At 32.6% G+C, this 71343-nt stretch overlaps 2 protein-coding genes and 1 long non-coding RNA gene across 5 annotated transcripts; 2 read left to right on the forward strand and 1 right to left on the reverse strand.

Moving 5' to 3' along the window:
• The first annotated feature begins 1875 nt into the window (after nucleotides 1-1875).
• LOC113722767 (transcription factor JUNGBRUNNEN 1-like) lies at nucleotides 1876-10618 on the forward strand. The gene is made up of 3 exons (XM_027246004.2): nucleotides 1876-2137; nucleotides 3599-3909; nucleotides 9321-10618. The coding sequence occupies exons 1-3, from the start codon at nucleotides 1939-1941 to the stop codon at nucleotides 9720-9722; spliced, it is 912 nt and encodes a 303-aa protein (XP_027101805.2). The 5' UTR covers nucleotides 1876-1938; the 3' UTR covers nucleotides 9723-10618.
• A 10766-nt stretch (nucleotides 10619-21384) lies between these two features.
• Nucleotides 21385-23658, reverse strand: LOC140006852 (uncharacterized). The gene has a single exon (XM_072049519.1). The coding sequence runs from the start codon at nucleotides 23656-23658 to the stop codon at nucleotides 21385-21387; it is 2274 nt and encodes a 757-aa protein (XP_071905620.1).
• Nucleotides 23659-42479: 18821 nt separating this feature from the next.
• On the forward strand, nucleotides 42480-46330 carry LOC140006452 (uncharacterized). Of its 3 annotated transcripts, none has more exons than XR_011814078.1 (5): nucleotides 42480-43086; nucleotides 44700-44816; nucleotides 45024-45237; nucleotides 45499-45611; nucleotides 45703-46027. It is a non-coding gene; the product is annotated as an uncharacterized lncRNA (long non-coding RNA). The 3 variants fall into 3 exon arrangements; XR_011814077.1 differs by lacking the exon at nucleotides 42480-43086 and adding an exon at nucleotides 46087-46330 and having other exon boundaries at nucleotides 43093-44816; nucleotides 45703-45982; XR_011814076.1 differs by lacking the exon at nucleotides 42480-43086 and having other exon boundaries at nucleotides 43098-44816.
• The last annotated feature ends 25013 nt before the right edge of the window (nucleotides 46331-71343 follow it).

Consider the following 71343-nt stretch of genomic DNA (forward strand, 5'->3'; position numbering starts at 1 on the left):
ATTAGCACCTACAAGCTACAACCTCTCTCCATCAGTGTCTATTGGGTTTCAAAAGTTAGATAAACACTTTATATATATATATATATATATATATATATATATATATATATATATATATATGGATTTTTCTAATGAGTGCCCTTAGGTCAGTCATTAACACAACTAGTATTCATTTGACCTATCATATATATATACACATACTAATAATTATTATCCTGTCTTGTATTTATATATACTCTTTTTATTTAATCTTATCTACTTTTTCTTGTTTATATTTACTTTTCCTAATTATATATATATATATATATATATATATGTATATATATAGTCATTTGAAAAGTCAACAACTATAAGAGGAGTGATAACTTTCTCAAATTGGTCATCATGAGTGTAAAGTCTTTTTATCTTTATCACATTTTAATTGACTACTGAGGTATTCCACTATTGCAGCCGAGTCCACGTTGGGGGGCAGGTAGTTTTCTTGCACTGTAAACCATTAGTCCAGCTAGGGACAAGTTGCCAGATATTATTCTTGTTTCTTGGCATTTAAGGTGACAACTTTTTCCACAGGTCTGTGGTCTTTGATATTATTTCGAATTTTAGATGTTCCTCTTTGTAAAAGTCAATATTCTAAGCACACTGTTAAGACTTTTACCAAATTAAAAACGACAAATCAACATGCCTTTCTTCCTTTCCATATTTCATCAGCGCTTCTAGACTTTTGCATCATCATTGCAATCAAATAGGAATACATTACAACAGTAAATGACACACAAATTGCAACTAGTGCAATAATTGTATATATTTTTTTTTCAAAATTCCATACACTCTTACATATGCTCTTTTTTTCCATATGGGGTAAATACAATTTTAGTTCTTAATATTTAGCACCTACACGGTTTCAGTCCTTAAAATTTTAGCAAGAAGAAATCTAGTCCCAATGTTTAGCACATCTGATGTTTTAGTCTCTAATGCTCTGACAACAATAAATCTGATCCCAAATGTATCTAATTTAAAACAAATTTAAGGCATTTGAAGAATTTTTTCAACTACTGATAAAATTTAGTCACGTATAGTCATGTGTCTGTTAGATTGAATTTAGAAATAAATAAACAAAATAGTGAAACCAGTCGAAGCACTCAGTTTATCGAACCAGAATTCTATTTTCACTCTCTATCCCCACTGTTCCGCCAACATGAAACCCTAACACTAATTTTTGCGTATAGTTTAACAAATTTCTTTCATGTTTCTTGGTTAATTAGTTACTAACATGCCATCACATGAGTTTTTTTTTTAATTGTACAAATTCAGCCATTGTTTTGCTTCTTTTAAAAAAATAATTAAACAAATGCGTGACTGCACATGAGTAATTAAGTCAGTAATGGGAAAAATCCATCAATTGTTCTAAATTTGTTTGAAATTGAAAACATTAGGAACCAAATTTATTTTTACCAAGACTGTAGGGACTAAAATCGTATTAGGTGCCAAACACTAGGATCAAACTTTGTTTTGTTCAAACTTTAAGAACTAAATCCATACAAATACCAAATATTAGGGATTGAAACTACATTTCTCCCTTTCCATATACTAAGCCGCCATTTACAAACGAACTCCATGTATACAACAATGTTATACAAATTCAAATCAAATCATGTAACAAATATAAAAACAGCACAGTCACGTAATAACTCTAACCTTATCACTTTGAAGCACCTTTTCCTCATATTATAGTCCCAACATTGACGAACTTCATGACCAATAATGCAGTCTCGAATGGGGAAAGAAAGTCAAGCCGAAACCCTTTTTCTACAGAGAATTTTATTCAACAATAACTAGCGTATTGACATTATAAATAGCGATCTAGATTTGAGTAATAGCTATCCACCTGACAACTTATTATGAGAACCACTAAAGTACACACATTCACACATTAGAGATATGGAGGAGTTCAAGTCTTCAAACAAGAATCACAAGGATGATGATGGTGTTGTTCTTCCAGGTTTTAGGTTTCACCCAACTGATGAAGAGCTTGTTGGATTTTATCTTCGACGAAAAGTAGAAAGAAAACCCCTCCGGATAGAACTCATAAGTCAGGTTGATATCTACAAATGCGATCCATGGGACTTACCTCTGCCCAGTGAGTATAATTCTCCTCTTTTCCATAATTTCACTAATTATATAATCTTTCATGATGCATGGATTCATAACACTTTTATTGTGTCTATGATAAGTATTGAGCACCGAATAACCATAACAAGTATTAGTACGAAATGGATAACTTTTCTTTTTTTCAAAGAAATGGTTCCTGCAAACTGATACCAACAAGAAAGCATAAAGCAATTTGAAGCTGCTTTTAGTACATGACTGGTTCCTGCAAACTGATACCAACAAGATCAGGGTTTATGTTGACAAGTTGCTCGGTTTATAAACTAGTAATTAGTGTTAATTACGTGTATAAGATAATTTTCAAGCCACACGAGAAAAGACTAATAGTATAGAATTAAGCAGGTTATTGTTGTGTTCACATGAAATTATATTATAGCTCCATAACTATTCTAACTAGCTTCACCACAGCCTAGCTTTAGCTATAGATCGATTTAAAAACCGTAGAAGAGTTATCATGTGTAGTGAGTAAATAATGACTAACAATAAGATTCATTCTATTGCTCATTGGCAATAGTGATTCATGGATAATAACGCTTGTCTCATAGACTTATTAGCTTATTGTCGCATTAAAAAGCTAAAACCAGAGGTCACTAATTGGATTAGTAATGCACTGACATGTGATTAAATCACATCTTATGGCCCAAAGATCAAAATCTTTTTTTTTTTTTTTTTTGTTAAAATGCATGTAATTGTTGCTCCCTGCTTGAAAAACTACATTAACAGCAGGTAAACTTGTTCGACTAACGGCCAAGCTTTTGGAGGCTGCTCTTAAACAAAACATTTTAGTCCTACAATCGCAGTAGAAAGTGCTACGGTGCTTTAAGTTGACCAGGTTCAATTTGTTGAAGCAGTAGATCTCACAGCCAGGATACGTAGAGCAGAGTTGATTCTTTGCTTAGCTGAGTCAATGATCTACTTGAATCAAAGATGTTTTAGCCCATTTATATTGTTAAACCTTTTTGTTTACCACATAAAATTACTTAGAAATGAGGATTTGCATTCAGCCATACTACACGTGTGAACAAGAATAAAAATCTGAAACTACACACACACTTATATATATATACATACACACACATACAAACATACATACATATATATATATACATACATATATATACACATGCATACATGCATACATATACACACACATACACACACATATATACACACACATACACACATACACATGATATATATATATATATATGTGTATGTCTGTGGTATAGATGTATATACCACCAACCCAACTAATGATAAAAGGCATTCATACCACTTGCACCCAATTAGCTTAGTTATTACCATCATATTTAGTTTTATTTGGGTTATTACAATTGAAGAGAAAATGAAAATGCTTCCTATTTTCTTCACAAATTCTGGCTTTTCCTTACGACTAAGTGCTTTTGCACGTTCAACTCTTTGTTACTCACAGAGGTTGGCGTTGTCGGAGACAAGGAATTTTATTTCTTCTGCATGAGAGGAAGAAAGTATAGAAACAGTGTAAGACCAAATAGAGTTACTGGATCCGGTTTCTGGAAGGCGACTGGAATTGACAAACCCATATATTCTAGTGGGGAAACAACTCAATGCATCGGCCTCAAGAAATCCTTAGTCTATTATAGAGGAAGTGCTGGAAAAGGAACTAAAACTGATTGGATGATGCACGAGTTCCGGCTCCCACCCGGTTGGACTCATTCAACTTCAACCCAACCTAATCCAAGGAATAATATTGCTCAGGAAACTGTAAGTTTGACTCGTTTCATCTTTGGCCTTGACCTTTCTGCATCACTTTTACCCTCAATTTTCTGGTTCAGTAGGAAATTAATATTTCATGATCACCGGTGTAATACACCTTATGATGCAAAAATCGCACCAACACTGCCTAATGCCAATCTTACCTGCCCCAAACCCTTTTGTATTAACAATTGAAATACTGCTAAAAGAAAAAATTCCTATTGGGTAGCTAGGGATTCTTCTTTACCTATATATGGATTGCATTGGATCCTAGAAAGATACATTGAAAAGAATCTGTTGGGTCTTCCAATATCAACAGGTTAGTCATCACATCATTTTCTGGCTTAGTGCTTCTTTAATTGCGATCATTGTCTTGGAATGGTTCAACACGATTATTTGCATTTTTGTGTCGGGTTTAAACATCAGGACTGTCCCACATGAATGTGATATTATTAAACTTTGAACAAGGTCGCTTGCACTTGCCTCAATCCATGAACCTCGCAGTCAATAATATTTGAAGTTTGGTGGAAATGTCTTCATTATTAGCCCTCAGTACACAAATGCAATAGCTAATTAGCTCCAAGTGTTCACTATTACATGTATATAAGAGATGTTTTTGGAGACAATACGTAAGATCTTAAAAAGATAATTTGAAGTATTAAAGTAATTAAAATTTGATTTTATAGATCAACTAATCGAAAAGCAGGCTAAATTTTTTTTTAAGTAAATATTTTTCCAAGGCAAAAGTTAGGTGGAAGGGGATAATGGAATTTTTCTAAACTTCTAGAAGGTGCAGGGTTGGGGACTGTTTTTAGTTTTTATTTAGAGGGAGGGGGTCAAAAGAGTGGTCCAAATACCAAAACTTGTGGAGCAGCTGCCACTCGGGCCCCCTTGTTGCCCCGCCCCTAAATAAGTGCTTATTTCTCCTTTTTTTGGATAAAGAAAATGTGGTAAGGACATTCAATTTACTACATAAGAGCTTGACTTTAAATCCATAAAAGGGAAAATGACTTGTTTATCACTTACTTACATTTTGGGGAAAATCCTTTCTTGTCCCTCGCTTTTAAAATGAAGTAAATTAGTTTCTCATAGTCTATAAAAACGAAGCTCTTTTGTCCCTGAATGATAACTTAATACAAATTTTAGGGGTAAAATTAGAACATCAATTTAGTTTTCTTCAAATCTAGCTACACTTGGAATGCACATGAAATTAAGTTAAGATAAACACTAAAAAAGTAAAAATTATAAGATCAAAAACAAACTCTTCTCTCAAAAAATTAAATTCTTTTGAGAAAGTGATATTAAGTCAACATAAAAAGGAAAATGTTAAAATTATAATATCGAAAACAAACCATTCTCGCTAAAAAGAAAAATTAAAAATTATAACAAAAAAAACAAACCTTAGTCTTTAAAAAAATTAAAAAATTTTTACTTCAAAAATTAAAAACTTTTGAGTTATAAAATTTTGTAACTTAAGGGTTTATTTTATATCTTATAATTTTTAATTTTTCCCTCTCTATGTTGACTAATTTCATTTTCTCAAAAAAAAAAAATTAACTTTTTTTTAGAGAGATGGGTTTGTTTAGGATAATATAGTTTTTTTTTCTTTTTTATGTTGAGTTATGGTTATATGCATAATAGGTGCAATCAGATTTGGAAGAACTAAAGTGATTTTACTGCTAAAATTTATATAAAGTTATCATTCTGGACTAATTAGCTCCATTTTTAAAATACGAGGGTCTAATTTACTTCATTTTAAAAATGAAAAAAGAAAATTTTTTTTTGCTAAAATGTAAGAGATGAAATAGGTCATTTTTCCTTCATAAAATGCTTATAAGGACTGTGTCAAAACTTGCGAAGCTTGCACAATTTTGAAGCACGCTATGATCCATAAGCACTAGAATATAAAAAGGAAGGCAAATCTAAAACAGATAGATATCATGGAGTGGTCCATTCATTTATTTGTTTTGTTAATTATCAAAATATATATGCTTTGTCAAAAAAAAAAAAGAAAGGAAAAAAAATGAGATTGGTGTGGTAAAATTGATAAGAGTCTTGATTATTGATAAGAGTCTTTAAAAATTAAAAAAGAAAAATTTGAATTACCAAAAAATATGAATATTTCTGCATTTTAAATTAATTTTCGGTTGTTCATTTTGTGTGGTAAAATTGAACGAATGTACTAACCTTGGATGCCGTTAACCTGTTCGTCATTTGGTCTTGCCATTGGATGAACACCGAACTTAGAACTAATATGCTTAGACAAGACTTGATTAAACAATAACCTATGAAATTCTCTGTTAAAATCAAGTACATAGTTGGTCGTTAAACACCTCAAAATTCTTATTTCACCCACTAAATTATTTTTATTCTAAACAGCTTACTTAACTCCTAAATATACTTCAATCTTCACCATTCCATTAACTCTAGCTGTTAAGATGCACGAAAGTTGGCCCACGTGGGAGGGGCACCTATTCTGAATAGACAATTCTGTCATTTCAAATGCAATCATCAACCTTTTTAAGGCTTTAGCTCCTGATTTAGTTACCTATTTCTTATCAGGTATTTTCCTTTTAGAACCCACATTCTCTCCCTGCCCTAATTGTATCCTTGTAGTTTTTAATTTTTTTTTCTCGAATGACTATAAGTTAGGTTAGGGCAACTTGCATGGATTTTCTTTTTCTTTTCCTTTTTTTTTTTTCCTTTTGGGGATCTATGGAGGGAAACCCTTTAATACTTTTGGTACTTTTGTTTTATTCTGGCTATCAAGATTATGGGTCCGTTTGTTTCGGGTGAAAATGTTTTCCACGAAAATATTTTCCTAATTTCCCGTGTTTGGTTGCACAAAAGTTACTGAAAACATTTTCCTATGTAAAATATTTTCACTCATCTTATGGAAAACAACTTCCCTTCCAAACTTACTGAAGTTGTTTTCCGAAATGCATGCATCCCGCCTGTAGTATGTTCCAAACTTACTGAAAACATCTTGTAGTATGTTCTTTTTTTTTTTTAGTGTAAACAGGAGGACTCGAACCCAAGATCTCTTCCTTACACTCCCTCCCCCGTACCACCCAACCCAACCCAACCCTCCCCTCCCCCTAGTATATTCAAAATAAAAAAAAAATCTCGTCCTGCTCATCCTATGCTAGTAATTAATTATGTATAATAGGGACATTCTTTTCTAGAGACACTTTCAGCAGTGAGAGTGCAAGATATACGGCACAATAAGCATTGCATGTGATTGATATTTGACACTAAATGGCCAGCAATTTGTTTATTTGCTCAAGGAGATATTTTTTATTCATATATACATTTCTCCAAGATTTTTTAAAGTTAAACAATGAGATAAATTTTCTTATTTTGCATGGGAAGAAGTATGTAGTTATAATTTGTAGAAAGTAAAGATAGAGATAAAAGTGAAAATATTTCAAAAGTTAAACAAACACCAGAAAAATGAAGTAAGAAAATATTTTCAATAAGCTAACCAAACACCTGAAAATGATGAAAGGGAAATGATTTTCATGGAAAATTACTTCCACGGAAAATATTTTCCCAAGGAAAACATTTTACTTCCAACCAAACAGACCCTATATGGTTTTCTTTTTCACCCAATCTGTTGATTTATAAGATTCTTTGCACTTATGACGTTGAGGAATCAGGAAAAGAGCTCATTCTTTGGAACTAAATTTCATCCTGATCACTTAACATTGAGAATTTCACAGGTCTTAATGCGGAGAAGTATTACACTCCCTAAAATGTAGCTCATCAACATAAAGCGGCTAGTGACCTAAAGGGTTTCATGCACAATATCCAAATTGTCTATTCAAAATAGGTGTGGCTTTCACCTGAGCTAACTTCCATCAATCTCAATAGCGAGAGTTAATGGAATTATCAAGATGCAGCATTTTTAGAAGTTTAGTGGGTAATTCGCATGAAAAAATGTTTAGTAGGTGAAATAAGAACCTTGAAGAATTTAGTGACTTACTACGCACTTCAGCCAATGAAATTTATAATTTCCTTTAGGTCTTCTACATGGAACTCCAGGTAGTCCTACCTCTTAGTAATAAACAAGGATAATTGTTCATATGCTTATGTAAAATACAATAGTAGAAATTTGAAGAGAGAAAAAGACTTTCCCTTGTACAATTTAGTTTGGATGATTGGAGAGAGCCATAGTTAAAAACAAATTGCAAAGATACAAAAGTAATTCAAGAAGATATCTTTGAGAAAGTCAAGATGCAGATTGTCCTCCGTCAAGAAAGTCAAGAAGACGGATGCTAATAGATGGCTGTAAAGAGTTTGGTTGTTACCAAAGAACATTTGTTCAATTTGAAATTTTTAGTATTAGTTGCTGCTATTTCTTTTGTAGTTGGTATACAAAGTATCTCAAACTGTTTTGAAATTAGTATCGGATGTAAGTTGTGTACGTTAGAATTATTGATTTGAAACATATCTTGTACGTTATTTTGGTTCTTGGGTACTAATAAATTCTTATTTACCCAAAAAAATTTGCAAAGACACAAAAGTTGGTTCTCCAATCTAAGTGTTACGTAAGTAAAATAGTTACAGTGACTAATACCTCTATTTTTTTATTTGATGTGGCACAAAAGAAAAAAAAATTCTAATTCGATTGTGTTTCCTTTATTTTTATTTTATTCCCTTTATCTTGTTGGCTGCTATCTTTGAAGTGTACTAATATTAGTTACTTTGACCAATACCTCTAATTTTCTTAATTTGATGTAGTGCAAAAAAAAAAAAAAATCTATTGGGATTGTATTTTTTGTTATCTTTAGCTTTTTTCTTGTTTGGTTATTCCCTTTATCCTATTAGTTGCTAAGGATTAATCTTGTAGTAGTAATATATATATATATATATATATATGTTAACAGGTGTAGATGCATATCACATGTACAAAGATTGAAGTTCAAATTCGAACTGAGATTAGATAGCATTTTATATCGGCCAGTATATACATTTTCAGTGTATACAAAATTAACTCTTATGCAAATCCTATACAATAGGAGATAGCAGGGATTGTAGTTAGCTCGCTGGGCATGAAATTTTGTTGGGACAGGTGGTCTGTAACTTCTCTAGTAATCTCAGATGCTTCCCATCTTAGAAGTGAAATTTCCAACTAAATTCTCATAATTGTCGCCTATACATATGCATATAAACCAGGAAATTAAAGGATGAAAGTGGAATCACAAACTTAATGTAAAAAAATGAAAAAGAAAAATGTAATTAGAGGCATTATCCATCTTAATCTTGGCTTTCCTTCAAGATCACATAATACATGAGGACTTTCAACTTGTTAACTTGCTGCATGCATGGTGAAGCCAAGTATAATTTGCCATTATATTAGTTATACTACACAACAACTAAAATGGTAGCTATGCTTTTGAACTTGTATAAATCTTCAGGATGATTGGACGCTTTGCCGAATCTTCAAAAGGAATGCATCGTCCAAAAGGTATAAACCAGACTTGAAACATGCCTGCATTAAAGGAGGCTCTGGGGCTGCAAGTTCAAAGCCATGCAGCTTACAATCTCAAAACAGTTGTCATCCCTACACAACCCTTGAAGATGTTGGTTTTCAACAAAGGACAAATGCAGCTGCAGGAATAGATGTTAATCACAGCAACCAGTTTTTGGCAGCGCAGGAGCAGATTTTATTGGTAGCTCAAACCTCCTACTCGTCATCCAGCTCCAACTTTTGGAATTTAAATGGTGATGAATTCTTCAGAGACGGACGATGGGATGAACTGAGCCCTGTTGTTGACTCAGCTGCTGATATGAGTAACCCCTCTGCTCATTATAGGTAAAAGTTATGATCTGCAGTCTGAATTGCCGAACTTTTTAAGACTAATTCCACTTTGCACTCCAAACTTGTACCAGTTTTTCACTTTACATCCTAAATTTCAATTTTGAATACTTTGCAGGTTAAACTCTCAATTTTAGACAATTTACACCTTAAACTTTTAAATTTGTCTCATTTAAGTCCAATCAATAACAGCATTATCAAAATTAATAAGATAAATGGTGGTGCGAATTAATGACAAAGTAATATGTTGTTCTACTGATTGTGATACTTTGACTCCTTTTGACAGTTCTTAGTACATTATTACTGATATATATGGTCCGAATAACTAATATCATTAGCAAAATTAATAAGATAAAAGATGGTATAAATTAATGACAACGTATCCTTTTTATTCTAACTACTATACCTTGACTCCCTTTCACTACTTTTAGCAAATTATCATTGATTACCGGGGTTCTCTATGTTGTTAGTTTCAGTAATGCTGTTATTGGTTGGACTTAAATGTGACAACTTGAGAAATTACAGTGTAAAGTGTCCAAAATTGAAGTTTAAGATACAAAGTGAATAATACAAATTTAGACATGCAAAGTGGAATTAATTAGTCCAGCTTTTTACTAGGGTAGTCTGGACAATGATGTCGCCAGTGATTAAGATATGAAAGGTTCAATATATTGTAAAGCTAGCTAGATAAATATTCTGGCAGTATTTGGAGATTATGTTGCATCAGTTGATATTTGAATCGGATTGGGTTTCAGGGTAGTCTGTACAATGATGTCGCTAGTGATTAAGATATGAAAGGTTCAATCTATTGTAAAGCTAGCCAGTTAAATATTCTGGTTGTATTTGGAGATTATGTTGCATCAGTTGATATTTGAATCGGATTGGGTTTCAGAATCATTTTTCTAGTGTTAAAGGGCAAAGAAGGCAGTTTTTACATTTCTTTTGTTTTTTAATCTTCTATATTCTTTAAATAGAAGTCTAAAAAATACTGATGAGCACAAATATAGTGAACTTGATCATTTTCCCATCATTTTATGATTAGGTTCAAAACTGGAATTGTCACAAAATCACAAAATGGCCGTCGTTTGTATATCATCAAACCTAGACCAAAATGCCAGCATCTCTTATCTTTTATTTCACATGGAAATTGAAAAAATATCCCTCATTTGTTTTCTTTCTTGCCTCATCAAGCCTACACCAAGACACGGCTCTCTTTGATCTTTTATTTAAGTGGAAATTGGAGGATTATCCTTCATTCATTACAAAAAGCTCCAACTCTCAAGTCATTCCAATAAATAACATTAAGTAGCTAATTGCATCACTTTTATAATTAATTATGTATTGTAATTTTGAAACTCCATAAATTGGACACGGATAATACCAAATTCCAACTTGTTGGAACCTGATTCCTTAGCTTTCCTCCTATGCCCATTTAGGAAATAAGACAGCCTTTTTCTTTTTATTCAGAAGGTGTTCCAAAATATGGGACATTTATCAGTTCCACATCTTTCCTAGGTAGAGCTCGATTTATTTTGAAATCCAATATTCCAAAAGTTCAATTAAAAGCTTATTCTTAGCTATTCATTGATTAGTACGAATAGACAAGTTTAACTTTTCATTCATTGTCACACCCCAAAAATTAAAACATCAGCACGTCCTGTACATGCATGGTTTCCTTCCAATTACAAGGCATGTTCAATCTAAAGTATGCATGTGAGACATATGTTGAGAAAATATAAAATCTACTAAAAAGAAACCACTTCAAAGCCTACTTTATTACATAATCTATTCATGAGAACAAAAACCAGAATGTCTAATCAACAACATTTGTCTACATACTAATTGACCAATCACTCTTCAAGTATCTCTTAGTCTACCATCAATTTTATCCTATTTCTTCTTCATCTAAACAAGAGCATCTATACACGGTATGAGTAACCAAATCACTAGCCAATATCTAATACGTCTTTCTCTCAGACTAAGAATATTACATACATACAGCTTTACTAAACTAATTTCACATGAAAATGCAAATTACTCAAATTATTGATCAAGTGCACTTCAAATACATGGATAAATCATAAGCCACATAAGTTTTTGATAGACACATCAAATCATACACTTGTGACCAATGAATTTTCAAATTGTTAATCAGAGGTGGGTCTCTATTTGTCCCTTTTACTTTATTCTCACTTGTGCAATGATGGTGGTTGTTCGTGAAGAAATTTTTTAGGTAACTTTGAAATTTTCATAAGAATTTTTGCAAACTTTTGTGTTGATTAACAAATTCCTCTACTACCTAACTAATCTTCTGCTTATATCTATTTTTCACATCTCAGTCTAAACTATTCGAAATATATTTAAAAGATTTCTGATTAATATTTTTAAAGGTATCGTGCAGCACATAGAAAATTCTACTAGTTATTCAAGCAAGATGTATGACTACATAATAAGCAATAATACATACATTTGTCCATAAAAAGTTTACGATGATTATTTTAATTTGTAACTGATTAAAAGATATAAAAAATGCCAAGATGTATTATTGAAAATTGCACTCGAGAAAAGTGCCATCAAACTCATGTATATCTAATAAAATGTCATAATTAATTCTTAAAAATATGTAAATGAAGCTAGCTATTTTGTTAGCAAATTACAAGAAATATTGCACAAACATAAATTGAATCACACGCATATATATACTTAGGTATTGTAGGGTGCTTATAAATTTTCTTTCTAGTTCACTCCACCATGTTCTATCATGGTTCAGTGTTACTTATCTTCATTTTTCACATGTCACTCTAACATTTAAATATTATACTTATAGAAATTTTGGATTTTTTTTAGAAGTATCGTGCAATACATGGGAAAATTTCAAACACCATTTGAACAATATAAAAGACTAGATAATGTGTAGTACTAGTACATGCATATTCTAGCTTAGAAAATTTTTCACGTGTACCTCAAAAATTTATTGTCTTGTTAATTGAAATAATTATATATTTTTGAATAAAAATAAATGAGCATCGAATAAACTTATAATTTGATATAATGACGCTATTTATTAACCACCCATCAACCTTGAAGTTACTATAGTGATATACCTAATAAGTTTTGTGATTTTGTATCTACTTATAGTTAAAGAAATGTCTATGCGTGTACGTAGAAAAACTTTGTAACTTTGTAAATAGCAAAAAATGAACATGTATCTAGCTGGCCAAGAGTGATTGTCTTTCGAACGATATTTCTTGCATTAAAGGTTGGATGTATACATGACTACATTTAAAATTTACCTAAAAGAAGCTATCAAATAGAACTTGAAGTAGATGTGGTGAAAAAAGGTCTAGGCAGCCAATACAAAATATCTTTTGAATATGTTCTAGCATAAAAGGTTAATAGTATAATTGGATGTAGATTTGAGTACATTATCTATTTTATTGTGTTTCTTGGTTGGTGTGTGTTATTTTAGCTCATATTTGTTGTATACAAATCACCTCATAGAAATACTTTTGATGGTGTGAAATTAATTTGTATGCATAGATATTTACAACTATCCATAGCACTTAATTATTTTAATTTACAACAACTAAAATGTGCATATTTAAAGGCAAATTTTCCTTCTAGAATGTATTAGTTTCTTCTTTTTTTTTTTGGTAATCTAGGCAATGCCTATGAGAAGCAAAAGATTTGCGAAAATCTTAGTCTAAATTTGAAATAAAAAATGAACATTGTGGTTCATCACTAAAAAAAGTGATCATATGAGCAATTGTGTCAGTTCAACTGTAATTATTCCCCCTCTATGTGTTTCTTAACTCGTTATTCTCATTAGACTACCTGTTTTGTTTAATTTCTATAAGCTGTAGTTCTTTTGCTAAGCACCAATTTAAAAATATGCTTACAAATGTCAACAAGACATACATTTTTTTTAGTAATTTATAGACAAAAATCGTAAGATTGAAAGGTTTAACAATTAGTAAATTAGAGTTGAGTATCTCTCTTTTTTCTAATATCCTCTACTACAAGTGTGCCATCAATGATAGTCGATCTAAGGTACTTTTAAAGAGAATTTTGTTTGCTCTTTCTTAATATAAACAATTAAATTTGGTTGTTCAAGTATATGGAAACAAAGATAAATTCTTTATGTTTTATTTAATACCTAATGTTTTACTCATAATAAAAAGTAAGACTACTTACAAATAGAGAAGTCTCAAAACTAAGCAAAAGCCAAACACTATATACTAAGGAAAGTAAATAATGTATAGAGTTAAATAACTAACTAATCTCAAAATTTTTTTTTATCTATATTCCATGCAACACTTAGTTGTCAATTCTCATTACTGTGTTCCACTCTCTTTCGAGTAGTCAAGACAACTCTATAACATCATTCATGATACTGCACAATAACACTCCAACAAGTTTGCATTTATTTACAAAAATCCTGTTAGGATCCAAGCGCGGAATATACAACTATTGAGATATCAAGTACACAATAATTTAATGGTAAAAAAGGTACAAGCATGAAAGATAGACGACACATAATATTTAACGTGGTTCGGCTGCACCATTGAGCTTACATCCACAGAGAGAAACTCATTCTTTATTATAAGAGAAAAATCCTATACAAGAATACAACTTGAATCCAAGCCTAATACTTGTATACCATCTTTCATCTCCCAAGAACTCTCTCTCACATCCCATGTATAAGGCTACATGATGCCCTTGTGTCTCCTTGTGTGTTTCTTGTATAGTATGCCAACCCATCTATTTATAGAGAATATTATTTGGCCAAAACCCAAATAACAATAGGAAACCAATTCTAATTCCAAGACTTGTACAGAATAGGAAATAACTTCTAATCCTAAACTAAATAGAATATTTTTTGGCTACTACTTCAAGTAACTAAAACCAATTAGGAAACTAGTTACTTCCATAAAAAACAAGAATTCTAACTAAAATAAATTAAGCCAATTTCCTAACAAATCTCCACCTTGGCGAAAATTTCTTTTAGCAACTATTTGCCTTCAACTACCAAATAATATGGTACCAAACTACACACCCGAATCAATACAGTTCTGACACTAAATTGATTCAATTGGCAAACGAACATGTATAGTTGCCCTATGTCTAACCTCCTATTGACTCGCGAGAAGGTGCCTCAATTCACCGTCTCCTCTTGCAGGATTTTTTCTCACCACCACTTGCAACACGGGATCCCCTTTTGTGAGTTCTAACCCTAACCATTGAGGTAACCAAGTGGTAAAAGCACCATACTTCTTCCCATGCTCAGGACTGTTTCGCCACGTGTGGTTTCCAAGACTCCACCTAAAACGAAATACTCGTAACTGTCAGAATCTTCTGGTGCATGGAAATTAAATCTCTTTGTTTCTTTGGGACACGTGCCACACCACCCAAAAAACATAACCAAGATCTAAAAGCCATCGGGATGAAATATCAACTGTTGGAGATGTGAGAAAGTCTCCACCGATTCACGTCCAAAATCAACATTGGACTCCACTTTTTCCTTGACCTTTGAATCACCTGCCTAGATTCACCGTCAAGCATCTCCATGCTTTTCGACTTCCCATCGTTCACCATCAATATTTTTTGCCAAGCCATTGAAACAAGGATACCACTTATTCAATTGTTCAATTAGTAACAGCTACCAATCCATTTGATCTCAATAATTAACTAGGATCCAATCACGAACTTTGCTCTATTGCCCAGTCTTGTAACTTGAAACTCTGATACCACTTGTTAGGATCCAAGCGTGGAATATACAACTATTGAAATATTAAGTACACAATAATTTAATGGTAAATACGATACAAACATGAAAGATAGATGACACACAATATTTAACGTGGTTCGGCTCCACCATTGAGCCTACAACCATGGAGAGAAACTCGTTCATTATTATGAGAGGAAAACCCTATACAAGAATACAACTTGAACCCAAGTCCTACTCTTGATTACCATCTCTCATCTTCCAAGAACCCTCTCTCACATCCCATGTATAAGGCTACATGATGCCCTTGTGTTTCTTTGTGTGTCTCTTGTGTAGTATGCCAACCCATCTATTTATAGGGAATATTATTTGGTCAAAATCCAAATAACAATAGGAAACCAATTCTAATTCCTAGACTTGTACAGAATTTGAAATAACTTCTAATCCTAAACTAAATAGAATATTTTTTGGCTACTACTTCAAGTAACTAAAACCAATTAGAAAACTAGTTACTTCCACACAAAACAAGAATTCTACCTAAAAGAAATTAAGCCAATTTCCTAACAAATCCTCTATATTCTTTCCCTTGTATATGGTATACTAGAGCTGCAAGTGCCAATTTTCATACCTACTCAATTATATTATACTACGTAAATTGTATCAGCTATCTCTGAAGAATTACGAAGTCCAAGAATAAGCAACTCAATGTATAAAGTTCAAAGTCTATACTTGTTTTCAAACACATAGGCAAAGAAATAATATTGAAAAATGACAAGGTTCAACATTTCACCAATATTCCCATACAAAAAACATATTCATGTTTTGTAAACATATTATATCCTAGTTTTAACTGCCTTAATAAGCAAACATTAGAGAAGTGAAGGATCTAATTGAGAAACTATTTCTTTCCCAGATGGCACTACAAGAAATTTGGCCTTTTGTGACAATACAAAGTCATCACTAAAAATCCAAAAGTCGTCATTATATGAATATAGTGACGACTTTTCCCATTGTCACTCGTTGTCACTAATTCTATGTCACAAATAGGTACCTGTGACAACCTTATAAAGTCGTCACTAAATATTAATATTTAATGACGAAGAAAAAGTCGTCACTAATGAATAGTTTTCTGTGACGACATTTCTTGTCACTGTTTCAAAAATTTTTCTGTCATAAAAGATAGCAAAAGTCGTCACAAATGTGGACCTGCACAGTGACGACTTGAACTTGTCACTCTTACTCCTAGTATTCTGTGACAAGAATGGTCGTCACTTACAAATTTGTCTCCAACAGCTGCAATTGTTCATTCCAAATATAACATTGCCATGGCTCTCGTTCTGATAGTTATAGCCAAAAAAATTAAATTTGGCTAAGAGTGACATCTTTTGGGGAGGTTGTCACTGAATTTTTTCTAAAGGAGTTGAAATTAACCAATACAAATATAGTATTGCCATGCCATTTTCAACAAATATAACAAAACATTCAATTTGACAAAAGGCAAAACCAACGTAGAATATATGCCACAAATTCATATATTTGGCCATAACACATCTCCAAATTAGTCAAAACAGAAGTGAACCACAAATGTTGGGAATATAGTATCCCACATAATCAGTTGTAAGTTCTAATGGCCAATACATATCCTTCCCAAAAGATAAAATACTAGATTTTGCCACTAAAGCATAGACTACACAGCTATGGTCAGATTTTGAGCATCTCTTGCAGCACGAGCATCAGTCTTCTCACGATCAAAATATGAAGCTAGACTGCATTGAAAATAAACTTTTCTTTAGAGTTTCAGCATATCCAACTACTGTGAACTTAAGTAAAAAAAATCAGTCAAGTAGGTGAACCAGCCAAAATAAAAGTTCAGCCAAAAATCAATAAAATACTTGTCTAATTTCGCAAAGAATCATCAGGTCGGGGTTGCTTCTTATGTAAAGGAAAAGAATCAAAGATAGTTTTCTTGCCTCCTTTCTCTCCTTTGTGCATAGAATATGTAAACAGATAAAATTTAGTATCTTTTTTCCTAGCTACAAAAGAACAGATATTTGAACCAGCACACTTTCACACGTTCACAATAATGGCCAATAAGCATGAGCAATACTGATAGGATAGAATTTCGGATCAACAGCAGTAAATTTGGCAAAGATGATGCTCTATAAACATCTAGTTGTGACCATTAAGGTACTAATATACAGCTGGCAATGGTGCAGAAACAAGCAGACATGACCATAACAGAAACTGGACCACAATCCCCAAACTAAAAAAGAAAGAGGGCAGAAGAAAGAAAATTCAGATAAGAGAGAGAAAAGCAATATAGTTATCTTGATTCTCTGATTTATGAAGAGCCAGGGACACATATCACAACATGCAAATGCAACAAAGTTTCAAGAGCTCATAGTTTCACAAGATACAGTAGTGTACTTTCAAGTGCTCACAGTTTCACACAATACAAATGCAACAAAGACTAGAAAGTCAGGGTGCGAAGTTAAGGCTTGATTTTCACAATAAGTATCAGCTTTGGACCAACATTAAGCATAAAGTCTTCATCAATAATCAAGTCATTGAGACTTAAGGTTGAAACTCCTCACCTTTTTGCTGTCTATCATTTGCGCAAGTCTTTCATTTGGGCTATCAACTCCTCGTACAGCCCCCTAGTTTCAAGTTGCTGTTCTTGCAAGCTCTTAATTAGCTCCTTTTGGGCATTGAATTCCTCTGTAATTTGTGTAGCTCGTTGCTCTGCCACATCTGCCCGTCTTCGATGTTCTTCAATTTCACTCCTCAAGTGGTCAATCTCCATTGCTTGCCTCTTGGTTGTGCTGCGGTTACGAAGCTGTCCAGGTATGTATCCAAGTTGCTGTTGACAAATTTCAGCACTGCTTATTGAAGTTGATGCTTCCATCTCTTTCATTGTTGCCTAGACAAGACAGAATAGCTTAGGTGTTAAAAGGCATGTCACAAAGGAGCTGTAAATGCATAAAAATAGAAGGACATCTCGCACCAAAGTCTCTTTTGCTAGATCATTTATCAGCCCTCCTGTCTTCTTTGATGTACGACTGATTTCAAATATTTCTATCTCTGAAAGCTCCACTCCCTCCTTCCTCTTCTGTCAAATAGAAATTTTGACACCTGACTTTGAGAATGAAGAAGGACAAAAAGCATAAGCACATCTCCAAACAGTTTTAATTGATTACCTTCTCTTCAACAACTCTAGCAAGTGACTTTGTTCCCACAGTAGTATGAGTTTCATTCTTGGCACGATTTCCTTTGTTACGGTCACTGATTTTCTGTAATATATAAACAAACAGCAGTAATTCTAAATAAATATGACAAATAAGTTTTATATTTATGCAAGATTAATTCAAGTATGTAACTAGACCTTGAATTCTTCACTTCCAAAGTAGTTGCATATCCATGTCCAATCCTCAGCTGATACACCTTCAGGAACATGTTGAATTGCTTCCTCCTTCGTCCCAAAAGTTAGAAAATAGCGATGCAACCGATATCGGTGATTCCGATACAAGGTGTTCAACTGCCTATTTATAGCAGTTTTTGAGGTGATGTTATTCTCAAATTGGAAGTCATCCTACAAGACAAATATAAGTACCGAAAAATTAAATAGAAATACATCAGAATATTGCATAAGTATAAAGATCAAGCAATTCATTCTAGTAGTGATATAAGCAAAAAAAGACAAGTACCGTAACCGTCTTGTATATGTTCTCTCTATATTCAGCCTCAAGATGTGACCATTTGTCAACATTAAGCCTTCCAAACTTCCTAACAACACAGCCACCCTCACTAATGAAGTATTGAGAGTCCTTTCCTACTATGCGCGAATTGGAAGGGTTAACTTCAACAGTTAGAGTTTCATTATCATCTCTTTTGCGGGCCAAAGTAATGTTTCTAGTACGACCCCTTCTTTTTGGCAATGGCACAACTATGGATAAACAAAATTCAAGGCTAAATTAGCTATAATAGTTTAACCAAAATAAAAGAACCAGAAATGTAAGTGCATAAGTTGGTACCAGTATTTTCATGTTGACCATCCTGAATTCCAGCAATCTCATTTGCGTCTGATGCCAATGAATCAGGAGTTCGAGGCTGCCCATTGTTTGAAGCAGCAGTAATATTTTGTGGTGAAGATACTGGCGTCAAAAAGGTATCATTGCCGTTTGAGCTAGTACTTGCAGATGGACCTTGTTGCTGATTTGAAGGTGGTGATGGTTGCTTTTGCTGTGCTTCTCTTCTAAGTGTTTGGGCTCTCGTTCCGGGTCCAGCCATCTGAAAGCAACAACTAACCAATGGGCAGATAAACAAAATGTTACGTTTATAGATACTCAAGATGACAAAACAAGATCACATCAGACTAACAAACAAGATGATAAAACAAGAGCACAAAACTTTTGGACTAACCAAACATCCATTAAAAAGATAAATCAAACAAGATGACAACATATTGAATCAACTAAACTAGAAGTTGTACTCAAGATACCAACAACCATTGGATTCATATTGAATCAATCTCATCTAACTAGAATCTGTGTCATTGTCACTAAGAATATCCTCATCCTCGTCATCATCGCAACTGTTGGGGTCCCCAATGTCACTGTCATCAATAAAGTCTTCATCAGCTTGTTGAGTTCCTCTCAGCTGTTGGTCACCATGAATAACGAATGAAGGCACGCACTTTAATAGATTGTCATCTTCTCTTGAAATTGGTGGGGGGTTATCGAGATCTATTATAATATTGAATTCCCCCTCCTGTGCTTCCTCTTGATATATCTCCTCAACTACTGCCTCTTTGTCCACATGTTCAGGAACATCATAACAGTTTCTTGGACCGAACCTCTCAACTACATACCAGTTTCTACCCATTTTCAGGTCTTCAATATAAAATACTTGTTCCACATGTTGAGGAAGGACATAAGGTTGGTCTTCATACCATCTTCTTGATGAATTCACACTTGTGATACCCCAATCTTTGTCTATTTGCATGCCGGCTGTATCATCTAGTTTCCACCAGTCACACTTAAATAGGACAATATTTTTCTTTCCAAACCAGCACCTCACTTCAATAATTTCTTTTAGGACACCATAAAAGTCAATGACATTATTACCATGCTCGCCTTTCACTACGATGCCACTATTTTGTGTTTTTCTCTCTCTTTCACGATCTTCAGTGTGAAATCTATACCCATTAGCCATGCAACCAGTATACATACAAATTCTATTGTCTAAACCTAAGGCCAATGAGCGAAATTCATCATTCCAGGGTTGGGAACCATATAACATCTGTCCAGAGATTGAGAAAAGTCAATAAGAATATTATTTAAATTATAGTCATAAGAAGTCCAAACAACTGCAGAGTTAATTAGACCGTACACGTTCTTTGAACCATGTAGCAAACTCCTTATCATGCCGTTGAATCACATTTTCAGTGCATTCGGCTTCCAACAAGGTTTTATGCTCACTAGCCATAAAAGTATGTTAGCATAAGTTTACAGGTGAGTCATAGACATAAAAATATGTTAGCATAAGTTATTCTTACTTGATATAGTCATCGAGCTCATCACAGTTGTTTAGCAAAAAGGTGTGGATCTTTGCTAGCTCTGAATCAGGTAAATACCGATGTTTAGACCCTCCAAATGGACGAGCAGAGCCTGAAAATATTGATAGTTGCCCGTGTTTGTCAACTCTTTCGTTGTTACGCTCGGGCCTGTTGAATATTGTCTCGAAATTATCCAAATACATAGAGCAGAATGTCAAGCATTCTTTGTCTATGTACCGCTCGGCAATACACCCCTCTGGGCGAGCCTTATTCTGCACATAACTTTTAAGTATTCCCATTTTCCTTGTTTTAATAAAAATAGAAAATATTAGTAAACGTTGGAGTAAGCGAGACATATTATAATAATGGATGCACAAAAAGACACTATATATGTATGACGTCATACCTCTCAAATGGGAACATCCAGCGATATTGAGCTGGGCCAGCTAGAATTGCTTCGGCAGGTAGGTGAACCAGCACGTGTAGCATTATGTCGAAGAAGGCAGGAGGGAATAGTCTCTCTAATTTGCACATAATCACAGGAATTTTGCTATCACACTCTTGTAGAACATCCCTATGCAATGTTCTAGCACACAACTTTTTAATCAAATCACTTAATTCAAACAGCACTTGTCGAACTTCTTTAGTTAAGCTTCCACGAATTGCAAGTGGGAGTATTCGTTGAATGAAAATGTGAAAGTCATGGCTCTTCATTCCGGAAAGCTGGAATTGCCCATTCTTTATGCATCGAGATATATTAGAGGCAAAGCCATCCGGAAATTTGATGGAAGCTAAGAAATCACAGACTTTTTTCTTCTCCTCTTTAAATAGCTGGTAGCAAGCATGAGGCATGATGTAAACATCACCATTCTGAATCAAATGCAGGTCTTTTTTGATACCTAACTCCTTCAAATCATTGCGACACTGCCAGTTGTCTTTAGTCTTGCCATCAAAATCCATAATAGTAGCAAAGACACTCTCCGATATATTTTTTACTATATGCATGACATCTAAATTATGCCGCAATTTTAGGTTTGACCAATAAGGTAACTCAAAAAAGCAACTTTTCTTTGTCCAATTAAGCCCACTGGCATCACGTTTTCGCTTCCTTGCCTTGATTTGCTGAAGAGTTTTCCCAAACTGTATCTCAATTCTTTCTAGTTGTTCCAGAACTTCTTTTCCAGATAAGGGAATAACAGGATTCCTAAAATCTACTTTACCATCAAATGGCTTTCTTTCTCTACGCCAATGATGATCAATAGGCAAGAAGCGACGATGGCCTGTGTAGCATAATTTTTTCCTATGTTTCAAATGCATACAAGATGTTTCTGCCATGCAAATTGGACAAGCCTGATACCCTTTAGTACTCCATCCAGATAACATAGCATAGGCAGGGAAGTCATTTATAGTCCAAAGCAAAGCAGCACGAAGGGTAAATTTCTGACCAGTATGTGCATCATAACTTTCTAGACCATCCCAAAATTCATTCAACTCATCTATTAGAGGTGCCATGTAGACACAGATCTCATTTCCCGGGGATTTAGGACCAGGAATCAACATTGACATGAAAAAGAATGGGTCTTTCATACATTTCCAGGGAGGCAGATTATATGGTACAACAAAAACGGGCCAAATGCTATAAGTCGATGTCATGGTTCCAAAAGGATTGAAACCATCAGTCGCAAGGCCAAACCTGACATTTCTAGGATCATGAGCAAAATCTGGATATAATTTATCAAAATGTTTCCATGCTTCGCTGTCCGCCGGATGCCTCATGGTGTTACCATCATCTACACGCTTTTCTTTATGCCACCGCATATCTAAAGCTATTTCCTTGTGTGCATATAAGCGTTGAAGCCTGGGTTTCAAGGGAAAATAGCGAAGAACTTTTCGTGGAATTTTTGAACCCTTTGACTTGTAGCGGGCCTCTTTGCAATTTGGATTTGGACAAGTGTCAAAATTTTCATATTCCTTGCGGAAGAGTACACAATCATTGACACAGGCATGTATTTTTTCAGATTTGAACCCCAAGTCTCGAATAATTCTTTTAGCATCAGAGAAAGACTTGGGAACTGCAGCTTCGAGAGGTAGTGCCTTCTTAAAGACCTCTAGCAAGGAGTTAAACGAGTTTATAGTCCACCCGTTCATCGTTTTCAGATGTAGAAGAGTGACTACAAAAGACAGCTTTGAGAAAAAGGTGTTTCCAGGATAAAGTTCCCTGTTTGCATCTTCCAACAATTTTAGGAAGGCATCAGTCTCACTAGCATTCAAGCCTGAACTTCCTTCACCATCATCTTCCCTACTAAACCAATTTCCCCCCCATTGTGCAGTGCCTATGTCATTGAGCATATGGTTTAAATCCTCACTGTCAGTATCCCCTTCTTCATCACCGCCCAGATTACTATCCTCTCTAATTTCCTGTCGAAATTGTTCACCATGGTGTATCCATCTAGTGTAACTTTTTCTAATTCCAAATGTAAATAAGTGGTTTTCCACCACACTTTTTGTATGGTTGCAGAAGTTATTGCATTGTTTACAAGGGCAAGCTATCGTAAGATGTTTTGCCTTTCCAGAATATGCGAAGTTTAAGAAAGCAGCCACCCCAAGTTTATAAGACTCGTCCTGTCTATTATCAAGTCTCATCCAATTTTTGTCCATTTCCTAGAGTTACAAATCCAGAACATAAGTCACAAATTTTTATCTACACATTACAACCAGAAAAAAGCATAGATAAGCTAGTTATGAAGCAATAGATTTACACTGGAAAGCTATAAATCTATTAAAGCAATCTATTAAAGCAAAAACAAGTCAGATCTTCAAGAGACAATTACACACTTTCCATAACACAAGGCAAAAACAATCTATTAAAGCATAATTTAAACAAATTACCTGACACGTAATGAGAAATTAGAAGAACAGCGGTAAAAAGGGCCTAATTGTCTCTTGAGTCCAGTGTAAAGCAGCTGCAACAAAGGCAATGAAAAAGCTGAGAATCATTTTTGAACAAAAGCTCTAATGAAAAAGCTGATTAGTGAAGAAATATATAGAAAACAGATACCCAAACATAATGCACCAAGTGTGGCAATCCGTTTAATGGGAGTAGATATGTACCATCAGAAACAAAACCTTTTTTCAATTCTTTTTTGAAAATCTCATAAGAGTTTCAATTCCTCACTCTCTGGGTCAGCAAGGCAAAGTTTCCAGCAACACTACTTCAAAAGTTTCCCCAAAGTTCCATATTCTACTTGTTTAAACACTAACCACTAAACATATTATCTGACCAGCCTGAACTATAGCAGATAACCCACCATTTAAGCAAGTAATTCCACCATGAACATCAAAATAATTCTGTCATCTCCTAACTATAACTTTCAGCCATATGACAGTTTAAAAATACGATTCTTTCTTCACATTTTCTTCAGTTTTAACTCCAACACAACATGCAAGGAATGATTATGTTATCTCAGAGTATTTTAAGCTGCAAGATAATATTTTCAGCCAGAGATTCGAAGTTAATATTAAACAATGTTTTGTTTCCCTCTCTCGGCCATATTAGAAAGGCTTTAGCAGCCAACAGCTTTTAAAACAAGAAAATTCTCCAATAATCTCTTCATTTTATACCCAATCTCACATGCATGTTCATTTCCCTCTCTAGGATGAAGCTGGCAAAATTCCAGCAGGCTTTCTTCCTACGGTCTCAACCCAAATAGTAGTATTGAAAGCAAAGGCACAGAGATGTAAATCTATAGACAACAATGAAAATTTCGTCCTTGATGAAATAAAATCTGTCATGCATCTATAGACAATAGAATAAAGTAAGGGCAACCCAGAATCAACCCTCCCTTCCACTTCGTTTCACTCTCACAACTCAACATTCAGCGCACACGACCTAAATTAGACAGAACTGTTCGAAAATAGATGGAAAATATTGACAATTTTTACCTCAAATTATGCCGTCTTAACCTTAGGTCTTCTTTTCCTTCTGATTCAGTCTTCAAACTCTGGCATTTCCCCAAAATTCATGGTCAAATGCCGTGACGAACTAGGGATATTTGTTATCTCCTACTCTACTAAAGCTGCCCTATCAGTTTCGGTAGCTCAATTTAGGGATGCAAATGGTGGCTCAACTTAGGGATATTTGCTATCTGCTACCTACTAAAGCTGCAATTTCAGTTTGGGTAGCACACTTTAGTGATCCCAGTGGAGAGAAGGAGAAGAAGATGGTGTCCGAAGGCAAAGAAAGAGGGAAATGAGTTTTGTCTGAAATTTGGCTAAGTGTTGTTGAGTGCTTTTCTTACAAATCAACTTCAAACGACGTCGTTTTTGCTTAATTTAGAACCCCGCCTCTACTCCTTCAATTTTCAGCTTCCCGCTTCCACTATTGCACATTAAAAAAGAACGCCTTCTCTCTCTAAATTGTTGAACCTTTTTTATAGAAATAACGCCTTCTATCTCTTTTTCTTTTCCCAATCTTTGCGCAATTAACATAGTTATTATTTTAAGCTTTTTTAGTTCACAAGTTGTATTAAAACTTTGGAATATAAAAATTTAGTATTTTTAGATTTTTTCTTTTTCTACTAACATTTGCTACATTTGGATTACCTATTTTTGGGGGTATTTTTGAAAAACTTTGCAGTAGCAGAATTTTCAGAGTATATTTTGAAATATTTTTAGAAAATATTTTGGAATATTTAAGAATATAAGAGTTTCTAAAATATTTTTTGAGATATTTTTTAAAATTTTACAAAAATTTAAATTAATTTATAGATTATCTTTTAGTGTACTTTTTAAAAATTTTTATTATATTCGAAAAACTAATTTTTGAAAATTTTTATTATATTTTTTAAAATTTTACAAAAATTTAAATTAATTTATAGATTATCTTTTAGTGTACCTTTTAAAAATTTTTATTATATTCGAAAAACTAATTTTTGAAAAACACTCCAAAAACTCTTAATCCAAACAGTTATGACAGATGCAACCAAACAAGTGAACAGTTCAGCGAAGGTCGACAAAATTGATTCAAAGCATCTCAACATTAGGATCTCTACCAAAAATAATGTTCAAAAACTAAAACGCTTATTAAAAATATGTTTATGATTCAAAAAAAGATCTTTTAATGCAAATATTTTTTATATCAATTTAATAATTTTATCAATTATGCACGAATTGTGGTCTGACAAGACCAAACAATATGTTTAGTTGATCAAATAACCAAAATGGTTTACTAATACATGCATGAAACACTAAATCTATTTGATACAAGTATTGATTCATAAACTATAGTTCCAATTTGATTATTGTATATTGTAATACATAACAAACTCCAGTTATGCAATTGTCAAGATTTTCACACTATGTTAATCAGTAATTTTCTGTATGTTTTCAAGAGAACTAAATAATGAATTCATGATATTTTTTAACTTTAGAACTAGGTATTAGTTACGTTTGGAATAATTAAAAAATAGGTAAACATTGCTTTTTACAATACCTTCCTCATTTTGCTAATGATGAACACAACTTAAAGTGTAAAAGTGTAGGGTGTCATAATAGAATTAATAAAGCCTTTCTTTATCAGATACGAGGCTAAATTGCAAAAGATAAGGTGTCATGGTAGATTAATAAGATTAGTTTACCAAATACGGACCTAAAATATAAAAGTTCAGCGAAATAACATAATTAATTAAATTTACTTACAGCATATGGGCTATATACAAAAAATTAGGGTGGCATATCGGGCTAAAATGTAATAGTTATGGTGTCATATAGTAGAATTATTAAAATTTATTTACAACACATGGGCCATATCGAAAAATTAAGGTGGTATATGGGGCTAAAATGTAAAAGTTAGGGTGTCATAGTGGAATGAATAAAATTTATTTACAACATATAGGCCATATTGAAAAAATTAAGGCGGTATGTGGGGTCAAAATGCAAAAGTTAGGGTGTCATAGTAGAATTAATAAAATTTGTTTATAACACATGGGCCATATTGAAAAAATTAAGGTGGTACATATGGGATCAAAAAGCAAAAGTTAGGGTGTCCTACTAGAATTAATAAAATTTATTTACAACATATGGGCCAAATTAAAAATATTAGGGTGACATAGTAGAATTAGTGAAAGTGGGATGAGAATAAATGCATTGTACAGTGACGACAACTCGTTGTCACTAATTTAGAACGTATCACCATATTGTGACGATATTAAAATGTTGTCACTGAAGTTGGTCCTACAGTGACAACGTCTTTTTCAGTGTCACAATGGTCATCTCCCGCCAAACTGCACAGTTGCGCGCCAGCCATACTGTGACGACTTATTCCTTGTTGTCACTGTTGACAGGTGAACATACGATCAATAATGACGATTTTTATTTTCGTCACGAAATACTTCAATTGTGACAAGTTTTGGTATTGTCACAGTGAATGTTGTCACAAAAAGCCAAATTTCTTGTAGTGTGGCTTTTTTTCAAAAACTTTCTAATTCGTATTTGATGACCCAAAAAAAGAATTTATAATATAAGTTAATTCATAATCAATTTCCAATTAAAACTCTTTGTTATTATTGTATCCGTGTCATAAATTTTTATATCTTTTATTGTGCAGGGATGGTAGCTATGGGTGACAACAGATCCAAATTTTATATAACTTTGAATTCATACAAATATGACTATAGAGTTTTATTTCGATTAATGCTATCACATTCATTCCTACTTTTCTTGTGCTTATTACTATATTTTAATTATCATTATGAATCCATTTGAGTCCTACTTATAAAGTAATTTTTTTCTTTATAAGTATCGTGCAACATATGGGGTAACTTTGTAGGTTTTTCAAACAATTTATATGACTAAATAACTTGTAAGATTACATACATTTGGGAGTTTTTAACAAATTTTGTGTAAAATCTTTGAAATATTTATTTTCATCTTACTTATAGTATTTCCAAAATGTTGGAAAAGAAATGAACATTCATTGAGAACATTAAATTATGTTGAAAATCTTAAAGTTCAATATATGCAAAATTTAAGTTAGACTTGCATTGATCCTCTAGTTGACTTCATGACTGATTACATTTGCTACATATATTTGATAGGAGGAAATTGGAATAAATGCTCTGGTTGTTGGTTGAAACAGCTATCTCAAATTTAGTTCTACGTAGCCTTCTCAAATGCGCATGTGCATGAACACAATGTTCCTAGGGATGGCACTTGGGTCGGGTGTCCGCGAGGGCTAATGAGGTGGGCAGTGGGGGGGGGACCAGGGAGGGGAAATTTTTTCCCCCCATTTAGAAACGGGGCGGGGAAGTATACCCCTTGCCCCGCCACCCACTAAAAAATTTATATATATATGTATGTATATAATATTTAATTTAATTAGTTACAACTTTTAATAATGATATTATTAGTTATATGTATTATATAATAGATATTAGTATATGTAATATAATTAATATAATCAATTATATTAATAATTATACATGTCTATTAATAGAAATTATTAATTAGTTATACTAAATTTATTAATATATTTATACTAAGTTATTTATACTATATTTATTCCTAATTACACTTAACCATAGTTATTAAACCCGGCCCGGCCCGACGGTCGAACCGGTCAAACCGATGACCCGGTCATTGGACCGGGCCGGGTTTCAAATCAGATCGTTTGAGCAAGGGGGCCGTTGACCAGTCAACGACCCGGTGGTCCGACTGGATTAACTCGGAAACCCGGCCAGTTTTGTCCTTGAACCCGATTTTGTGGAAAAATTTTATTGCCTTTGTTGGAGTTTGAACTTGGACCTTTGCCCAACACTACAACATACTTACCACCATGCTACTTCGAAATATGCTAATAAATCACCTTTATTATAATATATAAATGTTTTTTCAATTCTACATTTTTTTGCTCTAAAACAAATATATTGGAATCTTTTAATAAAAATTTATTACCCTTCAAACTCTATAAGTTATAAAATAGATTTCAAAAATAGCATATTATATATTCATTTTAAAGATAAATATTATTTTAATAATTTTTTACACTTAAAATTCATAAATAAGTTAGATAATTACACTAACTATTGATAAAATTTTACACTTGAAGTTTGGTGTATTACTAAATAACTTTATATTTGATTGATTCTTATATGAAATAATTATTTTATAGCAAATTAAATTAAATGAGCTTTTGCTATGGCAATATTTATTACAATTTATATCATATATCTTATATAAAAAATTATGAAATATAATATTTAAATATATTTAGTGACCCACCGGTTCAACCACTCACCCACCGGTTGAACCAGTAACCCATTGACCCACCTCCTTCACCGGATTCCTTCCCGGGGTGGGTTTAATAACTATGCACTTAACACAACAACACTTTTTTTCTCGAAAAAAAGACACAATAATGACTTAGTAATTGTATTTATGTCAAAAGTGAAAACTTGACTACTTTAGTTGTATTTGTTTCATCATGTTGGATTGTATTTAAATAACTTTTGTTTGATTAATTTTATGGATTTCAATTGTGAAATCACAATGGATAATAATATGATGATGTATTAATATTTTAGTACTTGATTATTTACTAAAAATTAACTATAATAAAATTATACGATAAATTTTTATTAACCCAGAGCACCCACGGGGGAGTGGGGCAGGGTGGGGGCTAGGCGGGGGGAGCGGGGAGCGAGAGACGGGGTGGGGGCGGGGGAATTAGTAGACAGCGAGGCAGGGGCCGAGGGAGGGGTCCCACACCGCAACCCTGCGTCGTTGCCATCCATAAATGTTCCCTCCAATTCATCAAATTTCTTCAAAAGTTTTACTTAAAATTCTCATTTATTTTATATCCTTATGGATGAATACCACAAAATGCATATACAGATCAGAAGCAGTTGAAAGTTGTAGATTTTCAATTAAGATTCCAAAAGAAATCAACTTTTGGTAAAAAGGTCAGCTTTTAATAATATTTGCTAGACACACACATATATGTTTTGAACATTGATTGAATTCTACTATGAAGTTTTATCTACCGAATAAGGTTGTTGACTATAGTGTACTGTGTCATTTTGTTGAAATGTAAATTCAATTTTAATAGAATTTCAATTTTATTTAGGTACATAATCTACAATAGAACGCTTTGAAACCTATTTTACATTAGAATATTTTATTATTGGGAAAATCGTTCAAAATGTCCCTCACATTTTGCAAAATAATTTTTTCTGTCCCTCACTTTTAAAAGTATACTTTTGTACCCTTTACAAATTCACATTGGTCAAATTTGGTTTCTATCTATGCTTTTGTCTGATTTTTGGTCGTAATCCACCATGTACTTTGCATGTGATCATTTTTGAAGGGCAAAATTATCAAATCAAAATTTATATAATCCGATCCATTGGGGGGGGGTGCTATTCGTATGTAATCCACCACATCTACGTAGTAGTTTGGTATCAAAAATTATATAAAAAATTGTCCTTGATTGAAGTTCTTTCATTTTTAAATTAATAGGAATTGCAAGGTTTACATATCAAGATTTTCCTTACCATCAAGATTTCTAAATTAACATGGTTATACATAAAGGAACTTAATTTCTATCCATCCAAGAAAATAAAAGGAAAATGCTCATCAATTAGAATTTAAGGAAATATCAACCATTTAATTTTTTATAAGGTTTTGAATATTATGTAATTTCTATAATCTACTTGCTTTACATATTTATGTTAAATGATTAATTTGTATACTCTATTTTGTAACTAAATATCTGTTATTTGAATTGTTTAATGTTCCAATAGCCATGGTTTAATCTCAAATTGCTAGTTTAGAATTCATCATTACCTAATATACCATGATGAATTAGAAGACTTAAGATGTTTGTGACGGATTTTTGATATGTGTATAAGTTTAAATCCAATTTATACCGGTTTTGACTGCAAGTATACAGGTCAAATTAGCAGTTTAGGATATATACCGGGTCAATCCCATAAGGAGCAATTTCTACAAGTACTAGGTCTTTCACTTGCTCTATTATTTAGACTAATCTATCAATAAAAGTAATGAAAATCTCAATACTAACTATCTAACTAAATTAACTAGCTAACTTGCAAGTAAATAATGGAGAAATGTCACTAACCACTTGGATTTAGGGAAATATAGTCCACTTATGGTATCAAAGATATAATGAATAGATTTACCTTTTGTTACTACTCTTGTTTAACAAGAGATTCATTTCCATATTTACCAAAACTCATTCTTATGATGTAATGGCTTAGAATAGCCTAGTTTTCCCTATTCTCATGGTGAATAACTAGATCTACTCTTTATTCTTCATGGAATGCACGGAAAATCCAATTAAGTGTACCTCTATTCTCATGAGTTTACTTCTTAAGCTCCATTTATATTGGTCCATCGTTATTATCAATTTTCATTGAATAAAACAACTAAAGACTTGCTATTGGTGATGAAGCAACAACAAGTAATAAGCATGCATAAATGAACAAATTAATGCAAGATGTAATAAGTGTAAATCATATTTACTTCATATCAAGTAGTCATAAGTTTCATCTATTCCCTAGATCTAGAAATTTAGCTATTCATATAAGACATAGCAAGAAAGTACATAGTTTCATTGTATAAACACATATTGAATCACAAGTAAAAAGATAGATAAAGAAAGCTTAGCCAAGATGATAAACAAGCCCCCAATGATCTTCTATTATTTCAACAAAATAAGTGGTACAATGAAGTGTCCAATTGTTCTAACAAGTCTCTTGTTAGAAAGAACAAGAAAAGACTAACACTAAGCTCTGCCACTAAATATGATGTGAAATCTACCTAATGACTAACTACTCTCCTCTCCAATAATTCTTGCATTATTAATGTTAAAAGAGTCAAAAAGTGTCTAATGACAAGACATAAAGTTTCCCTTCCACTTCGCCAGGTTTTCTTGAGCATGTACAGCCGAAATTTTGTGTTAGAAATGAGTTGGAAAGTAGTGTGAATACAGAGCAATTTGCAGAATTCTGGCTACAATACGCGACCTTGGAATATGCGACCTAAAGTCACATATTCAAGGATCACGTATTCTCCTTGGTGGCGTTTTCTTGCTTCTTTTCTGCTCCAATTCCTCTTTGATACTTCATGCAAGATGTTCATATTGTTGCTCATGCATTCCACCATTGATCCTTGCATTTGATGCTCTTCCACTTTCCAAATTTGCCGTTAGATCAAGCGTTAAATGATTTTGAATCGGACCCATCTTGAACCAACATTGGTAGTTCACCTCAATTCCTACAAATATAACAACTTGCAAATTAAATTGGTCAAACAAAACTTGCAAAATTTAGAAGTTTAAGGAGCAAGTTATATCTTAAATCATCCTAATTTGTACAAAAAATATACACAAAATATTACTAATAACTATATATAATATGCACTTATCAAATTTTTCCACACTTAAACCATTGCTTGTCCTCAAGCACTTAAGAAAAGTTCTCCCAACAATAGTTTTATGAAGTGAAACAAATCAAGTGAATCTAAAATTCAAGTTTTTCTCAACTTGGAGAGCTGTCAATATGCAACCATTCATATTACCTACAATACTCATAATACCATGCAAAAGAGAAATAATTATACCGAAGATTCAACCAAACAAACTCAATCTCTCTATCTCATCTAATTCCACAAATACGTAACCTATATAGTCACTTTAGAGTTTTCTTGTAAAAATGATAGTTTAACACACCTTATAAGGGAAGCAATCACGTTCTTTTTCCTTTATTTACTCTTAACTCGTGAAATGTCGTTTGACTTGAAAATCGACATTTTTAGATGAAAATCCCCGGTTACTTGACATTTCACTCATTATTCCTTTATTCAAATACCTTTTTACGCGAAAGTCGATATTTTTAGATGAAAACTCTCGGTTACTCAGTACAAGAATTTATTGGAGTTTTTTTTATGAACAAACTTCCCTCAATAATGTGACAGTAGGAAAGAAATACCCTTAACAACTATATACATCAATTACTTGTAAAAGTAAGTGAAATGAGAGACTTCATTTATCCAGCAAAATGATAAACATAATTTTTCCTATTTTTACATGGTATACTTTCTCACGTGTAATAATTCTAATCACATAATAATTACTTTCAAGTTCAGTGAACATTGAATTACCAAATTACTTATTTCATTTCACTCCTATAGGAGAATTTGAAACAAAAGGACCCTTATGGACTTAAGTAAAGTAGATATCAAAAAATTTTTGGCACTAAAAATGAAAATTTTGGGCAAAATTTTGAAAAATTTTGATACTCATAATTGTTATTGCTCTCATTGTTGAGGTTAATATTTAGTAAATTTTGTGACAGCGTGAGTGAATCCTGGTAAGAGTTAGACAGACGGTCCGCCAAACCCTTGGATACGCCCTAGAGGGAGGTGAGTTCGTCACACCAACGGCCAACGCTTCTTTCTCTTGGACCAACAATGTTGAATACATACAGCTCTGCTACACCAAATTCACATGCAAATGTAAATAACTCAAGTTATTGATCAAACGCTTTCCACAAACATGGATAAATCATGAGTGGCATAGGTTTCATATAGACAAATCAAACACTTGCGACTAAAGACTTCTCAAGTTATATAGGTCTTTATTTTTGCTTCTTCCTTCTACACGCCTATTGAGTACATGAGGATATAAAGAATGGACAACTGAGATGTGGGAACTAATATACATAATCAAACCAAATGTTTTTTTTTTTTTTTTGGATTTTGCCTTCTTCTTCTGGTCAGATATAAGGTTATCCCGGGAGCTCAATATACTTCAGTTCATTCATAGGCTAAGGATTAGCACAAAACTTTAAGTGTATATGCCCTTTTAACTGTCCAACCAATGGTGATAAGGTTTAGGTCTAGCAATTAAAGTTCTTGGGTTCAATTTCTCCGTTTCCCCACCCTGCTTCTTAAATCCCAACCCTCACCTGCTAAAAAAATGTTAAAAAAAAAACTGTCCAACCGACATATGCATAAAACGCAACTTCATCAAGGGCACTAGCATGAGGAATGATAGATGTACAGATCATGGAGCACACGATGACAATCAGAGATTTGCTTTCAGTACAGTTCCTATTTCTATCCTATTAACGAACCATTAACCACTAAATATGAATGTCATTTCAAATAGGGCAAATTACACTTTACCCTCCTGTGGTTTAGTGTTTTTCTACTTAACCCCCCTATGGTTTCAAAAATTATAGGATTAATCACATTTTATCCCCTTAAAGAATACCCCATTTTTCAGTTTACCCCCTAACCTTTAATTTTGCTCACTTAACCCCTTTTAGGACAAAATTACCCTTGCATTATTTTGACTTTTTATTTACCTTGTTTTCCTTTCTTTTATTTCTTTTTCTCTTTCTTCTTTATTTAATTCTTCCTCTTTCCCACAAAAATCTTCACCTTAATGATTGAAATTAAAAAAGAGGAATTGCAAAGATCTATCTTCTCCTTAAATGATTAAAAAAATATTCAAATCACTTTCCTAAAATACAATTTTTTTTAGCCTTTCAATTATTTTAATTTTGGGTTTTCCTCTTTCCTTTCTAGTTTCTCATTTTATTCCCAAGAAAATATCTTAAGATGAAATTTTGACCTAATTAATAATCATCAATTGAATTTTTTGACATGTGGCATCATAAAAAAAATCAAAATTAGTTTTTGATACCTTTTAAACCTTCACTCAAAAATATGCAATTACAAACTCAAAACAAAAATTTTCGTTGAAATGAAATTTCTATTGGGAAGGATTAAAAAGAGAAGAAAGAAAAAAAGAAATCAAAGAAAGGAAAACAATTTCATCTTCTGATATTTTCTTGAGAATAAAATGAGAAACTAGAAAGGAAAGAGGAAAACCTAAAATTAAAAGAATTGAAAGGGTAAAAAAATTGTATTTTAAGAAAGTAATTTGAATATTTTTTTTAATCATTTAAGGAGAAGATAGATCTCTGGAATACCTCTTTTTTAATTTCAATCATTAAGGTGAAGATTTTTATGGGAGAGAGGAAGAATTAAATAAAGAAGAAAGAGAAAAAGAAATAAATGAAAGGAAAACAAAATAAATGAAAAGTCAAAATAATGCAAAGGGCAATTTTGTCCTATAGGGGGTTAAGTGAGCAAAATTAAAGGTTAAGGGGTAAACTGAGAAATGTGGTATTCTTTAAAGGGATAAAATGTGATTCACCCAAAATTATACATAACCTCTTCATGGTTTGGATTAAAGTGTTAAAATGACAGAAATGGTAATTCGTAACTGAACTTTTAAAATACTGAAATTACCCTTATAAATGCATGACACACTAATCCCGTATGATTTATATTTTACCATATAACCCCTTTATGGTTTAATACTTTATCATATAACTCCCTTACGGTTTTCAAAATATACACATAACTCCTTTGATTAATAAATAATTTTCAACTTTACAAAAAGGTATTTTTGATATTTTAGGTGACTCCTTTGATTAATAAATGATCATTTTCTTTACACTTTAATCCAAATTATGAGAGGATTATATATAGTTTTTGAAATCATAGGGGGTTATGTAAAAAAACACTAAACTGCATAGGGGTAATGTGCAATTTGCCTTTTCAAATATAACTAATGTTGTAAAGACCCTCATTCTGTAGCAGAAAGCAACTCGGTGAGATGAAAAACATCGGGTTTGTTTGGATTCATTGTTTTTGAGTCTGTTTTTGAAAAACTGTTTTTCACATTCCAAATGCTACAGTAATGTGTATTTCAAAAACAACTCCAAAAACACTATATCCAAACAATATATCAAAAACAACTCCAAATACATATTTAATATGTTTATTTCAATTTGTATATTTCAATTATGTATAGGATATATATATTATATTAATTTATATTTTATTTTATATAAAATATATTTTTATATTTCTATAATATATTTATACAAATATTATGTATTATATAAATTATATATAATATAAATATGTAATTATACAAATTTATGAATATTAAATATTAAAAATTATATATTTAATATATACATAATATATATGTTTATGTATATTTATAATATACATTTATATTATGTATTATATATAATATTATGCATTTATACATTTATATTAATATACATAATATTAATTATACATTTATACATGATATTAATACCTTTATACATTTATATTTATTATATTAATACACCTATACATAATATTAATATATATATTTATAATATATTAATTTATACATTTATAATTTATACACATTTATAATAACATACATTTATACATTTATAAATACATTTATATTATGTATTATATATAATATAAATGCATTTATAAATACAAAAATGCATTTATTTATAAATATATATAAATGTATTATAAATACATAAATGTATATAAATATATAAATATAAAAATTATAATTTATAATTTATAATTTATACATTTAAATAATATTCACTTATAATTTATATATTTATAATAATATACATTTATATATTTATTTATAAATATATATAAATATTTATTTATAAATATATATAAATATTTATTTATAAATATATGTAAATATTCATTTATAAATATATGTAAATATTCATTTATAAATATATATAAATATTGATTTATAAATATATGTAAATATTCATTTATAAATATATATAAATATTGATTTATAAATATATGTAAATATTTATTTATAAATATATGTAAATATTCATTTATAAATATATGTAAATATTCATTTATAAATATATATAAATATTTATTTATAAATATATGTAAATATTCATTTATAAATGTATATAAATATTTATTTATAAATATATATAAATATTCATTTATAAATATTTATAAATATTCATTTATAAATATTTATAAAGGTATTTACAAAAATATATAAATATATTTATAAATAAATATATAATTTATAATTTATAATTTATACATTTATATAATATTCATTTACACATTTATAAAAATATTTATATTATGTATTATATATAATATAATACATTTATAATACATTTACATATATTTATATAAATATATAAATATATTTATCTATAAATATTTATAAATGTATTATAAATGCATAAATGTATATAAATATAAAAATATATAAATTATAAATTATAATTTATACATTTATATGATATTCATTTATAATTTATATATTTATAAATGTATTTATATTATTTATTATATATAATATAATACATTTATATTTATTTATAAATATATAAATTTATTTATTTATAAATATTTATAAATGTATTATAAATGCATAAATGTATATAAATATAATAATATAAAAATTGGAAATTATAATTTATACATTTTTACATTTATATGATATTCATTTATAATTTATACATTTATAATTTATATATTTTTATATAAATATATAAATATATTTATTTATAAATATTTATAAAAGTATTATAAATGCATAAATATTTATTGTTATAAAAATATAAAAATTATAAATTATAAAAACACTTGAAAATATGTTTTAAAAATACATCTAAAAATAATCCATAAAACATCTACAGTAAAAGTTTTTCATATAGTTTTTGAAAAACAACCCCAAAAATAACTAATCCAAACGGACTTGTATTTGAAAAACGAAATGCTACAGTGCTGTTTTTGAAAAACAACCCCAAAAACAGCTAATCCAAACGGACCCATCAATTGTCCAAAAAGTTGCAATTGAGTGCCTTAAGCTCACTTGAAAATGGCAAATTATAAAAAGCTGTATAAAGACCAAATGATAACCATTGCAAAGCAATTAATTGCATTGATTAGACGGCATTGCAGAACAGTTCATTCCAAGCTGAATAGAGTCCCCATTCAACTGCTTGCTAATCATGATGCTTCCAAACACCAGAAGCTCCACAAGACTCGCAAGTTCTAAATGCTTCAATAAAATGAATGAAAATTTTCTGTGAAGACTCTAATGTAAAACCATGGACCAGAAAAACAAAATGTAACCAAACGGAAACTTTTTCACAACTTTCTATATTAGGCAAAATAAAAAAGTAGTAGTCAATGCATTTACTACCAACTTGCCCTGAACCTATATATCCTCCTCTAGCTTAAAGTAATTCTACTATCCAAGTGTCAAACATGAGTTTATTTTAAAAAAAAGTATTTGAGAATAAAAGAATAGATGGTTAATCACACACACAACAGTAAAGCAAGGTCAGAAGAATGAGAAAAGGAATCAGTTACACAAGAAGTTATTTTCTCTGTACTCCAGTCTCAATCCAGAGCTCTAAATACAGCCAAGTGAGTTAGTCCAGTCAAATCTGGGGAAAGCTAAAGGAATCTAGTCCTCATCAAACCTGGACAGTGAAGGTCTACTAACAGATACAGGTCATACTGACAAAATCAGTAATATTTGGCTGGAAGATTAAAATCAGACTAGGAAAGGACAAAACTCAAAGCCTAAGATGTGAAATGAAAGAAGAATTTAAAAAGAAAGGTAAGCAAACTAGAGGGTAGTATAACTCATTCCCTGCACTCTGTTAAGTGATTGTCAAAATATTTCAAACCAGCCTATTAATCGCAGCCAGTCTTACCTGGAGATAAGATAAAAACAAGAAAACTAGGACCAAGATAACTTACTTTCCCAAAAACATTTTGGGAAAATAGAAGAGACTACTCTTTTAACTATAAAACAGCCAAGTTCAAAAGGTAGTTCTAATGAAAGTACTGGATCACCTCAAGCAAATATGACCGACAAATACTGGAATTTCTGATGCAGTCAACAAGGAGCTCCAGAAAAACTTTCCTCAACCTTCAACTAGGAACAGGAATAGGGTCTTTATATAACTTTGTTGTAGTACTTCTATTTCCTCAGTTCTAGTAGTTTCCATCCTTTATGTCTTGGGGGGTACTTTGTATTTTGGTCTTTCTGTTGTCACTGGAAATTTCCAGAATGTAGTCATTTGAGTCTTTTTCAGTTGTCAATTATAAGAGGTAAGTTGTCAGAGTTATTAGGGAAAGTTCCTGTTTAGAATATGAAAATAGGAGTTTTACGAAGCTTTATGGTTTATAAATACTCACATTCCTACGTTAGTCGAGCTAGAGAGAGAACTGATGAATAAACATTGAGTTTTGGTTTATTAGTTCCTTTGTTCTTCTTCTCCCTAAATTCTCTTCTTCTTCCCCTCTTCTCCACCCACGTTACTGTTCATGGGTATAGTTCACACTTCACAGCCCCCAAAACAGGCCACAATCCCCTCATTCTTGCGCTACTGCTAATAAGGCAAGCTCTTACCCATCTTGTTCTACATCATTTTCAGTAAGCCAGATACAAGTTAAGAACACAAGAATTAGCATGATCCAGAGCTACCAATAAAATAACGTAAATCCAGATGGTTTGGAACATAAGAAGGCTCATTTCTAACCATCCTTAGTCTAAGCACTGCAATAATTCAGGAAGCAACCAAATCCAATGACTTGAGAGTTGTCAACTAGGATAAATCATTCAAACTACCATCAGCCTCCGGTGTGAAGAGAGTAATTACCTCCAAGTTTGTCATATCTAAAATATATGAGTAACTCAAGTTAATATACTGTTTGAACAAATTCAGAAGGATAACAAACATACTATAAGATCCATCAAAAGTCAAGAACACCAAGTGAGTCCCAATCCAATACACAATCTACAATGCAGAACTGTTGTTATTTTGCCAGTTAGCTTGTCAAACTGCGCACAACACTGCACTAAAAGTTGCAAACAAGAAACCAACTCAACTGAAAGAGTAAAAATGTCAGGAAAAAATAACAATAAAACGTTATGGGATATAGATGGGGCAATACTTTGACGATGTCTGCTCTTTGTTAATTGCAGTTAATGTAGAAGGTGGAATTTTGATACATGGCTGATGGAGAAATTGAACAAATCAAAACACAAACTTTGCAGTATATGCACAACAGAACTCATACAGGATCCATAACCGACCATCAATGCCCCAAATCAACCTCGAGATTGACCTGGTTGAACAACTGACTTGTTTAAGTGCCATTCTAGCTAGTGACCAAGGACAATAACTAACATCAAAACCCAAGGAATGGCACGCTTCAGCTCCGGAAAGATGTTAGATCCAAAGTCACGTTATCTCGACAGAGATCATTTTATGACTTGCATTTTGTCACAAAAGATCTTTGAAGATTTCACAGGGGAGTATAAAGTAGAAAATTGCTGGATAAACCTTAGAAACAATAATCACACAAATATTAGACATCCAAGGAACAAACTTAATTATGGTGGAGTAATAGGTGAAACTAATGCTCGAGCCAAGAGAAACACCAAAAGACTAACAAATGTTAACATCATCAGATGCTTGATGAAAACAGATAGTTACCGGACTCAACACCTAAAAATATGCCTGTGACCATATGCAGAAACTAAAACCCATTGAAAGATGCTGAAGCTCGTTTTTTACCAACAGCTTCAGTAGCTAGCTGCAAATTAAAGCCCCATAAGCCGAAAAGTCTCAGATTCAATACTATTTACATCAATATTTTCAAACACAAAATAAATTAACAACTACAACATGTGACAAATGAAAGCCTGTTTCATTCCAAAGGATCTTTACGACATATGTTTTAACATTAAAAAAATTAAAAAAAAGTAACATGACGTAGTCTATAGCAGAAGAATAACCGCTATATGGGACACATGCATATATGCAAGCAACCCGAAGGACAAGAAATAACCTGTTTAAGAGGGCAAAGTGCTTGGGGAACAAATAGTAATGGTTATGAGGATTGTGAAATTTAGTAGCTTTACTCCATGTAATGACCTTGTGGTATAGCATAAATGCTTGTCAACTAGCAAAGGACAAGCAATTGAAAACTCCAATCATCATAGCAAAGAATGGATATCTATAATAGGAAAATAAACCGTTGCCCACTTTCTTTTTTTTATATATAGAGAATAAAAAGCAACCACTAGTATCAGACAAGAATGGAAATCACAAAACAAACAGTTGAATTCAATAGATGATGATCCCACCGCAACTCTAAGAAGATTAAATTAATTTGTCTTGAGCAATTAAGAAGATTTGACGTGTGCAGCTTTAACACTACAACTAGAGAGGCTATTCTAAGTGCTAATGCTGTGACTTCCAGGTCACATTGGAGCAACCTAAGCACCTATCATTGTGTTAAGGCTACACCTAATTTTGTAAAATGAAAAGTTAAGGTTATTCATAAAGCTAATAATCCCGAGAACAAAATGTTTCAGGCATGAGATAGGACCACTAAAAGATGTCGATTTGGATAAACTCCTGTCTACCACATAGGTAATGAAAAGCCCTTCTTAAAGATTTAAAAGCCAATAAGGCTCTCAACCTCATGCTGGGGCTACTCATTTCATTGTGTTGCAACGCATATAGCATATATTAATAAATTCAATAATCCTGACAAAAACTGTCACAAGCATGAGACAGCACCCACTAAAAGAAAGAATTTTAGGTAGTCTCAAATCTGCAGTTTTTCTGTACATGATCAGGAAGCATTTATCTAGACAGCTTAATGCTATGTTCCTTTCTTTTTTGGACATCAATGTGATGGTTCATTTGAAAGCTTCTTCCTTAATTATTTCTTTTCCATTGGCAGTCTCTTACTAAATGTAGGACTACTTTTGAGTCCAGCTTCCAAGAAAATCTACTTAATAACAAATTAATTAACTCCCAACAAAAGTTATCAGCTTGCTTCCTAAATTCAAGGGAAAATTGCCATTTCTGTCCGGTTTTAGTTTCAACACCTCTCAATTAGCATATTCATTCAAAAACACATTTTCAAAAACTCATTGGCCAAAACAGAGAAATCTACGATTGAAACACATGTGCTTTGACAAATTCTTGTTCAGTTGCAGATTTCACTATTAATTCGATGAGAAATCTTGTTAAAAAATAAATAAAACTGATTTGGCTTCTTCTGAACAACTAACCGAGCAGAATTAGCAAAACAAAAGTGAGGCGTTTAAAGTAGGAAAAAAATGAACACGTAAGGGACCATAACCACAATTTGCCCTAAACTTTTACTGTTTGGATTGAAGGAAAGAAAAAGAAAGGAGACCAGCGGAAAAGAAAGGAAAGAAAAGTTCACCTTACTTGGATCAAATACGGAAGGAAAAGAAAGGAAACACCAAACTTCTGTTTGGATTGAGGATGGAAAAGATCAAGTATTTAGTTAACTAAAAAGGGAAGGGAAAAAATTGTTTTTTAAAAAAACTAAATTATTTAAAAAAAAATGTTCCTTTTCCCTCCATTTCCACCCCACTTTTAGATGAAACCATATATCAAGAAAACAACTAGATTCTTTGCCTCCCTTTCCCTCCCTATCCTTTCCTTTTACTCATCAAAAATCAATCCAAATAAGAATTACAAAATCCATCCAATTCCTTTGGACAGTGCTATAGTGCCTATAGTTATGGTAACGATATTAGGGAAACCTGCTATTATAGGTTTCTATTACCTTTAGTGACAGATCAAATCTTTTAGTGACTTTTTAAATATTATATTAAAATAATTAATATTAACTTTAGTAAGTTTTTAATTAAAACTAGTAAGTATATGCCTGAAAGATAAGATTTAGTCAGAAATAGAAATTTACACTTTGAGTAATTTAATTTACTTATTATTTGACAAAATTTACTTATGTTTAAATTAAACTTACCAATACTGAAAGTAAAAAATGTACATATTTAAGTAAAAAAACGGTTTTGGGTTCCTGAAAACGGTTTTGGGTATCACCTTTCTCTTTAAAGTTATCTACCTTCTTCTTATTCAGTTCCCAGTTCCAATGATACGATTGAATTCCCAGGCAAAGGTTTCCACTTTGATCCACACTTTCTCTTTGTTACAATTGAATAAATCTTCTCACTTCAAAATTTTCATCTTTAGTTCACACTTTGCTTCTATCCTTTCTCATCGTTCGGTTGGGTTTGAGTGCTGCCATATGCAAACACAACAAAAGGGTTAGCGACGGTGGTAGCCAGCCAAAGAGCATATGAAAAATAGCAGTGACGAGGTTAGATCATCATGTTCTCTTGAAATCGTTTGATTATATTGCTGTAATTTATTTATATTTCATTTGTTTTGTTTGTCAAGATTTTCTTGGGAAATCAAGGCTGAGAATTTGAAGATTTTATTGCAATTTTGGGGCCGAAAATGTCCGTTGAAACATCTAGGAAATGGTTGTAGTTTTGATTGTCTACGGGTAAAATATGTTTAATAGCCATGTGAAACATCTAGGAAAGGACTTGAGACCAGGCGTTTAAGTTAAATGTGATTAATTTGTGAATGCATATAAGATGTTTGGTGAAATGTCAAAGAGAAATTTGTATGTTGTGATTGCTACTCTGTGCGGGTGAGAATTACTAATATATTAGTAACTCAACATGAGCTTTATAACTTGAATTCTTCAGGCAAGAGAGGTTTCTCCCGTTTTGGAATTCTAAGTTGATACGCTTGATGGAGCATATGTTATTGAACTGAACTGATCTAGAATCATTGTTGCGAATCTGTTGTTTCTATGGAAATTTATTATCAGCCTCTTGAATTTTTTACTCCATTGTAACGTCTGCAATGCCACGGAAATTTGGCCATTATTACTCTTGTAAATCTGTGTTGCAGAAGCAATTCTTATTACCATCCTATGATACATGTAGATTTTGTAGAATCACATCTTCCCTCTTCTTCAGTCAGGAAAGGAGAGAAAATTCATAGAACAGTTTCCGACCATCAATCAATTATGGTGTTATACATACTTCATATTTTTGCATTTTTTTGTTTATTTTTCTTTTGAATGGTGTTGCATGGGGCAAACCTGCGGAATCCAGTGGTCTTTGAGCAAAGGATTGTCAAATGCTGGTTGTTGATACATATAGACACAATCAATTATATCACCGTCTTTGCTCTGTCATGAGAAAAAATTTTGAATTTCATTGTAAAGAGCCAAAGGCATTCAACATAATCTAATCTACCTACCCGCAAATTTGTGACTTTCATTGAACTAAGGATTAGATTATGCTGGTTGTTTCGATATTTTGGACATGTGAATAACTCATCTTCCTCCTAAAAAATTACTAATACGTAAACCCTTACCGGGAGAGTCAAAATAGCTTGTTAATGCCATTGCTATATCATAACGATTAGACTGGAACATAAATCTGTTGAATGGGTTGATTGGAACAAAATTCAGATGAATGGTTTATATGAGAATTGAGGTTTTCAATTAGTTTGATGATGGTTTGTAATATAGAGAGAATGGAGTTCTAATCATAAAATACCTAGAAAAGAAACGGGTTGCCAAGTCGAGAAGATAAGTAAGTTTTTAATTCAAACTAGTAAGTATATGCCTGAAAGATAAGTTTTAGTCAGAAATAGAAATTTACACTTTGAGTAATTTAATTTACTTATTATTTGACAAAATTTACTTATGTTTAAACTAAACTTACTAATACTAAAAGTAAAAAATTTACATATTTAAGTGAAAAAATCACCGGGTTTCTAAAAATGATTTTGGGTTGCTGAAAACGGTTTTGGGTTCCTGAAACACTTTCGGGTATCACCTATCTCTTTAAAGTCATCTGTCTTCTTCTTATTTAGTTCTCAATTCCAACGATACGATTGAATTCCCAGGCAAAGGTTTCCACTTTGGTCCATACTTTCTCTTGGTCCAATTGTTGTTGCTACAAAGGGACAAAAGGCAAAACAGTCCACTCACAAGCGAAAGCGAAGACGATGCAAAAATTGCAAGTAATCACCTACTCTTAAAATTGACTTATTCTACGGTTAGAATAGCTTTGCAAAACCAGATATGAATGAGCAATGCTAAATTTCATCCACTCATTGGCTTTATGTTAGAAGGCCAAAAATGTTAGTTATATATGTACACTTCATATACGCCTTTATAAATTCAATCTTATTGTTTATGGATTGTGCTTGGCAATTTTTTTCCCGCAGGTCATTTGGACATGATAGACGAAAATGTACTAAAGTGTGCACAGATGCATATGAAACTCACAATTATGATCATGTTGGGGCACCCAATAATGTTGAGAATGTAAATTTGAATCTGATAGGATCATCCGATGGCCTATTGCAATCAGATTCACAGCATGGATGCAATAAGGAATTAATGGATAGTAATTGGTTTCAGATCATTCCTCCTGGTCAGGTAATGTATAGCTTGCTTTTATTTATTTTTGTGTGAAGGCATGAAATATAATGGTGCTCTATTTGCATTTGTATAGGCATTAATGTGGGCATGCAATCCTTCATTAATCCAAAGTCATGTACAAAACACTAGCTTGTTAGGAGATGAAAAGTATTCAGGTACATTTTTCCTTCTTCACGCCTAAGTTTTATGTTATTTATTTGCTATGATTATGTGTTGTTGTGGCCTTTTTTTAATACAAATCTTGTGATGGTTTTGTAGTGAATGAACCAGATTTCAGCCAAGACCATTAAGGAATTTTATTCTTGAGAGAGTACAAATGTTTTTGCACGTCTTTGCTCAAAGCTTTTAGGATGATTTAAGTTTCTTCGAAGGTAGTTTAATGCGTTTTGATTGTAAATCTGAACATAATCTCCTTAGTTTGCAATTTCTGGTGTTTACTTGTTTTAATGTGAATAATTTCAGCTTGCTTGGAAAAAAGTTTGGTGATCAAATTTCAGATATTGTTAGCATCCAAGTGCTCTTGGGTTTGTAAACCAGAAATGTCAATCCAAACTGAAGCTTTTGATAGTGATATCAGAGCCCTTGATGCTGGTGATCAAATTCTCAAATCAAGTTACTAGCCTTTTGATTGCTTCAGATTTCTGAAGCCAAAGTCTTTGTGCTCTAAATTCAGTTCTTGGCCATGTAATCTTGTCATGCTTAGATAGCTATATCTAGTGTCCTGCCAGCTTAATTTTGATGCGTAAGTATCAATTATTAAAAGTTAGATTCATTCTGATGCTCAAAATGAGCCGTTTTCTCCTATTTTGAAATACCAATTTCATATCAAATGTCTTGTGCATGTAGATTTTGCTGTTTACTTCAAATTGGACTGGCTTACTTGATGAGCAGAACTCGAAAAGCAACTCAAATACTCATGTTATACAATACTCAGCACACGGTTTTTTAGGCTTTAAAACGTCATTAATGAAAGTTACCCATTCGGTTGTTTAGGAATGTTAGGAGATTCGTCAAATTCAAATGACGATGCCTGAAACTTGTACTTATCCCCAAATTTGTGTTGTAGTACAGTATCAAGATCTTGCACCTATTCCATTCACCTATAAAAATTATGATTATCATAAAATGACATTTTATAATAATTTACATACTATTTGCCAATTAAAAGCAAGTTTCATAAAAAATGTGCATGTAAATCCATATTGTGAATGATACGAAATATATTTGAAACTCACGAAACTTAATATATGGGTAAATTTACTATAATTTTAAAAGATTACGCTACATTAGATACGATCACTTTACCTTTTATACTTGTGACCTAGAAAATAAATTTATTAAAACACATAACATTTATAAATGATGCATACATTTATTAAAATGCTTAAAACGCAAAACATTTATGAATGAAACATACAATCATTATTATACATTTATGTTACCAACAACTACTAACTATAATATTAAGTTTCAACCATTAATAAAAAAATCTTAGCACTAGTTTAAATAAACTTCTTAATACTTGTTTCATATAAGTTTCTTTAAGTAATATAGTAAATTTATGCCACAAACTAGTAAGTTTTGATGATTAACCAAATTATTATTCTTTCAACAAGATTTACTATTAATCTATAAAAACTTACTATTACTTGAACTAAACTTACTCCCCACAAAACTAAGTTTCGAATGTAGAGTAGTAATTTAATTTTTAAAAAAAGTAACTTTCATTTTTATTTCGATTTACTTTTTGAAACATAAATAGGATAACACTTATATGACCATTTTCGATTTATTTTTTATTTACTTTTAGCGGCCATTTGATTATTTGATAGGCCTATCCACCTAAATAGGATAACACTTAAAAATAAGAAAGTAAGTTTTCCATCTAAAATAGTAAGTTAACAGTAATAAATTAGTAACTTTTATACTTCAAAATGTAAATTGGAATAAATATTAAACTTACTTTTTAAATAAATAAATTACTACTTTATATCCCAAACTTACTTTTTATAGTGTAAGTTTAATTCATGTAATAGTAAGTTTTAATACATAAATAGTAATTCTTACTGATAACATGGTAAAATTGATTAATAATCAAAATTTACTGATTTATGAGACACATGTACTATTTTACTTTAAAACATATTTCAAACTAGTGTTAGGGAATTTATTTGAAATAACGATAAGATGTTTTATTAATGATTAATTTTTAGTACCTTAGTTAGTAAGTACTCATAATATACCTGTATAATACAAGATTATAGTTAACATTTAAAAAAATTTATTTACATATTTTAAAATACTATGGAAAAAAGTTTGACTTTTCACATAATCTCGTAAAATATGTAATAAAATTTTGTCGTATTATAAGTTTTTAATTATTTTCAATTTTTGAAAAGTTTGAAAGTTTGGATAATAATAACAACAAATCTTCCTAGTTATATATAGAATATTACTTGTTTATATATCAAAATTTTTATAAATTAACACCTATGAATATAATAAGATGATAAAGTTTTAATAAATTTACATCTGAGACACAAGAAATAATAAGAGTAAAAGCCTAAACAAAATGAGAAATAATATAATAACAAAAATTATAAATTTAGTATAACAATTAATATAAGAAAATTAAATTAAATTTAGAAGGTAAATTAAATAACAATGTCAAGGTTAGAGGTCATGGTAAATGTTACAAATTTTAGGAGAAATTATGTACTGTAAAAATGGTTTAATAATTTTCTATTAAGCATAACTATTGCATACAAAAGGAAAAGATATTTGATTTTATTTTGCTTTGATTAGAAGAACTTGTACTAGTAATAAAAGAAATTTCAATTCAACAATCAACGTGTACATGATTACAGTAATTTTTTAGTCATTTAGACTAATATGTGTCATAAAGTAGTCAGATTTAGTCGTTTGTGAATTCATAATTTTAACAGTTTACATAAAATTCATCTATTAAAAATTATGATTATTATAAAATGCCCTTTTATAATAATTTACTTACCATTTGCCAATAAAAAAAGAGTTTGATAGAAAACATATGGATACAAATCCATAATGTAAATGATACAAAGTATGTTTGAAAGTCACAAAACTTAACATATGGGTAATTTTACTATAATTTTCAAAGATTATTCTATGTTAATACAACTTTAATTTTTATACTTGTGACCCAGAAAATAAATTTATTAAGATTTTACCATTTTATTAAATTCATAGGCATTAATATATGAAAATTGCGTACCATTTTATTATATTCATCGGTGTCCATATATGGAAATTGTGATGTATAGATAAGTGCAATTCTATATATAACTCAAAAGATTTTTTTTTACTGTCATCCAAACTTTTTAACCTTTTACAAATTCAAAAATAATTCAAAATTTATAATATGACAAATTATTCTTACATATTTTATAAGGTCATATGCAAAAAAAAAGTTTTCATAGTTTATTTAAAATGCTTAAAACATATAACATTTATAAATGATACGTACAATTGTGTATCATACATTTACATTACGAGTAATTACTAACTATAATACTAAGTTTCAATTATTAATAAAAAATCTTAGCATTATTTCAAATAAACTTCCTAATACTTGTTCCATATAAGTTTCTTTAAGTAAAATAGTAAATTTATGCCATAAACTAGTAAGTTTTGATGATTAACCCAAATTTACTATTCTATCAACAATATTTACTATTAGTCTATAAAAACTTACTATTATTTGAACTAAACTTACTCTCCAAAAAGTAAGTTTTAGATATAGAGTAGTTATCTACTTCAAAAAAAAAGTAAGTTCCATATTTCTTCAAATTTACTTTTTGAGACATAAAAGTTACTAATTTCTTGAGTTAACTTACTATTTTTAATGTAAAACTTACTAACCATATTTTTAGGTACTATTTTATTTAGATGACCAGTATAACAGGTAATCAAATGGTCGCTAAAAGTGTTTTTACCTGTTATATCAGGTAAAAACAGTTTCGTTATCATAACGCTCGTTACTTCAGACTTTTCCTCAATTTTTAAAGGGCAAAAATGGCAAACCACCTCATTGTTGACCAAAAATGTGAGGGACTAGATGCAAAGCTTTAGTTAAACATTCGTCAAAAAATACAAAACTAACCCAACATTACCTACAATTCATTTCAGCACAAAACAAACCCGAATTGCAAACTCCCAACTGATTGAATTCATCTGAAGGAAATTGGTGATTGAAGACTTGTAAGAGAAAGGCTAACCAGCCTAATAAATGAAGAAGACAACACCAGAATTCCAGATTATGGTATGTATTTTTTAATCTTCAACCAAAGGATTTGTGGATTGATGAAGAGATGTGTTAATACTTTGAAAAGTTGCAATGATCATGATCACGGTAGAGGCATATTTAGCTAGAAGAAGGATTTGTGAGTTCTTTAAAATAGTAGATACATATTTGGCCAAAAGTTACCTGCTGCATTTCTTGTAGAGAACAATCTTCCAAAAGCTGTCCAGGGGGTTGAAGACGTTGTCTGGGGTTACTATAATCGATCCAAAGGCCACAACCATAGTACTCAGAAAAATTTGGAAGGTCCCGGATTTTCTTATCATTCTGGGGCAAATGAATTAGGGCAAAATTATGATGTAATGGAGTATGTTTGGGTTTTGGAATGGCAAGGAGGTGTTTTTGGAAGGGGGAGTGGGTAGGGGTCAAAGGAGGTGATGGAGGAATAGAATTTGACATTTTGGGTACAGTTTTGGTGCTGAATTAACAAAGGATTTGCCTGAGATTTGGTGTAGTGCAGTAGGGGAGGATGTTTCATTTTAGTGGCGTGCGTGCTGTGGTGTCAAGGGAGTGCTGTTGGCCACTGAGTATGGCATTTTGTGGAGGGGTTTTTGATGATGTAAGAAACAAAAGTGGTGGATAAATTTGAACAGCAAGGACTTTATACTAGTACTAGTACAGTTCATGCTTTTTTCATCCGAGATTGATTTTGGTAAATCATTTATTTCCTTCATCACAATGGTGAGATTTGTTAAAATTTAAGGACATTGCTATACTGTTTGAATTGCTAGGTATTAAGATTTTGGGTTGAGATGAATTGCAAATAATGGCGGGTTAGTTTTTGTGTCTTTTGAATAATGTTTAACTAAAGTTTTGCGTGGTTAGTCCCTCACAAAATTGGTCAACGGTGATTTGCCACTTTTACCCTTTAAAAATTAGGCATGACATGTGGACATGTGGACCCAGTGAGTTTCGGCCAAAATTTATTCGGAAAAGTAAAAAAGGACCAAAGGTGATCATTTTTTGTTTGTTACGGACTAAAACTGATTATGTTCGTTCTGAGGGACTAAATTTTTACATCAGCGATATGTGAGGGACGGTTGGTGTAGTTCTCCCAACTAATGACAGCACAGGAATACCAAAAGACAAGAACTGCTAAAAAATTCATCAAATGAATGATGAAACCACAAATGATATTTATTGGATAAAACATCTAAAATATTCCCAACTATAATATGCAGAAAGTAGACCCAATCCAAAAGAAGCTAAAGCTCGTTGTTTGCCAACAACTTCAAAATCTAGCTGCAGATTTCGAAAGCCCTAGAAGGCAAAAAATGTCAGAATCAGTACTATTTATGCCAACGTTTTCCGAGACAAAATAATTGAATAATTAGAATATGTAACAAATGAAAGCCTCTTTCATTCCCAAAGACCTTTAAGACATATATGTTAATATCAGATAAAGCAAGACTACAGTTAACAGAAGAATAATTACAATGCTGGACTCACCCATATGTTATATTTGCAACCTCAAGGACAAGAAAGAAAACGTTAGGGAAGTGGGATAGAGGGAAAAATGAAGTAGCAGCGGTTAAGAAGATCAGAAAAATTAGTAGCCTAAACTCCATATAATGACAGGCACCAATGCTCAGAAGCTAGTAAATGAAAAGCACATGAAAACTCCACATCAGCATTGCAAAGAATGGATATCTGTAATTGAAAAATAGACCTGTACACACTTTTGGTAGATTTAAAAGCCAACAGCTGGCAACCGCATTCTGAGGCTACTCATTATGTTGCAACATTAGTAGCTATATTATTAATATCAACAACCCTGATGAAAAACATCACAAGCATGAGAATGGACCACTAAAAGAAAAGACTTTACATAGTCATCCATGTTATGGTCCAATAAAAAGAAAAGCTGCTTCCCTAATGCTTATTTGTTGTCAATTAGTAGCTAAATGTAGAATTACTTTTGACCCCAGCTTCCAAGAAAATCTACTTAATAACAATTTAATTAACTCCCAGCAAAAGTTACCAGCTTGCTTCCTAAATTCAACAGCAAATCGCCATTTCCACCCCCTTGTTGTTAGACCTGCCACATTTTACTTTTATCATCTATTAACTATGATATTCAATCAAAAACACATTCAGAAGAAGCAAATCTAGTCCTTTCAACTGCAGCTTTAACCAAATTAACCAGAAAATCTACAATTCCCATTGTAATTGCTATTACAGAAACAAATATATGGGGATGGGAGCCGGTAAAGGGCAACCACAACTGTTCAAGACGCCGAGTTCTCAATTAATTCAGTTAGAAATCTCATTAAAAGAAATGAATTTGCATCTTCTGAACTAGTAAGGGACCGAATCAGCAAAACCAACAGGTAAATAGACCAAAACCACAATTTTCCCTAAATTCCCAAAATGTTCCAACAAATACGATAACTGCACAGAATCCCAGATCAAGCAAGAAAATTAACCTGAAATCAAACACTTTAGGGGGAGAAAACCGAAAAAATCACGGGCAAATAGGCACATCAAATGTTAGAAATATTCACTTGTTCTTAGTTGGCCATGTTTGTCTGTTTTGTTTTACCTAATTAGTGGAGTTAGTGGAATTAGTGGAGCTAGTAGAGTAGTTAGTGGAGATGTTTTGAACTCTATAAATAGAGAAGTTTCATGTTATGAGTTAAGTATCAGCTTTACAATGAAATAAAATCTAGTTTTTGCTTCTCATATTATTTTTCTTAGTAATTATATCAGTGGCACCAAAGCCAAGTTCGTGAGTGAAAACAAAAAGTGAGTTGTGAAAATTGTGTTGGTAAGTCATAATGGCCATTGATAACTTTGTGCAGCTAGCAATTCTTCACTTTGATGGTTACTATGATCATTGGAGCATACTAATGGAGAATTTCCTAATGTCCAAGAAGTATTGGCAGGTTGTCGAATCTGGAGTAGCAGAGCCAAAAGTCGGAGTAGTATTGTCAGAGGTGTAAAAAATGGAGTTGGAAGCATCGAAGTTGAAGGATCTTAAAGCCAAGAATTACCTTTTTCAACCTATTGATCGAGACATTTTGGAGACAATTCTTAGCAAAGATACCTCTAAGCAGATTTAAGACTCTATGAAGAAAAAGTATCAAGGAAATACAAAGGCAAATCGGGTGTAACTTCAACCTCTTCGGACCGAATTTGAGACTTTATGCATGAAGTCAAGCGAGTTGGTCACAGATTATTTTACAAGAATGATGGCAATCACTAACAAGATGAGGATTCATGAAGAGAGTTTGGAGGATGTCACCATTATTGAGAAGATCTTTTGATCGATGACATCAAAATTTAATTTTGTTGTATGCTCTATGGAGGAATCGAAAGATATTGATGCACTTTTAATTTATGCATTGCAGAGTTCTTTGTTGGTTCATGAGCAAAAAATTAACCAGCAAGAAAAGAGGAGTAAGCATGGAAGGCTTCAATAGAAAGTTATCTAACATCGAGAGGATATAGAGGATGAGACAGAGGCAAAAGCAGAGGAACCAATGATTGTGGCAACCAACAACAACACCGGCACTAAGAATTCAATTTCAAGGAAGACGAAGAGGACGAAAAGGCCATCAATCAACAACTCATAGGCCAAAGTCAGTAGACAAGTCTAATGTTGAATGCTACAAATGTCATAGGTATGGTCATTATCAGACAGAATGTTGAACAAATTTGAATAGACAAAATGGAGAAAGGACTAACTTTACAAAAAAAAAAAAGAAGAAGTATCTTTTTTTATGATGTGTCACATGAATGAAGAAACTCAACAGAACATGTGGTATTTAGACACTGGCTATAGCAACCACATACGTGGAGACAAGAAAGCATTCTCTGAGTTCACTACAAAAAAATGTATTTTTTTGGATGAGGTAATTTGTGATGAGAGCCCAATTCACCACAAAAAGTCAACTTTTATGACAAAAGTTGGACGGTCATCCCGGCAAGTACTTTTTAAGACTAAACCCATGGCATGGCATTCAAAAAAAAAGGAAAAAATAAATTCTGGTAGTGGGTAGGGTGCCATTTGTGATGTCTTTATCTTCCAACTTAAATTTTAGACAAATAGAGCACGCATCTCTCTCATCTCTTCTCTCCTTCAAATTTGAATCCCTTCTTCATTTCCTTTCCCCTTCTTGGTTGTAGATCTACTTTTATCGTGATGGGTTCCTCTCTTGGATGTGTTTCCATAGGTCGCTTCTCCCATGTCTCCCACAGGCAACTCCAAATTGTTTCATCATCTTCTTAGATCCATCAATTGGGTGCTTATCCATACCTAAGAAATTGCATCTCCTTGACCCACTTTATTTTTTGCTCCTATTCTGGCAAAAATCCCTCTAGCCCATTCTCTTTGTGAGGTCCTCCAGCCAAATCCCGATCCCTTCAAGCCCTAATCCCCTCTCGGATGCCTCCTGTTACACTAAAAAATTTTCGATTCCATGTTCGAGGGAGTATTTAGTTTCAACCCACTTCACGTACCTCTCTCATCTCCTCCTATTTGATGCATTTGTTTATCAAATTGTAAAGTTATTTTTTATATTGTATTTGGAGATTGATAAAAAAAATTATTGCTGAACTAATTTTCCTGAATCTGTGGTTTAGTTTTCATCTTGGCTTTTCAAAAAGTGTTCATGTTACCTTTGTTTTCTATTTTTTTTTATCACGATTTAGTGCAAGAAATGTTCTTAGTGGTCAAGCATTGTGCCATTTGTTTACTATTTGATTGTGTACTTTAATCCAAAAAACTTATTTTCGATGATGGAGTGCTTTTTAGAGTTATATGTACTTCTATATCCAAATATAAAGTGATATGTGATTATTAAATGGTTGATAATTGAATATAAAGAATTCTTTGAATGATGGCTTATAAGTCAGAAAGAAGAAAGAAATAAGGAATAGAATGGAATTTGATTGATCTTGGTAATATGCCAAGAGAAGATGATTGTAGGTGACGCAGAAAGCACTAATTCTGTGAAGTAGAAAAATATTGTTTGTTATGGAAAGCAAGCATGTAGTAAATTTAGTCAAACCAGAAACTATTCGGCCAATAATTAATGTATGTATTTTAGTATTTGATTATATTTCTACTGTCTCTGCTAATTTCAACAACTAGAATGTTAGCATATCAAAAAGAAAAAGCATTGAGTGACTTTGATGTTAGTATTCTGTTATATGATCACAAAAAGTTACATATTTTACTTTTGGTAGAACAAAATTCATAATTTACTGGCTCAATTATTTTGTATAAAGCTCTTCGTAAAAACTTGACATGCGCAGGGTATACATATACAATTAGCTCATCCGCAATCAAGTTTTACATTTATAAATCTTAAATACCCCACACGTAATTTTTCTGCAAGTATACAGGTCGTGAGCTAGTATAGGGTATTAAGGGTCGAATCCATAGGGAAGATTTTCAATTACCGGTGATTTTCAAACTCCTTTATTATTTAGACTATAAGCATGAAGGAAAAGTAATAAAACTAACACTAGAAAACTCCTAGAGATATGGAATTCCTTACTACTCTTGCAAATGACATTACCGGTTACTTGAATGCTATTATCTTGACTAGTCATGGTGTAATTTCCTAATGTATGTGAAACCTACTCTCGTAGTGAATCAACTATACTTGTAGCTAAACCATATCTACTCTCGTGGTTATGAAATTAACTACAAGTTCATTTTTTCTATGAAATTACACGAAACAAGTCACCAAAGCCACATAGGTATACCTTTACTCTCGTGAGTGAACTCCCTAGATTTATCACTTCTTTGACCTAGTGTTAAATTTCAATTCTCATTGCAAACTTAACATCTTAAGATTATCACAATTAATGGCCGATTAATCATGATTAGAAAAGCAAAAATGATAAATAACTTGCTCAAAATAATATCATCAAATAACCAAGTAAACATCACTAACAAGATATAGAAAGTTCATTCATAATTCTAGGCATAAACTTTAGCAAAACATGAAAATAAGATCCAAACTTATATTATAGTTAAACATGAACTCAAATACAAAAGAGAAAGTGATAGGAGAGATATCACCCTTGTCACATGAGTTTCAAACTCTCCATCTTTGCTCCTCCAATCTTCATCCAAATCTAACTACAAATACAAGAAGGAAAAACTACACTAACTACTCTATATTATCCTAACTAATGAATTAAGGAAATTCTAGTGAAAACTATATTTTTGGTGAGTTTCTCTAGCCTTCCAAAGTTGTCAAAATATCCTTCAAAGACTTACATTTATAGAGGATGTCCATGCAAAAACGAAGTGTTAAATCGTGCCTTGAGCCCACAAACAAGCTAGAAATGAGTTGTAAATCTTCTTTTGTAGCTGTCTTGGGCTGTTTCCATCGATATTCTTGTAGGAAAATGGGTCAAAAAGTTTGTGTGAACAAAACACAAGTTGCAAATCAAGTTGCAGCCGAAATTGAAGAATACGCGATTTCGGAATACGCGACTTCAAGTCACGTATTCATGAAGTCGTGTTTTCACTTCTGTGCATTTGGCACTTCTTCAATTGCTATTTTCTCGATAATGGAGGCCGAACTAGCTCTTATGAAAAACAAGAAAGTTGTATCCCTTTGAGTTATCTTTCCAATTCCTTAAGAATCATCTCATTTCGAGCTCTGTGGACCAAGAAATGATCAAAATACCTGTGATTGGTCAGAGCTCTGTTTTAGATTTCGACAACAGAGTTTCACTTCTGTATTTTGACATTTTGACCATGAAAATGATTGAAGTGGACTTCAATGTTACTGAATGTAGATCTATCTCTTAGTTTCAAAATAATTCAAGAATCACCTCAATATGATCTTTGTAGCTCAAGATATTGCCAAAATAGTAAAAGTGGTCAAAGCGCGCTGTGAAACTTTTCTTCTTTTGTTCTTGATTGCATTTCCTCTTTTACACTTCATATTCTCTTTTTTATCACTTTAAACCATCATCAATCATCCAATTATCTTCTCCAATCACTCCATATGATGAATCAATCATTAAACCTACAAAAATATGAAGTTTCCACCATTAAAATCTATAGAAATGCTATTTTTACCACTTAAACCATAAAATGCATATTTTCACTATAAACCTAGTTCATTAGCTATAAAGTAAATAAAACACACCAAAACTAACTAATAAAACATACTTAAAACACGTAACATATATACTTATCAATATTGGTGTTATACTACATAATTAATTAGAAGCTGAAACTAGGATGAATTATTGACCATTGAGTTAGAAACTCCATTGCACAAATGCTAAGAGGTGGTGAAACAATTAGTGGCTAAAAGTAAATCATTTCCCACTTATTTTAAAGTCAATTAACCAATGTTTCCACATTTTCCTTCTATCTTTAGTTGATTTTAGGTTGGAGAATTGGGAAAGAGATATAGAATCACTGAGTGGATTTGTAAGTTTTTGTTTCTTCCTTGTTATCTTAGCATTTTTTTTGGGTTAAAAGCACTAAGTGTAGGTTCAGTAATGTACTCAATATCGTGATTGATATGAAGAGTTATCAAAGGAATTGTGTTTTGCATGATCTGTCCCTAGGCCTTTAGGGATTTTTTCATACTTCATAGTGGTTCAAAGGATTCTAAGTGTACTATTTGGTTATGTTCGCATTGACCAGCCATCTTTTGGGTATATATCAAGTTAATTTTCTATGGTTAAACATTGCCTACTTGAGCTAATTTACTACCTACCCTAAATGTGATTTATTCTTTACCTGTGTTCTATCTAGAAAGTGAGCCGTTTGTTGGATGCTAATCTTGTAAATCTTTCAACTATAATTATATCTAAAATTAGACAGCTATAAGTGTATCAAGGTAGCTGTATATGGAGGATGCGTTTCGTGGTTGGTCTTTTACCGAAATGTTCAAATTCTATTTCTTTTGTACTTGATTGATTAATACGAAAGGTGTGTTTAAAGATGTCTGATTCCAATTTGTATTTGGTTATCTATATGGATTCTTGAGAAAATTTGAACAGCCTGTTGTCCTTTTGGACAAGATTTTATACATAAAATCTCATTTGCATAATAAATCTATCAAGTAGATAGATTTCCTTACTATGGTTATGGTTAATATTTAGCTTTCTGTTGCTATGATTTTGACAAGTTTTTGGGTAATCCTATTACTTGGAAGGGTATATGAAAATAGTTGGAACTTTGTCACTTTTTGCCTCAATTTTATTGTTGTTAAAAATTGATTAACAAGGATTCTTATGAAATTTCTGTTTGAATTGTGGAATTTTCTGATCAAGGCACTGTTCTAGATGGGATAAGGATCAGCCTATTCACTTTAGGCATTAAGCTGAAGCTTAGGTTGTTCAAATTTTGCAGCAAATGCTGGCAGAAAAGGTTAGTTTGCATACTCCTATTACTGATTGATTATGGAGGATATATGAGTAGCTTCTTTAGTAAATGAGTTTCTTCAAGTTACTCTTTCCCAATGCTTGTATGGTTAATGAGTTTTCTACTCAACTTGCTTCATCGCCTCACAAAATTACAGCTTTGGTTTCCTTAGTGTATAATTTTCTGCTTTGCTTTCCTTTCTTCCTACGTGGACAGGTTCCAAACTTCCAATAGTTGAAGCTATTAGTACATATCGGAGTTTTAAACCCTTAATATCTTTAACCATTGGTTTCTTGTTTTTGTTACATTATCCATTCTTTCTAATTCATTGGTTCTTTCTGTCACTTGTAGGTTATAGGTTGATAGAGATTGTCATAGTGTTATAGATATCATTATTAGCCAAGGAAGAATTCTAATGACTTCTTATTTTGAGAATATGTCTATGAATCTTAAATCGAATTGTATCTGAACCTATGTTTGACAATTTTTCCATATTAATAAATGATGTTCAGAATTTTGCTAGAAACTTTTTTGCTTCAGTTTTTAGCAAACTGTGTTTGAGGATTATTGATTTTTAGAAGCAACTGACAATGATTGTTGTGGGATATAAGACATAAGGCAATCATTTGCTTCATATGAAACTCTTATCTTACTAACAATGGTTTCATCACAAAAACAGCCTTGAGTTCTTGGATGAAGAAGGTTTTCGTGATGACTTTGTACCTTTGGTGATGATGGCATCGTCAAGAAAAGTTCCAAAAAATTATTTTATTATTAGTGTTCGTGACAACATGACTTTTTGTGATGGCATGGCTGACTTCTATTGATGGGGAGTCGTCACTAGTTTTGCTCTTTTTTGACAATTTGGCTAATCGTCACAAATATTTTTGCGATGACGAGCTATTTTTGTCATAAAAGGGTTTTTGCCACGGGTTATGTGGGATGAATCTTTGGTGATGATGTAGTCATCACAAAAAGTTTTTGTGATATATATCTGAGTTTTTGTGATGATTTTCACTCATTACAAAATGCCCTTTTTTTTGTAGGGGTTGGATGAGTCATTCCATAATACTATCAAGTTTGGTGATAATTCTATAGTTTTTGCTATGGAAAAAGGAAGGGTAACTATCCAAACTAAAGGAAATTCTACTCACACTATCACAGATGTTCTTTTTGTTCCAAACTTAAAGACAAACTTGCTTAGCATGGATTAGTTACTTGAAAAAGGTATGAAATTTCTATCGAAGAAGGAATATGTCGGGTTCGAGATGCAAAGTTGAGCTTAAATGCTCAAGTTAACATGATGGCAAATCGTATGTTTCCACTCTATTTGCAAAACTCAACTCATTCATGTTTCTCTAGTAAAATCGAAGGATGTGGCATGGTTATGGCATTTTTGTTATAGACACCTAAACTTTAGTGGATTGAAGACTGTACAGCAGGAAAATATGGTGGCTGGTCTACCTTATATTGCAATTCCTTCAGAAGTTTGTGAAGAGTGTGTCGTTGGCAAACAACATTGGGATCACTTTCCAAAAGAAAAATCATGGAGAGCAAAAAACGTATTGGAGTTGGTTCATTCTGATTTATGGGAGCCCACAAATCCGCCATCGAATGGTGAAAAACGTTATTTTATGATATTTATTGATGATTATAGTCGAAAAACTTGGGTCTATTTTTTGCAGGAAAAATTTGAAATATTTTCAACCTTCAAAAATTTTATAACTCTTGTTGAAAAGGAAGAAGACAAGTTCATAAAGATTCTTCGCAGTGATCGTGGTGGAGAATATAACTCACAAGAATTTGTAAATTTTTGTGAGGAGCATGGAATTCAGAAGCAGCTTACAACAGCCTATACACCACAACAGCAGGGTGTTTCAAAAAGGAAGAATCGCACAATTTTGAACATGGTAAGGACCATTTTGCCAAGAAGTGGTGCTCCAAAAAGTTTTTAGCCTAAAACTGTCGACTGGAGCCTTCACATACTGAACAAAAGTCCCACACTTGCTGTTAAAAATATGATGCTTGAAAAAGTATAGAGCCGACAGAAACCAAAAGGGGATCACTTCAGAATTTTTAGATGCGCTGCTGATGTTCATATTCCAGACCAAAAGAGGACAAAACTGGATAATAAGGAAGAGAAATGCATTTTTCTTGGTGTTAGTGATCAATCAAAGGCCTATAAGCTTTATAATCCTATCACTAAGAACATTGCCATCAGCTGGAATGTAATTTTTGATGAGGAAAATTTTTTGCCATGGAGCAACAATGTTATTAAACAACAAACACCTGCTGATTTTGATGAATTTGATGAAGAGAACAGGCAGCAGCCGACAAAACAAATTCCATCTAATGATTCAGATAATGTTCCAAGTTTTCAAACAATTGCAGAAGATGAAGGACGGTCTCAACATATTAGAAAAAGACTTGCATGGATGATCAATTATGAGGTAATTAGAATTGACCAATCTGAGGACCCACTTACATATTTTGTTCTATTTTTCCATTGTGGTCCTACAGTTTTTGAAAAGGATATCAAAGATTCAAAGTGGCAGAAGGTAATGAATGAAGAAATTATAGCTATTGAACGAAACAACACATGGGAATTAACTGATCTTCCAAAAGGACACAAGTCAATTGATTTCCAGTGGGTTTACAAGACAAAATTGAAGGAGAATGAAGAAGTTGACAAGTACAAGGCATGTTTAGTAGTTAAAGGCTATAAGCAAGAGTTTGGGGTGGATTATGGAGAAATCTTTGCTCCAGTCGCAAAGCATGACACAATCAGGATAGTGATTGCATTGGTAGCACAACATTCATAACCTATCTTTCAGTTGGATGTGAAATCAACATTTTTACATGGTGATCTACAGAAATAGGTATTTATTGATCAATCTCCTGGTTATGTGAAGGTTGGAAGTGAGCATGAGGTATACAAACTCAAAAAGGTATTGTATGGGTTAAAACATGCCACACGTGCTTGGTATAATTGTATAGATGCTATTTTTCTAAAGACGAATTTAAAAAATGTCCATATGAGCATACGCTTTTTATAAAGATTGGAGTTGGAGGTAAATTGCTCATTGTTTGCTTATATATTGATGATTTTATTTTTACTAAAAATGATAGTGCTATGTTTCAGAAATTTAAAAAATCTATGATGGTTGAATTTGATATGTCTGATCTTGGAAAGATGCATTACCTTTTGGGCATTGAAGTGGTACAATCTGCTACTAAAATTTTGTCTCTCAAAGGAAATATGTGCAAGAAATTCTAAACAGGTTTCAAATGAAGAATTGTAATTCTGTTAGTATGCCAATTGAAGTGGGTTTAAACTCATTAAGAAAGCTAAAGGAAAAAGGATTGATAGCACCTTTTACAAGAAAATTATGAGAAACTTCATGTATTTGACAGGCACAAGGCCTCATATTATGCATGCAATAAGTCATATTAGTAGATATATGAAAAATCTAAGGGAGACACATCTTCTAGTTACCAAAAGGATTTTTGATACTTGTAGGGAACCGTTGAACATGGATTGTTCTACAAGAATAGTGCAAAATCAGATGTGTTTGGCTTTATTGACAATGACTATGCAGGCATCTTAATGATAGAAAGAGTACTTTTGGGTATATATTCATGATGGGTTTAGTAGCTATTTCATAGTGTTAAAAAAAAAAACAACCAATTGTTACTTTATCAATAACTGAAGCAAAGTTCGTAGCTGCAACGGGCTGTGCCTGTCAAAGAATTTGGCTAAGGAATATTCTTGAAGAATTGCATTTTTAGTAAGAAGGAGTTACTACAATTTACCGTGACAATAATACTACCATCAAGCTCTCTAAAATTCTAGTTCTACATGGAAGAACCAAGCACATAGATGTGATATTTCACTTTTTAAGGGAGTTCACAAGGGATAGAATAATTGATTTTCTCCACTACAAATTGAAGATCAGATTGCTAACATAATGATTAAGCCATTGAAGTTATCCACATTTCAGAAACTAAGGAAGCTGCTTGGAGTCTGTGCAATTGATAAGTCCTATTAAACTGAATGTTTGGAAAACTTTCAGTTTAAGGGAGGGATTGTTAGAAATATTCACTTGTTTTTGGTTGACTATGTTTGTTTGTTTTGTTCTACCTAGTTAGTAGAATTAGTGCAGTTAGTGGAGTATTTAGTGGAGTTAGCGGAGATAGTGGAGTTAGTGAAATTGTTTTAATCTCTATAAATAGAACAATTTCATGCTATGAGTTAAGTATCAGCTTTACAAAGAAATAAAGTATAGTTTTTTCTTCTCTTATTATTTTTCTCAGTAATTGTATCATCAAAATCCTATATCTCTGCCATTAGAAACTCTAGGCATTAGATTCCAGCTTCAAATTCAATATAGCAGAAGTAGCTCTAAACTTAAGAATCCATAACACCAATACGAGACCCATTTCTAGGTCGAATGTCGGGTTCTTGTCAACTAAATCTTCCATCTTTTAATCCTTTCAAGGATTCAGGTCAAAAAAATGTGTCAGGTCGACCCGATTAGCATATTTTCAAACGTGATCAAAACATCTGTATATCCCCAGCTCTTGACCCATTTCAAATCCGGCTTTTAGTCCCAATTGCTGCCCGGGTGGGGCTCTTCCTCCCTGAAGGCTAAGCAGTCAGGTGTAGCCCTTATATTATCCTTGTTTGATGAGGTTTGATTTAACCATGGAACTGGCCGGCGGAAGGATTCCATTGTTGCAGAAGATATGAGATGCTAAACGATAATGGATTGATAGGGGTTTGTGATTTCTAGCTTTTATGGTGGTCGGGTTAATTATATATGGATCCCTGTAATTTGGAAAAATTGTGAATAAACCCTCGATGAATGGAAAAAGTCTACGGTTCCAAAGAGTACAATACACTCATTTATAAGGTTGTGAAGTATGAGAACCCGGAAAATTAGGTTATATTTATTTATTTCTTTGAGTGCATTTTCTTTACTTTAAATTATTACCTTAATTTTCTCGATATTTTTAAGTGAGTCAAGCTTCTAAATCATTTTCTTTGGTATAAGTTAGTATATGTTAAGTTGAAGTGCATTATGGACATGGGACCTGCTAGTGCGGTCTGTGCGGTAAAATTTTGACGACTAGGTGAAGTCTTGCATAAAGGGATATTATTTTACAAGGTGCTAGGGGATAATTAGAAGTTAGCTAGATCAATTAGCTTTGGTAGACAAAGAGATGAGATTAAACTCTAGGAGAGCCAAGTGTCATGAAACTATTGGGAGTTGGACTTTGACTTGGACTTTTCTTAACTTTTACTAAAACCAAATTTGACCCAAAAATGCTTCATTTTTGGTCTTGCTTGGCCGGCCATATGGATAGGAGAAACAAGAGAGCAAAGTTCATTTTCAACCTCCATTGCTTTCTTGAATCTTGAGTTCCAACAATAGATTTTGTAAAATACGCTATAAAAGTGGTTCACTAGGGAAGATGAAGGGATTAAGTGGAGAGATTTTTGGAGGAAAAGTACTAAGCTTCCATCTTTCTTGAGAGTACAAGGTAACTTTGCCAAGAATTTCCTCTTTGCTTCTAATATTACCATACTAGTGGATTAGGGTTTCAATTTCGGTAGTTTTATGAGAAAATTTCATGGTTTGAAGTTGTGATGTGCAATTTTCAGTTTTTATGGCAATTTTCTGCCCACATATGATGTTTAAGTGTTGGCCATGGTTTGGTAGCTTTGCTATGTGCAATAGTTAGCTTTTATGTGTTAGTTTAACTTGCCTAAAGAAAATTCCAGCTTGAATACATAAATTTCAGCTTAGGGTTTCATTTTCTAACTTGAGTAGGTGATGGTTATATACTTGATTTAGTGAGTTATTGGTTGGATATGTGTATGCTTGAGTTGAGTCTATTTTATGGTATGAATGAAGCCTTGAATTGGCTGGAAAAAAATTAGTAAATACAAAGGAGGTGCTGCTGAAAATTTGTTCACAGGAACCCTTGGACAGCCTTAGGAAATCTGTTATATCTTGTTGTAGAAAAGTCAGAATTTAGTTCCGTTTGTTGTGTTTGAAACTAGAGTCAGAGTACTATCAACCGTGAAAATTTCAGCCTTTTTATCAAGTCTCATGAATATCTGTGATTTTTCAAAGTTGACTGAAATTGCATACCTGTTTTGTCTTTTACTGGATGAAGCAACAATTTGAGGCTCGAATTTGTCTGATTGTGGTCTGAATCTTACAAAGGTGTCTTCTTAAAAATTGTAACCCTTTGAATCTATTTTCTGACGGTATAAAGTTTATCAATTTTGGACTTAAGAAGCTTGAGATATGATTTTTCAAATAGTGTTGCACAAAACTGAAAATTTATGTTCTCTTAGAACTGTTCTTATTTTCATTTCTCACTTTAAGTTTGGAGTTGGTAAATTATTTTGGGTATGGTTTATGAGAGGAATTGGGGTTTAAGGGAAAGGAAATGAAGTTTTAGAAATCTTAATTTCTTCATATATTTTGATCTTGTGTTACTAGCCTTTTTATATACTATATGGCCACAGGACTCAAGTGAGTTCAAGAGGACGAATCAAGGATAAAGTGAAGTGTTGCCATTGATTGGTGAGTGTACCACTCGCATAGTTTGTTGCTTAACTGGTTTACTTGTACTTGCAATCTGTGACTTGAATGACTGTGACCTCTGTTTATTCTGGATGAAATGAATGTGTACTTTATCACACTCGTTCTCTTGCTTGTTTGACTAGTTACTATATAAATCTGAATCTGTTACTTGTGCGTGATTTGATGTCGTTTGGAGGCTTGTATACAACGACCCTGCTGTGACTTCTGAGCTCAAACCCGGTGGCTAGTTACTCGAGTCGAACCGGCAAGGGCCTAGTCGATTAGGTAACGAACCCTGGGTCGATTAGTGGAGTGTTATCTCCTCGACTAATCGGTATACTCGAGTATTACCACCTCTATTTCTATGTGGTGTTCGGACCCGATAAGGGGTATGTTTGGTGGACGGACACTGGTGTAAAGTGGGGTCTACGATCATGGTCGTTTCTGTAAACGTTGACGGAGGGTCAACGGGGTTGGATCAAATAATGCGAAAGAGGAAATTGGCACTTGAGAGCCATCTGTATCCTTTTACTCCTGGTTTAACAGTGATGTTCTTTTCCCTTTAGTTATATCTATATTTGATTGATTACATATGTACTTTCGTGATATTTGACTGCTTGACCTGTTTGTACCTCATTGAGCGAAAGCTCATTCCCGTTACCTTTGTTTTCCTTACAGGGAAAAATTTTTGGAACTGTGATTTTGGAGAAAAGAGTAGAGCTAGTTATAGATATTCTTTTGATTAAGCTCCTCTGTAATAGTAAACCCTCATTGTATTTTGAGCAAGTATAACATTTTGGCTTGTAAAGACTCCAATGCATATATTTATGCAAGCATATGGTTACGTATAATAGTTAGGAATACATGTTTCTATGGTTATTTGAACTTTCTTGTATTCGTGGGAGAGCCGGGCGAGTGCGAAGCTTGAACAAGTAAAGAAAAGAAAATCTGGCGGGAAACTACTTTAGGGAATCCGACCGTATATCCGGTCAGATCTTGGTTGAGTTGGCAGGGGAGGATGAAATTTTTGGATTTGTTCACTGCCTTGAATTCGGCCAGTAATTCGGCCGGCAATCCGGCCAAATCTTGGTCGGATTCTGAAGTGGCCTCAGTTCTTTGCACGTTTCGTTGGAACGTTTAATCGAAGTCCTATTGCACCGTTTGGTTTGTAAATCGTGTGTTCGGTTTAGTAGTCTTAACGAGAGTTGGGCAGACAGTTCGCTAACCCTTAAAGTATGCCCTAGGGGAAGGTGTGGCTGTCACAGGTGGTGGTATTAGAGCTGTTTCGCTTGGTCTCTATGCGGAGTGAGCTTAGGCCAAGTAGTGTTATGGTCCCAATTTCGTGAATGAGTGTAAAGGACTAAATGCTCTTTTAAGCATAAGTTGTGAATCATGACTGTTCTAGGTATCAAATCTTTATGATAGTACTTGGGGACGGTAGATATGTATGTCAGGTAGAAATCTCAAATATAAATGATTTACTCTTGGGACTAATCAGCTCGAGTTGTGAATTATCTTATTGTTGATTCTTGTACTTGAGTACCAAAAAGTGGAGAGCATTAGAATAAGGGTCTATATCTTGATTGCATTTGAGATAAGTTATAATGGCAAAGGTCAGAACACAGAGGATTCTTGTATTAGACTTGAAATTGAACCGATTGAGGAGATTGGAACAATGAATGCCATCTTGGACTAGTCCAATAAATGTTTGGCTAGGGTTTTGACAGATTATGGTGAGATTTGGACTTTAATAGTTGCTGTGAATGTTTAAAGTATTAGCTTTGCAAACCTATTTCATTTTGGTAGTGTGGCTCACTAGTAAGTGTGTATTAAATTTAGTAGACATGAACGGATGTTATGTATCAAGGAATATGTGTCTAGAAGTGTTACGTGTGAGTTAAAGGAACACCATGTAAATGAGTGATTAGAAACTAAGAAGAAAGATCAAGAGATAAGCATTAGTCAAAGTAGTACCACGTGTCGCGGTTTCATTTAGTCTTGGTATAATCATTAGAAGCTCCTTTTGTTCTTTAATCTTGCGATTAAGTTGTTGGATAACTTGATTTTGATTGATTTTATGGAAATTCTTGCCATTTTAGGGTTGGGGATGATAAATGTCAGTTTTATTGATATTTTCCAGATTTTATGTAAATTATCTCATCTATGATTTGGCATTTGTATGATTAGTAGAAACTAGTTTAGTGTTAAGGTGGCATTTCTAACTTTTAATCGCAATTAGTAATGGTTGTATGCAGATTTTAGCTTAAGAAGTGAAATGTAAGCTTTTGTTAAGTTTGTAATTTTGATATAGGTCGTCCAATCATATTAGAAGATGGTTGAGTTTTGATATGCATGTCTAAAACTTCAATAAGTGATTTTCTTACTTGAATTTAGAAATTTCAGCTTTGATGTCTTTCGGTTAATCTCTATTTGTGTGAATTTTGAAGGGTTTTGATAGACTAGAATAAGGCTTGTAATATCTTATGACTTGTGGTTTTGATTGTGTTGGGTTTGCTGTGGTTTACACCTTGATTTTCAAGGGGAAACGGACCAAAAATAGGGGGTGCTGCCCAAACTTTTGTATCTAGGGTTAAGTTAACAAGAGGTGGCGTAGTGATGTAATCTTGATTGGGTTTGAGTTGGGAGTTGAAACTTGGAAGAAAACTAGACGATTTGGTGAATTTCAGTTCTGCCATGTTTTTAGAATCAACTTGGGCTGCGAATTTCTCCATATTTTAGACTGAATCAGTTTTTGGACAAAACATGAAAGTTATAGGGATTTGAGTTACTTTTTACCTATAAAATTTCAGATCAATTGGATCATTTTAGCTTATGATTTGGCCAGAACTCTCCTGACTGCGTAAAAAACTCTAATTTTTCTGACATGTTTTTTATGTGCTTCTGACCGTCCATTTTTTACCCTGAAAATGCGAGAATTGGGTGTTGATGTCTTCATAGGAAATGTAGGTCTCTGTCTTAACTTCAAAACGCCATACAATTTGCCTCAATCTGATAGGTGTAGCTTCAGTTGTGATCAAAACACCAATGGATGGCAAAGCTGCCATCTTCATTGTTTCTCGTTGTCTTTCTCTTGTTTTTCGTTTCCTTGGTCCGACTTAACATGTACTTCTCAAGTGTTTTAAACCTGATTTCTAACAATATAAACAAGTCTTCAAAACATGGTTTCTAGTTGCACATATTAGCTTTGAACTTAACCGTTTTGATTATTTTCTTTTACAAATTATGCGTGCACCTTGCCTATATGACTTACTATACTTTTCATGCCTTTTTCTTTGATATAGAAATATAAGTTATGCAGCTTGCACTCGTGTATGGTTGGCTCTTTGTGGACAATATTTGATTGCAGATTTCGAAAGTGGCCAAGGTGCCGGCCCTGAACTGAATTTTGATAAAATGATACTTTTGTGTTAGTGCTTAATACTTTGATAAATGTGTAAGATTGTATATTACCTGAGACTGAGAATTTTGGATCACGTATGAAGATTCTGTGGGAAAAGAATTTGATATAGGGATTTGGAAAAACAAGAGAGAAGAGAGATTTGGGTTCTATACCATGTGTAAAAACTTGAGATAGGGTGTGGAACTGTTGAGATACGAAGTCTGCCTTAGGATTTCATTATATACATAACTGATAAGGATACTCCTTGTGTTAAAATCCCGAAATAAGAATAAGTGGCATAGCATTTTGAGATATTGCCCTACCCGTATTCTACCTTCTTGTCTATTTCATTTGATAATAGTTAAGTTTAATCTCTTGTGGTTAGATTGGAAGTGAATGAACGTAAAAGTTATATGGCTAGGGTTTCCAGCCGTAAGTAGTTACTTATCCTACTCCTTGGATTTGCCTGGCAAGCTATCCTCAATCTAAGTGAATCGACGAGATGACAAATTTAACTGATCTGCATAAAAAAATAATAGAGATTCTTTAAAAGAAAGTAGAGTTTCAAAAGAGATTAATTGAGCACTGGGAAGGACGATGGGAACAAGAATATTTGGAGAAAATTAAACTACTGCACTAGAACATAGAATTGAAAAAGAAATACGAAAAAATTCCAGAAGAGGTGCGGAATAAATTTAAATTAGTGCAATTGCCTAGTCGAATAGCATCTCAAGACAGTCCTAGTTAAAATTAGCCATTAGTGAGATTTTGCCTGAAATAGTTGTAATCATTGGCTTATGTGTGGTGAATTTTTATGTAGTAAGTTGTATTTCCAGTAGAAACAGTAGACTTGGTACCTGCTGTCTAATGAGTGATATTGAATAATGGTAGTTAGGCAGTATTGGATCCTTATCCATGAATCTTTTACTATAGTTTAGTCTTGAAGTTAAGTAAAAAATTTTTCGTTTGGGGTTCGAAAGGAAGAAATTGTGGGTTTGAGAGGGTGATTCGGATCTAGTGGTACAATTGTAAAAATGAGAGCTAGCTTACGTTGTGAACGATTTGTCAACATATAGTGGATAAGGTTAAGAACTAGTAAGAGTAGTAACCAAGTTTCAAATCTGCTTTTCATCGAGATTGAAGTTGTGTCACTTTCACCTTGTGATATCTTTACTGATTTTTCTCAGCATGGTGTTTTAGCCATTGCATTAGCACGATTTTCTGTCTCTAGATAGATTGTGATAATGGCATGAGTGAGAAGAACCTCTAGAAAAGTAAAAGAAATCACTATAGAATCAATTTTTGTGAGCAAAAGAAGAGAAATTCTGTTAAGAGGGAGAAAGTATGAGAATCCGGAAAATTAGGTTATATTTATTATTTCTTTGAGTGCATTTTCTTTACCTTAAATTATTACCTTAATTTTCTCAATTTTTTTAAGTGAGTCAAGCTTCTAAATCATTTTCTTGGTATAAGTTAGTATACGTTAAGTTGAAGTGCATTATGGACATGGGACCCATTAGTGCGGTCTGTGCGGTAAAATTTTGACGACTAGGTGAAGTCTTGCATAAAGGGATATTATTTTACAAGGTACTAGGGGATAATTAGAGGTTAGCTAGATGAATTGGCTTTGGTAGACAAAGAGATGAGATTAAACTCTAGGAGAGCCAAGTGTCATGGAACTATTGGGAGTTGGACTTTGACTTGGACTTTTCTTAACTTTTACTAAATCCAAATTTGACCCAAAAATGCTTAATTTTTGGTCTTGCTTGGCCGGCCATATGGATAGGAGAAACAAGAGAGCAAAGTTCATTTTCAACCTCCATTGCTTGCTTGAATCTTGAGTTCCAACCATAGATTTTGCAAAATACTCCATAAAAGTGGTTCACTAGGGAAGATGAAGGGATTGAGTGGAGAGATTTTTGGAGGAAAAGCACTACGCTTCCATCTTTCTTGAAGGTACATGGTAACTTTGCCAAGAATTTCCTCTTTGCTTCTTATACTACCATACTAGTGGATTAGGGTTTCAATTTCGGTAGTTTCATGAGAAAATTTCATGGTTTGATGTTGTGATGTGCAATTTTCAGTTTTTATGGCAATTTTCTGCCCACATATGATGTTTAAGTATTGGCCATGGTTTGGTAGCTTTGTTATGTGCAATAGCTAGCTTTTATGTGTTAGGTTAACTTGCCTAAAGAAAATTCCAGCTTGAATGCATAAATTTCAGCTTAGCGTTTCATTTTCTAACTTGAGTAGGTGATGGTTATATACTTGATTTAGTGAGTTGTTAGTTGGATATGTGTATGCTTGAGTTGAGGCTATTTTGTGGCATGAATGAAGCCTTGAATTGGCTGGAAAAAAATTAGTAAACACAAAGGAGGTGCGGCTGAAAATTTGTCCGCAGGAACCCTTAGACAACCTTAGGAAATCTGCTATATCTTATTGTAGAAAAGTCAAAATTTAGTTTTGTTTGTTGCGTTTGAAACTAGAGTCAGAGTACTATTAACCGTGAAAATTTCAGCCTTTTTATGAATTCTGATAAATATCTGTGATTTTTCAAAGTTGACTGAAATTACATACCTGTTCTGTCTTTTACTGGATGAAGCAGAAACTTGAGACTCGAATTTGACTGACTTGTGATCTGAATCTTACAAAAGTGTCTTCTCGAAAATTGTAACACTTTGAATCTATTTTCTAACGGTATAAAGTTTATCAATTTTGGACTTAAGAAGCTTGAGATATGATTTTTCAAATAGTGTTGCGCAAAACTGGAAATTTATGTTCTCTTAGAACCGTTCTTATTTTCATTTCTTACTTTAAGTTTGGCGTTGGTAAATCATTTTGGGTATGGTTTATGAGAGGAATTGAGGTTTAAGTGAAAGGAAATGAAGTTTTAGAAACCTTAATTTCTTCATATATTTTGATTTTGTGTTGCTAGCCTTTTTATATACTATATGGCTACAAGACTCGAGTGAGTTCAAGAGGACGAATCAAGAATAAAGTGAAGTGTTGCTATTGATTGGTGAGTGTACCACTCGTATGGCTTGTTGCTTAACTGGTTTACTTGTACTTGTAATTTGTGACTTGAATGACTGTGACCTCTGTTTATTCTGGATGAGACGAAGGTGTATTTTATCACACTCGCTCTCTTACCTGTGTGACTGGTTACTGTACAAATCTGAATCTGTTACTTGTACGTGATTTGATGTCGTTTGGAGGCTTGTATCCAACGATCCTGCTGTGATTTCTGAGTTCAAACCCGGTGGCTAGTTACTCGAGTCAATCCGGCAAGGGCCTGGTCGATTAGGCGACAAACCCTGGGTCTTCTGTTTTGTCGAGTGGAGTGTTATCTCCTCGACTAATCGGTATACTCGAGTATTACTACCTCTGTTTCTGTTTGGTGTTCGGGTCCGATAAG

The sequence above is a fragment of the Coffea arabica genome, chromosome 5e (assembly GCF_036785885.1).
Source record: "Coffea arabica cultivar ET-39 chromosome 5e, Coffea Arabica ET-39 HiFi, whole genome shotgun sequence".
Classification (NCBI taxonomy): domain Eukaryota; kingdom Viridiplantae; phylum Streptophyta; class Magnoliopsida; order Gentianales; family Rubiaceae; genus Coffea; species Coffea arabica.

Excerpts from the sequence above, each read along its gene's own strand:
- LOC113722767 (XM_027246004.2), top strand. The coding sequence starts at position 1,939 with ATGGAGGAGTTCAAGTCTTCAAACAAGAATCACAAGGATGATGATGGT. Across the intron at positions 2,138-3,598 it reads ATGGGACTTACCTCTGCCCA|AGGTTGGCGTTGTCGGAGAC; the intron begins GTGAGTATAATT and ends TGTTACTCACAG. Across the intron at positions 3,910-9,320 it reads ATAATATTGCTCAGGAAACT|GATGATTGGACGCTTTGCCG; the intron begins GTAAGTTTGACT and ends ATAAATCTTCAG.
- LOC140006852 (XM_072049519.1), bottom strand. The coding sequence starts at position 23,658 with ATGGACAAAAATTGGATGAGACTTGATAATAGACAGGACGAGTCTTAT.